Raw genomic sequence first — 72,089 nt, 5'->3', positions numbered from 1 at the left:
AACCATTCACAATTTTTCAATTACCATAATATATGCCATTGCGACTTGTTGAACAACTAGTTTCAGCAATGTTGAAACAATATCCTTCTTTACAAAGTAAAGACACAGAAATAATGTTTCTCGCAATAGCAGGAACATAGACTACTTTATTTAGTTCCAATACTAAACCACTAGGTAGAGCTAATTCAACTCGTCCTTCAACAACAGCCTCTACCTGGGCTCCATTGCCTACCGTGAATATTAGCTCGCTTTTCTCCAGTCTTCTTTTACTCTTTAGTGCCTGCACATTTGAACAAATGTGAGTACATGATATGGTATCCAGTACCCAATCAGAGTTAGAAGCTAGGTAAAACTCAACAACAAAAATACCTGAGGGCGAAGTCCCTACCTTCAGGCTTGTCAGGTACTTGCGACAATTTCTCTTCATATGTCCATTACCTCCACAATGGAAGCACTTGACATTTGAGAAATTCTTCCTCTTAGAGGGATCTCCAGCTTGCGCTATTTGCTTCGCTTTCCCATCAAGCTTTCCTTTACCTTTGGAATTCTTGCCAAGACCACGCTTCCTATGCTTACCGATCTTCTTCCCACCAGCTTGTACAGCCAACATAGGAGAACCACGGGTGTTACCCTTCTTCATGTCTAACTCAGCTGTCTTGAGCATGCCATGCAGCTCATTGGGACTTTTCTCCATCCCATGCATGTGGTAATTCAGAATAAATCCTGAATAACATGCCGGGAGAGAATTAAAGATAAGGTTAATTAGAGAATAACATGTCGAGTTTCTCTAGGTGCTGCAAATACCCCATCATTTTGAGGATATGCATGCTGACAGATTTCCCCTTATACTTTTCAACATGTGCCTGCTCTTGAAATATCTTCTTGAGCTGCAACATGATGTCATATGGAAGCTCATATTCAAATCGTTTTTGAAGTTCACTTTCCATAGACAAAAGTAATAGGCCTTGCACTTGAAGTTCCATAGAACTACGTGCAGCATAATCATCTTTGTCTTTCTGAGTTGCAGTAGATCCAGTTGGCTCTACTACTGAGGGAGTAATCAGAACCTTGTCTTTCGACTCTTGTCTCAAGATAATCCGCACATTTCTGTGCCAGTCTATGAAGTTAGAACCGTCAGACTTAAGATTCTCCTTTTCTAGGAGGGATCGTAAAGTGAACTGGGATTTTTCAGTCATCTACAACATTCAAAGAGGGATATAGTCTTAGTCACATTTGTTTATATTTTGTTTTACACTTAATTATGTAAAACCCTTACTATATGTTTGCCCCATTATATAGTAAGACCAAGATCCCTATCGTCTCTAAAAAGGCCCTACATTAGCAGGGTTCCCCAAATGGATATTTTCAGGTAAGCGGAAAACTTCGCTAATCGCGAAAATGGTTGCGACTCTTGGGTCTGACGCACAAACCGGTGTGATCAAATTTTGTACCTTGGCAATTAATCTGTTAATTCAAACCTTATTCATTTTGTCCTGGCTAGAACCTGTTAGCCCCACATCTGCCCACCAAGCCATGCCCACATTGTGGATTATCTATTCCTTGCTGATGTTGCCACGAATGTGGATGAGGGTAAGGTACTTCTTGAATTAATATTCGCTCTGGAACAATCTTTGTTTATGTTTGGTAGGCATGTCAAGACGCATCCATACTTACCCTATGACCATCACAGGCATTCACATAAACAAAAATAAACGAACGCGAGATTGTATGGCCTCTCAGGGATTCGTCCTCGTCATTGTCGCAAGCATCCTTCCAGCTTAAGCCATGGCAATAATTAGAACCCCTAAAATTCCCTTAGCCCAGCTAAAAGAAATGAAATTATATTTTGATTTCCAATGTGGCACGCATACCCAAATGACATGTAAAAGCAACTAATAAGTGTTGCTTGCCATAATAAAATGCGTTAATATCATGGGGCACCTTAGGCCGCGTTACATTCATTCCACATGCATTCATTACATCACACGTGGCATTGGTAATCTTTGGCCACACAATCCGCTTATACCTGCAGGTTAGTTGCTATGGTGGGCCCATATATATTTATGCAATATAAAACAAGTTACATGATAGGGGTCAAATAAGTCACTATTTTCCTTATCACTTAGCCTATATTATCGTCATTTATCGAGTTACAATTGCTCATTTTATAGAGAATCAGGTTCTTTTTTGTTATCTCACTTGATTTTAGAGAATTGCAGATTTTCAATGATATTGGAGCAAAAACAGGCATAAAACACGCAATTCTGACATCTCAGCCTCAGGCGCACGGATGCCTTCATCAGCATGCTACTCGGAAGAGCTATCGCAGAGGGTTATAACCGTTTGTGCAAATCTCAGCCAAACCGCACGCAGAAATTGCCAGAACAACAGTTATAGATCTAACTTCCCAACTAACGCCTATTTAAGAAAATGGACGCCTGGGAAAGCTCTCTCTCTCGAATCTCTGGAAAATACACATCTGAGAGCACTTAGAACTAGGGTTCACTCTAGTGGAGGCTATGCAAAGGAGAAATAACTAAGGAATAGCAAGGTCTCTATTAGAAGAGGAGGAAGGACAAGGCGTAAAAACGGCGTGCATGAGATAAAGGGGCAGCATAGGTGTTCTCCCTTCATCTCTCTTTATTGCTCTCTTTCTTTATGTCTTTTGTTTCTTTTGTTGTTGAACCCGTCATGAGCGACTAATCAACTCTATTCAAGGGTGAAGACATGTAATCCTGAATTTTTATGAGTTTAATGTAGTTATTCATTTATATTATCTTTGCATTATGATCTGAATTGTTACTGAGATTTTATGCCTTGTGTTCTTGTTTATTGTGTGCTTAAAGTGACCTCGTATGAGTGGAGTGCGCAATCCATTCATACATAATTGTGGTTAACTAATACCTGGAGAATATAAGTTATTCTAGATACAAGTAGAATAGACTGATTGGTTGACCGCTTGTATTTGAACCACAGTTAAGGGACCTATTGGGAAGTGGTTTAGCAGACAAATGTCACATTCCATTACTAATAGTGGGGTAATCTTAATTGTTGTTATTACCAAAGGTTAGAGGAAGGACCGACCAAGTGAATTTGATTCTTTTGTAATATTAGTAATTAGGACTTATCATTAATCTACATGCAATTATGCTAAGTACCCGAGAGGTACTTACTCAGTTAGGGTATTGTGAGACTAACTGGAGATCAACACTAGAATAGGATTAGCAGCTCTTAGATCGCAAGGATACCAGTATAGAGCGTGTGCGGTTCTGATCAAACCGTGTGCAATTCCGACTGGAGTTAAAACCAGACTTTGTACGGTTTACCCAGAACGTGTGCGGATGGTGACAGAGTCGCATGCTACTGAGTAAGTCTACAAATGATAGGTACTAGCAGTAGCATGCGGTTGGTGACAGACCGTGCACTATTGTTATCACAACCATAACCTAGATTAAACAAGTTTGAATGATAGAATGTCTGATTCCCTAGAAGCTCATCTTCTAAACACTAATCTACTACTATTTCTTTGTTGTAATCCAACATTACAACTGAGAAACCAACAATCAATCAACCAACCTAAAGGAACCGATAACCTAGACCTTAGCTTACATCTTAGATCTCTCAATACACCATCCCTATAAATCGACACCCCAATCTATATTATACGATAGATTCATGCGCTTGTGAATCGACAGTAAAGTAGACATTAGGGTTATAAATATTATTAGCATTGATTTCCACCCTATCAAAATTTTTGGCACCGTTGCCGGGGATGGTGTAAAAATTCTCATGAATTTTTACATTGTCATTAAGGTGTCTAAGTTACTAAGTCTTTTAGTTCTTTTAAGTTTCTTTTCTTAATCTCTTTTCTCAATCTTTCTCAATCTTTTATTTCTTCTTGTAGGTGCATACACTGGCTGGATACACGAGATCCAGTCTAGCTCTCAACCCAAACAAGAAGTTAACTCCTCCTCTCTCAACTTCAGTCAAGAGGAAGTATGTAAGGAAGCAAGATCCCTCCAAGGGAATTCTGCCCAAACCTTCCGAGATGTCTTCCAATGATGGAGTTCTATCGGACCCGACACTACAACGCAACCACCAAGCTCCACCCAACCAAGTGGAAGCTAATGAAGAAGAGACTAGACCTATCAAGGACTATTCCATGTCAACTGGAGAGCACAACCGAAGTAGTATTCGCATACCAGCAGCCAATGCTCAAACCGAACTTAAGACTTCATACATCCATGAAGTACAAAGAAATCGATTTGAAGGCCGGTCAGGAGACAACCCCCACATACATCCACATCTTTGATTTCCTCACCATTAGTGATTCCATCCGACAAGAAGGAATAAAGCGAAACCACATGCGCCTCCACCTATTCCCTTTCTTACTTGGACCAAGGCCAAAAGCATGGCTAGATTCTCTTGATCCCGAGTCAATCACAACCTGGGATGAGCTCGCCACTGTCTTCCTTTCCAAGTACTTTCCACCAAAGATGATCGCTAACTATCGATCAAGAATCACCAGTTTTCAACAACAAGATGGAGAATCTCTGAATGATGCATAGGAGAGCCACAAGGACCTCTTACGAGAGTGTCCCCACCGTAGACTTGGCAAATGGCTAGTTCTACAATCCTTCTATGATGATCTCTTCCCTCATCTGAAGCAGTTACTGGACACATCCGCAGGCATAGCATTCAACAATCAGAGTGTCAAAGGAGCAACAAGGATAATCGATAGCTTGTGCCTAATCTTAGATTACTCTTACCAAGCATATGATACTAGAAGGGTGAAAGAATCGGAAGCAAGCCAAATTGCCCTCATCACATCGAAGGTTAACACCATATGCAACATGGTCACCAAGCTCACTGCCCTACATTCCCCTAGAGCTAATGTTGTAGCGCACATACTATGCGAAAACTGTGAATAATTCCATCGTCCTAACATGCCATGTCCTTTCCTCATAGAAACCGACATGGAATATGTTAATATGATAGACTGTTCCTTTAAACCTAATGAACTACCTACTAACACTTATCATTTAGGTTTGAGGAATCATCTGAACTTCTCGTATAGGCGCAATGATGAGGCGATGCAAACATCATAATATCATCAGCAACCTCATCAACATTATCAACAAGAGTATCATCCTAGACCTCCACCAGGTAAGTCTTATCTCTGTGAAAGGTTAGATGAATTTATTACAATACAAGAGGGAGTAAATAGGAAAATAGCCTCCTCTGTCGAGGTAATCAAGTTAGGCAGTTGTCAAACAAATTTATGGAATACTCTAGAAAGGCTTGTGTGGCTGTTGCACATCGACTTAGAAGTGGATCAACCTATCAAGATAATAGGGCATTTACAACCCCAATGGAATTTGTTTGGAGCACTCTATAGTGACTCTATATGGCAAGATAATAGGGCATTTACAACCCCAATGGAACACTCCAATTGAAGGTGTTTGGAGCACTCAAGTAGTATCTCTATGGCAAGATAATAGAACATTTACAACACTAATAAAATACTCCAATTGAAGGTGTTTGGAGCACTCTAGTTGTGTCTCTATATGGCAAGAAAAATAAGTGTTTTACAACCCTAAATACAACACCCAAATTGAAGGTGTTTGGAGCACTCTATTTGTGTATATATGGCAAGATAAAAGAGTGTTTACTACCCTAATACTACACTCCAATTGAAGGTGTTTGGAGCACACTAGCCGTGTCTTTACATGGCAAGATAATAGGGCATTTACAACCCTAATAAAATACTCTAATTGAATGTGTTTGGAGTACCATAGTAGTGTCTCGAGATGGAAAGATAATATGACATTTACAACCATAATACAACACTCCAATTAAAATTTTTTGAGCACTCTCGTAGTGTTTATATATGGCAAGATAATAAGGCATTTGCAACCCTAATAAAACACTCCAATTGAAGGTGTTTGGAGTACTCTAGTAGTGACTCTATATAGCAAGATAATAGGGCATTTACAACTCTAATGCAACACTCCAATTGAAGGTGTTCGGAGCACTCTAATAGTGACTCTATATGACAAGATAATAGGGCATTTACAACTCAAATAAAATACTCCACTTGAACGTGCTTGGAGCACTGTAGTAGTGTCTCTAGATGGCAAGACAATAGGGCATTTACAACCCTAATGAAGCACTCCACTTGAGCGTTTTTGGAGCACTCTAGTAGTGTCTCTCTATGGCAAGATAATATGACATTTACAACCCTAATAAAATACTCCAATTGAAAGTGTTTGGAGCACTCTAGTTGTGTCTCGATATGGCAAGATAAACAAGTGTTTCCAATCCTAAATACAATACTCAAATTGAAGGTGCTTGGAGCACTCTAGTTGTGTCTCTATATGGCAAGATAAAAGAGCATTTGCTACCCTAATACAACACTGCAATTGAAGGTGTTTAGAGCACTCTAGTAGTGTCTCTCTAAGGCAAGATAATAGGACATTTACAGCCCTAATACCACACTCCAATTGATGGAGTTTGTAGCACCCTAGTAGTGTCAACAAATGGCAAGAGAATAGGGAATCTACAACCCTAATAAAACACTCTAATTGAAGGTGTTTGGAGCACTCTAGTACTGACTCCAGATGGGAAGATAATATGGCAAATACAACCATAATACAACACTCTAATTGAAGGAGTTTGGAGCACTCCAGTAATGATTCCAGATGGCATGCGAAGAGGGCTGTTGCAACCCTAATATAACTCTCTAATTGAAGGTGTTTGGAGCACTCTAGTAGTGACTTTATATGACAAGATAATAGGGCATTTACAACCTTAATACAACACTCCAATTGAAGGTGATTGGAGCACTCTAGTAGTGACTCTATATAGCAAGATAATAGGGCATTTACAACCCTAATGCAACACTCCAATTGAAGGTGTTTGAAGCACTCTAGTAGTGACTCTATATGACAAGATCATAGGGCATTTACAACCTTAATACAACACTCCAACTGAAAGTGTTTGGAGCACTCTAGTAGTGACTCTATATAGCAATATAATAGGGCATTTACAACCCTAATGAAGCACTCCACTTGAACGTGTTTGGAGCACTCTAGTAGTGTCTCTCTATGGCAAGATAATATGACATTTACAACCCTAATAAAATACTCCAATTGAAGGTGTTTGGAGCACTCTTGTTGTGTTTCTATATGACAAGATAATAGGGCATTTACAACCCTGATACAACATTCCAATCTAAGATGTTTGGAGCACTCTAGTAGTGTCTCCATATGGCAAGCTCATCGGGCATTTACAACACTCGAATTGAAGGTGTCTAGAGCACTCTAGTAGTGTCTCTCTCTATGGCAAGGTAGTAGTAAATTTACAATCCTAATAAAACATTCTAATTGATGGTGTTTGGAGCACTCTAGTAGTGAACCTATATGACAAGATAATAGGGCATTTACAACTCTAATGCAACACTCCAATGAAGGTGTTTGGTGCACTCTAGTAGTGACTCTATATGACAAGATAATATGACATTTACAACCCAAATAAAACACTCCAATTGAATGTGTTTGGAGCACTCTAGTAATCTCTCCGAATGGCGAGAGAAGAGAGCTGTTACAATCCTAATGCAACACTCCAATTGAAGGTGTTTGAAGCACTCTAGTAGTGACTCTATATGACAAGATCATAGGGCATTTACAACCTTAATACAACACTCCAACTGAAGGTGTTGATGTGTTGTTTGCAATACAAGCAATAAATCCTAATTTACGCTCAATTCGGTTGCAAGTGTACAACCTTGTCGAGTAGTACTTAGGGATCGTCTCCACAGGGACAAGTTGGAATATCGTCTAACCTAACAATTTAATTTAGTAAAAGAAAGTAAAAAGGTTTTTGTTTGTTCAAAGGTTGGTTTGATTGCAATTAAACTGAATTAAACTAAAGTCTTTAAAGCAAAATCTGGTTTTTAACGAGTATGAGAAAATAGGGTTTCTTAGGGTTTTCTATCTACTAGTGTTACGACTAATTGGTTTGTAAATTTTGTTCTTATATTTATGAAGGCACAGTTGGATGTTGTAGGTACAAAGTGATATCTCTATTTAATACCATCTTTAAATCAGAATAAACGTCACCTCTCGGTACTTGGCTACTCTAACCTAAAGTCATTAAGTTCTTACTGTCCCAATTGATCTAGAAAACTATCTTTCACCTCTCGGTACTTGGCACAATTTTCTAAACTATTAGGTAAAGCCTGTATAAGACAAGCATCACCTCTCGGTACTTAGCCTATCAAATACCCTATTCCTTATAGTCTGGACCTAATATTCAATTTCTCAATTGCAAATACCAAATCCTAAGAATTCATGCGATTTCGATTAAGTCTTCACAATCAATTAAAATAAAGAATAGATCATAAGAAAGAACAAGAACATATCAAATAAAACCAACTAAATCATAACAAAAGTTTCAAGTACAGCCCTAATCAACCCTAGAAAAGCCTTTAGCCAGTCATGGCTAAAACACAAATGAAATCAAAAGAGTAAAAGAGTTCCAAAGGAAAGAAAATAATAAAACCGGTTGATCAATGATGTTCTCTTCTCCCTTCTTCTCTCTTCCTTGCTTTTCCTTGTTTTTCCTTGTTCAAAACCAGAAATTCTCTCTCTAAAAACACGTCCTTAATCTGTTCTACAAGTCCCCTTTTATACCCCTCTCTAAAACTAAGAATAACTCCCTAAAAATAGCAAATTCGGGTTCTGAACCGACTTATTGCGGGCCACAATACATTCATTGCGGGCCGCAATGGATGGAGGCAATTAACTTATTGCGCAGAAGAAACTGTAGAGGTCATTGCGGGCCCCAATGGATATGGCTACGAGCCGCAATAACTGTGCTGAAATGAAGAGGCTCTGGCTTGTTGTGTTGTGGGCCGCAATAACTCTCTTTCGGGCCGCAATGCATTCTGCAGTTGCTCCAATCTTCGTGCTAACTCACCCATTTTGCTTCGTTAAGCTACAAACACTTGATTACCTGTACAATAAACATAACTAGGGCAGTAACGTGAACTTTTGGACATTTCTAACCTAATTTAATCAAAACTTGGCTTAATTTACATACCAAAACCTAGGTTTCAATAGATACAATTTTGGCTTATCAGGTGTTTGGAGCACTCTAGAAGTGACTCTATATAGCAAGATAATAAGGCATTTACAACCCTAATGCAACACTCCAATTGAAGGTGTTTCAAGCACTCTAGTAGTGACTCTATATGTCAAGATAATAGGGCATTTACAACCCTAATAAAACACTCCACTTGAACGTGCTTGGATCACTCAAGTAGTGTCTCTAGATGGCAAGATAATAGGGCATGTACAACCCTAATACAACACTCGAATTGAACGTGTCTAGAGCACTCTAGTAGTGTCTCTCTATGGCAAGGTAGTAGTACATTTACAACACTCCAATTGAAGATGTTTGGAGCACTCTATTAGTGACTCTATATGACAAGATAATAGGGCATTTACAACCCTGATACAACATTTCAATCTAAGATGTTTGGAGCACTCTAGTAGTGTCTCCAGATGGCAAGCTCATCGGGAATTTACAACCCTAATAAAACATTCTAATTGAAGGTGTTCGGAGCACTCTAGTAGTGGCTCTATACGACACGATAATAACGCATTTACAACCCTAATACAACACTCGAATTGATGGTGTCTGGAGCACTCTAGTAGTGTTATGGCAAGGTAGTAGTACATTTACAACCCTAATACAACACTCTAATTGAAGGTGTTCGGAGCACTCTATTAGTGACTCTATATGACAAGATAATAGGGCATTTACAACCCTAATAAAACACTCCACTTGAACGTGCTTGGAGCACTCTAGTTGTGTCTCTAGATGGCAATATAATAGGGCATTTAAAACCCTAAGAAAATATTCCAATTGATTGTGTTTGGAGCACTCTAGTAATGTCTCCGAATGGCAAGAGAAGAGGGTTGTTACAAGCCTAATACAACACTCAAATTGAAGGTGTTTTGAGCACTCTAGTTGTGACCCTATATGGCAAGACAATAGGGCATTTACAACCCTAATACAACTCTCCAATTGAAGGTGTTCGGAGCACACTAGTAGTGTCTCTAGATGACAAGATAATAGGGCATTTACAACACTAATAAAGTACTCCACTTGAACGTGTTTGGAGCACTCTAGTAGTGTCTCTCTATTGCAAGATAATGTGACATTTACAACACTAATAAAAGTCTTCAATTGAAGGTGTTTGGAGCACTCTAGTTGTGTCTCTATATGGCAAGATAATAGGGCATTTATAACCTTAATACAACACTCCAATTGAAGGTGTTTGGAGCACTCTAGTAGTGACTCTATATGGCAAGGTAGTAGTACATTTACATCTCTAATACAACACTCCAATTGAAGGTGTTTGAAGCACTCTAGTAGTGACTCTTTATGACAAGATAATAGGGCATTTACAACCCTAATAAAACACTCCACTTGAACATGCTTGGAGCACTCAAGTACTGTCTCTAGATGGCAAGATAAATGTTCATTTACAACCCTAATACAACACTCGAATTGAAGGTGTCTGGAGCACTGTAGTAGTGTCTCTCTATGGGAAGATAGTAGGACATTTACAACTCTAATACAACACTACAATTGAAGATGTTTGGAGCACTCTAGTAGTGACTGCATATAACAGGATAATAGGGCATTTACAACTCTAATAAAACACTCCAATTGAATGTGTTTGGAGCACTCTAGTTATGTCACCGGATGGCCAGATAATAGGGCATTTACAACCCTAATACAACGCTCCAATCTAATATGTTTGGAGTACTCTAGTATTGTCTCTCTATGGCAAAATACTAGGGCCTTGACAACCCTAATACAACACTCCAATCGAACTTGTTTGGAGCACAATAGTAATGTCTCCGGTTGGCAAGATAATAGGGCATTAACAATCCTAATATAATACTCCAATTGAAGGTGTTTGGACCACTCTAGTCTTGTCTCTATATGGCAAGATTATAGGGCATTTACTTCCCTAATAAAATACCCCAATTGAATATCTTCGGAGCACCATAGTAGTTTCTCGAGATGGCAAGATAATAGTGCTTTTACAACCCTAATACAACATTTCAATTGAAGGTGTTTGGAGCACTCTAGTAGTAAATCCATATGACAAGATAATAGGGCTTGCACAACCATAATAAAACACTCCAATAGAACCAATTTGGAGCACTCAAGTAGTGTTTCCAGATAGCAAGATAATAGTACTTTTACAACCTTAATACAACACTCCAATTGAGGGTGTTTGTACCACTCTAGTAGTGGCTCCAAATGGCATGCTCATCGGGCATTTACAACCCTAAAACAACTATTCAATTGAAGGTGTTTGGAGCAATCTAGAAGTGACTATATATAGCGAGATAATAGGGCATTTACAACCCTAATAAAACAATTCAATTGAAGGTGTTTGGAGCACTCTAGTAGTGACTCTATCTGACAAGATAATAGGACATTTACAACCCTAATAAAACACTCCACTTGAACGTGTACAACCCTAATACTATACTAATACAACACTCCAAATTGAATGTGTTTGAAGCACTCTAGTAGTGACTCTATATGACAGGATAATAGGGCATTTACAACCCTAATAAAACATTCTAATTGAATGTGTTTGGAGCACTCTAGTAGTGACTCTATATAGCAAGATAATAGGGCATTTACAACCCTAATGCAACACTCCAATTGAATGTGTTTGGAGCACTCTAGTAGTGTCTCTATATGTCAAGATAATATGGCATTTACAACCCAAATAAAACACTCCAATTGAAGGTGTTTGGAGCACTCTAGCAGTGTCTCTCTATGGCAAGATAATACGACATTTACAACCCTAATACACCACTCCAATTGAAGGTGTTTGGAGCACTCTTGTTGTGTCTGTATATCGCAAGATAAAATAGCGTTTGCTACCCTAATACAACACTCCAATTGAAGGTGTTTAGAGCCCTCTAGTAGTGTTTCTATAAGTCAAGATAATAGGGCATTTACAGCCCTAATACCACAATCCAATTGATGGAGTTTGTAGCACCCTAGTAGTGTCACCAAATGGCAAGAGAATAGGAAATCTACAACCCTAATAAAACACTCTAATTGAAGGTGTTTCTAGCACTCTAGTATTGTCTCCGGATGGTAAGATAATAGGGCATCTACAACTATAATACAACACTCTAATTGAAGGAGTTTGGAGCACTCTAGTAATGATTCCAGATGACATGCGAAGAGGGCTGTTGCCACTCTGATGCCATACTCCAATTGAAGATGTTTGACACACTCTAGTAGTGACTCTATATAGCAAGATAATAGGGCATTTACAACCCTAATGCAACACTCCAATTGAAGGTGTTCGTAGCACTCTAGTAGTGACTCTATATGACAAGATAGTAGGGCATTTACAACCATAATACAACACTCCAATTGAAGGTGTTCGGAGCACTGTAGTAGTAACTCTATATAGCAAGATTATAGAGCATTTACAACCATAATACACCACTCCAATTGAAGGTGTTTGGAGCACTCTAGTAGTGTCTCTAGATGGCAAGATAATAGGGCATTTACAACCCTAATAAAACACTCCACTTGAACGTGCTTAGAGCACTCAAGTAGTGTCTTTAGATGGCAATATAATAGGGCATGTACAACCCTAATACAACACTCGAATTGAATGTGTCTAGAGCACTCTAGTAGTGTCTCTCTATGGCAAGATAGTATGACAATTACAACCCCAATAGAACACTCCAATAGAAGGTGTTTGAAGCACTCTAGTAGTGACTCTATATGACAAGATAATAGGGCATTTACAACCCTAATAAAACACTCCACTTGAACGTGCTAGGAGCACTCAAGTAGTGTCTTTAGATGGCAAGATAATAGGGCATGTACAACCCTAATACAACACATGAATTGAATGTGTCTGGAGCACTCTAGTAGTGTCTCTCTATGGCAAGATTGTATGACATTTACAACCCTAATACAACACTCCAATTGAAGGTGTTTGGAGCACTCTAGTTATGTCTCCGAATGGCAAGATAATAGGGCATTTACAACCCTAATACAACACTCCACTCTAAGATGTTTGGAGCACTCTAGTAGTCTCTCCAGAAGGCAAGCTCATCCGGCATTTACAACCCTAATAAAACATTCTAATTGAAGGTGTTTGGAGCACTCTAGTAGTGAACCTGTATGACAATATAATAGGGCATTTACAACTCTAATGCAACACTCCAATGAAGGTGTTTGGTGCACTCTAGTAGTGACTCTATATGACAAGATAATATGACATTTACAACCCAAATAAAACACTCCAATTGAATGTGTTTGGTGCACTCTAGTAATGTCTCCGAATGGCAGGAGAAGAGGGCTGTTACAACCCTAATACAACACTCCAATTGAAGGTGTTTGGAGCACTCTGGTAGTGTCTCTCTGTGGCAAGATTATATAACATTTACAACCCTAATAAAATACTCCAATTGAAGGTGTTTGGACCATTCTACTTGTGTCTCTATATGGCAAGATAAATAGGTGTTTCCAACCCTAAATACAACACTCAAATTGAAGGTGCTTCGAGCACTCTAATTGTGTCTCTATATGGCAAGATGAAAGAGCGTTTGCTATCCTACTACAACACTTCAATTGAAGGTGTTTCGAGCACTCTAGTAGTGTCTCTCTCTAAGGCAAAATAATAGGGCATTTACAACCCTAATATAACACTCCAATTGATGGAGTTTATAGCACCCTAGTAGTGTCACTAGATGGCAAGAGAATAGGGAATCTACAACCCTAATAAAACACTCCAAATAAAGGTGTTTGGAGCACTCTAGTAATGTTTCCAGATGGCATGCGAAGAGCGTTGTTTCAACCCTAATATAACTCTCCAATTGAAGGTGTTGGGGGAATTCTAGTAGTGACAATATATGACAAGATAATAGGGCATTTACAACCCTAATAAAACACTCTAATTGAAGGTGTTTGGAGCACTCTAGTAGTGACTCTATATGACAAGATTATAGGGCATTTACAACTGTAACGCAACACTCCGATTGAAGGTGTTTGGAGCACTCTAGTTATGTCTCCGGATGGCAAGATAATAGGGCATTTACAACCCTAATACAACACTCCAATCTAAGAAGTTTGGAGCACTCTAGTAGTATTGTAGGGCCTTAACAACCCTAATACAACACTCCAATTGAACGTGTTTGGAGCACAATAGTAATGGCTCCGGATGGCAAGATAATAGGACATTTACAACCCTAATACAACTTTCTAATTGAAGGTGTTTGGAGCACTCTAGTAGTGTCTCTAGATGGCAAGATAATATGGCATGTACAACCCTAATACAACATTCGAATTGAAGGTGTCTGGAGATAGTAGTGTCTATGGCAAGATAGTAGGACATTTACAACCCTAATACAACACTCCAATTGAATGTGTTTGGAGCACTCTAGTAGTGACTCTATGTGACAAGATTATAGGGCATGTACAACCCTAATAAAACACTCCAATTGAAGCAGTTTGGAGCACTCAAGTAGTGTCTCCAGAAGGTAAGATAATAGTACTTTTACAACCTTAATACAATACTCCAACTGATGGTGTTTGTAGCACTCTAGTAGTGTCTCCAGATTGGAAGCTCATCGGGCATTTACAACCCTAAAACAACTATTCAATTGAAGGTGTTTGGAGCAATCTAGAAGTGACTCTATATAGCGAGATAATAGGGCAGTTACAACCCTAATACAACAATCCAATTGAAGATATTTCGAGCACTATAGTAATGACTCTATATGACGAGATAATTGGGCATTTACAACCCTAATAAAACACTCCAATTACAGGTGTTTGAAGTACACTCGTAGTGTCTCCGGCTGGTAAGATAGTAGGGCATTTTCAAACCTAATACAACACTCCAATTGAAGGTGTTTAGAGCACTCTATTAGTGACTCTATATTGCAAGATCATAGGATATTTGCAACCGTAATACAAGACTCCAATTGAAATTGTTTGGAGCACACTAGTAGTGTCTCTGGATGGCAAGATAATAGGGCATTTATAACCCTAATACAACACTCCAATTGAAGGTGTTTGGAGTGCTATAGTAATTTCTAAAGATTGGCAAGATAATATGGCATTTACAACCCTAATACAACACTCCAATTGAAAGTGTTTGGAGCACTCTACAAGTGACTCTATGTAGCGAGATAATATGGCATTTACAACCCTAATAAAATACTCCACTTGAAAGTGTTTGGAGCACTCTAGTTGTGTCTCTATATGGCAATATAATAGGGCATTTTCAACCCTAATACAATAGTCAAATTGAATGTGTTTGGAGCACTCTAGTTGTGTCTTTATATGGCAAGATAAAAGAGCGTTTACTACCCTAATACAACACTCCAATTGAAGGTGTTTGTTGCACTCTAGTCGTGTCTCTATATGGCAACATAATAGGGCATTTACAACCCTAATAAAATATTCCAATTTAATGTGTTTGGAGCACCATAGTAATGTCTCGAGATGGTAAGATAAAAGGACGTTTACAACCCTAATACAATACTCCAATTGAAGGTGTTTTGGGCACTCTAGTTGTGTCTCTATATGGCAAGATAAAAGAGCGTTTGCTACCCTAATACAACACTCCAATTAAAGGTGTTTAGAGCACTCTAGTAGTGTCTCTCTAAGGCAAGATAATAGGTCATTTACAGCCCTAATACCACACTCCAATTGATGGAGTTTGTAGCACCCTAGTAGTGTCATCAGATGGCAAGAGAATAGAGAATCTACAACCCTAATAAAACACTCCAATTGAAGGTGTTTGGAGCACTCTAGTACTGTCTCCAGATGGGAAGATAATAGGGCATCTACAACCATAATACAACACTCAAATTGAAGGAGTTTGGAGCACTCTATTAATGTTTCTAGATGGTAAGCGAAGAGGGCTGTTGCAACCCAAATAAAACTCTCCAATTGAAGGTGTTGGGGGAATTCTAGTAGTGACTCTATATGACAAGATAATAGGGCATTTACAATCCTAACAAAACACTCTAATTGAAGGTGTTTGGAGCACTCTAGTAGTGACTCTATATGACCAGATAATAGGGCTTTTACAACTCTAATAAAACACTCCAATTGAAGGTGTTTGGAGCACTCTATTCGTGACCCTATATGGCAAGATAATAGGGCAGGTACAACCCTAATACAACTCTCCAATTGAAGGTGTTTGGAGCACTCTAGTAGTGTCTCTAGATGGCAAGATAATAGGGCATTTACAACCCTAATAAAACACTCAAATTGAATGTGTTTGGAGCACTCTAGTAATGTCTCCGGATGGCAAGAGAAGAGGGATGTTACAACCCTAATACAACACTCCAATTGAAGGTGTTTGGAGCACTCTAGTTGTGACCCTATATGGCAAGATAATAGTGCATTTACAACCCTAATACAACTCTCCAATTGAAGGTGTTTGGAGCACTCTAGTAGTGTCTCTAGATGGCAAGATAATAGAGCATGTACAACCCTAATACAACACTTGAATTGAAGGTGTCTGGAGCACTCTAGTAGTGTCTCTCTATGGCAAGATTGTAGGACATTTACAACCGTAATACAACACTCCAATTGAAGGTGTTTGGAGCACTCTAGTAGTGACTCTATATGACAAGATAATAGGGCATTTACAACTCTAATAAAACACTCCAATTGAATATGTTTGGAGCACTCTAGTTATGTTTCCAGATGACAAGATAATAGGGTATTTACAACCCTAATACAACACTCCAATCTAAGATGTTTGGAGCACTCTAGTAGTGTCTCTCTATGGCAAAATAGTAGGGCCTTGACAACCCTAATACAACACTCCAATTGAACGTGTTTGGAGCACAATTAAGTGAACTTGCAAACTCACTAAATCATATAAATGGTTAAATTCAAGTATGTATGAAAGGCAACACAGTCACACTTCCAATAAGGTTTTAGTCAACTATGTATAAATTTCTATTTGAATTTCTCATGCGATGACACATGGTTAAACTTGGTATAAAAAGTTATTTTTTAATTTGTATCATGAATTAATTTCCAATTCTGTCAAGTTATAACTACTTACTATTTTTTTGATGTCTTACTCAAATACGTACACAGACGATCACAACACATATGAAAGGTATAGAACAGTTTACTTCATGTGTTTGATTTTAAATTCATGGAGTTGTAACAATTAACAATTCCAAACAAAAGTCAGTTGTTTCGTATAGTAGGATTATATTTGTGTATTTCATGACGTTGTCATATACTCACGTTGATCTTGGTATTTATCTCGTTCATCATTTGAAAACACATCTGTTTGTAATTTGTACATGATACATATTGTTCCACTCCATGCATGCCTATTATATGTGCAATATCCATATTAAACTACAATGACGTCTAATTCGGATATATTTGATAACACTTGTAGCTTAAGATCATTATTTGACTGGGATTCTCTGATTGTCTTTCATCTTCTTCCTGTTGTATTTCTTTATTTAATAGTTATTTTTTATGTTCTTCTAGTTGTATTTGATCTTCTTCTAGGGTTCTTTCATCTTATATTGATTATCTCCCATCTTCTTCTAGTTATTTTTAATCTTTTTCTAATTGTCTTTCATCTTGTACAGATTGCCTTTCATGTTCTTCTTATTTTCTTTCATCTTCTACAAGTTGTGTTTTATCATCTACTAGTTGTATTTCATTTTCTTTTGGTTGTCTTCATTTTCTACTATTTGTTTTTCATCTTCTACTTGTTGTCTTTCATCTTTTAGAAGTTATTTTCATCTTCTTTTAGTTTGTTTTTAATCTTTTTTTAGTTGTCTTTCATCCTGTACGGGATTGTCTTTTATTTTCATCGTATTGTCTTTCATTCTTTTCTAGTTGTATTTCATCTTCTACAATCTATGTTTCATAATCTACTAGTTGCATTTCATTTTCTTTTTATTGTCTTTTATCTTCTACTAGTTGTTTCATCATCTTCTACTAGTTTTATTTCATATTTTTCTAGTTGACTTTTATCTTCTAGAAGTTGTTTTTCATCTACTTCTAGTTGTCATTCGTCCTGTACTAGTTGCCTTTAATTTTCTACTTATTTTCTTTCATTTACTACTGGTTTTATTTTCATCTTCTTGTATTTCATGTTCTACTGGTGGACTTTCAAATATATTATTTGTATTTCATGTTCTACTTGTGGACTTTCAAATACTACTAGTAATATTTCATTTTCTTCTATTTTTATTTCATCTTCTTATAGTTGTTTTTTATCTTCTTATAGTTGTCTTTCATCTTCTTCTAATTATTTTTCATCTTCTACTAGTTGTGTTTCATGTTCTACTAATTGTCATTTATTTTTTTTCTAGTTGTCGTTCATCTTTTTTTATTGTCTTTCATGTTCTACTGGTTGTCTTTCATGTTCTACTGGTTGTCTTTCATGTTCTTCTAGTTGTATTTAATATTGTAATATTTGTCTTTCACGTTCTACTAGTTTTCTTTAATTGACTACTTGTTGTATTTCATCTTCTTTTATTTATTTGTTATCTTATACTGGTTGTTTTACATGTTTTACTGGTTGTTTTACATGTTATACTGGTTTTCTTTCATGTTTCACTAGTTGTCTTTTAAGTACTACTGATTATATTTCAACTTATTGAAGTTATCAATCATCTTGTAGTGGTGTGTTTCATATTCTTCTAGTTGTCCTTCGTCTTGTACTAGTTGTTTTTCATCTTCTTCTTATTGCATTTTGTCTTCTTCTAGTTGTCTTTCATCTTCTACTATTTGTGTTCCATGTTCTTCTAGTTGTCATTCATCATATATTGTTGAATTTCATGTTTTATTGGTTGTCTTTCATTTACTACTGGTTGTATTTCATCCTCTTGTAGTTGTTTTTTATCTTATACTAGTTATCTTTCATATTTTACTGATTATTTTCTATGTTATACTAGTTGCCTTCCAAGTACTACTGGTTGTATTTAATCTTTTTCTAGTTGTATTTCATCTTATATTTGTTGTATTTTATTTTCTTCTAGTTATTTTTCATCTTCTACTAGTTATGTTTCATTTTCTTTCGGTTGTCATTCATCTTCTACTAGTTGTCATTCATCTTCTATTAGTTGTATTTTATCTTCTTCTAGTTGTCTTTCATCTTCTACTAGTTGTCTTTCATCTTCTTTTAGTTGTATTTCATTTTGTACTTGATAGTTTTTCATCTTCTACTAGTTGTCTTTTATGTTTTTTTTTTTGAGAAACTGACATCAACTGTCATAATATTTAATTAAAAAAGAAACAGTTTCATCAATTACAACAAATATTTGTCTTTTATGTTTAACTGGTTATATTTCATCTTTTTCTGGATGTATTTCATATTTTTCAAGATATCTTTCATCATGTAATAGTTGTATTTCATGTTTTACTAGTTGTCTTTTATATTTTACTGGTTGTCTAAACTCTTACAACCATGCCTATACCAAGTTATACTTGTATTGCCAACTCTACTAAATAAACTCAATATACGTGACAACGTTTCACAAAGGCCTAGCTCTTTTTTTTTCTATTAGTTATACTTCGAAGCATATTATTCATGTCTTAGTTATCCAGATACCTTCCTTTGCCTATGAATTTTTGTCTTTTATCTTTTATTTATTGTATTTCATTTTTTTCAGTTGTATTTAATCTTATACGGGTTGTCTTTCTATTCTACTAGTTGTCTTTTATTTTCTTCTAGTCGTCTTTACTTTTTTGCTAGTTAATTTTAATCTTTTTATAATTGATTTTTATTTTTTATTAATTGTCTTTTTTTTTCTTTTAATAGTTGTCTTTTATGTTCCACCATTTATTTTTTATTGTATTTTATTTTCTTCTAAGTTGTATTTCAACAATTTTGCTAATTGTTCAAGTTTTCCGCTTGATTATTTTTTTTCTTTTTGGTTCTTACACGACCCGTAGGCCTACGTCAATTGTTGCAAATCAAATACTGGTTCACTACAACCCCCAATGTCCCAGCCATACATTTTCCCTTGCTGAGCTAACCTATGCGCCATTTGTATCCCTGGTTGCTCCCTGCTACAGTGCACTATTTTGAGTTTATAGTGCCCCTGCGTCTGAAATTTCCATGCTGCCCAAATGTCCTCATACGATCTCCAATCGTTAATCATTGGTAGCCTATTATGAAGAGATTGAACTGTCTCTATTGAGTCAGAGAACACTATGCCCTCCCCCGTTGCCCATTGTACCAGCAAACGGTATCCCTCTAGTACTCCTTTAGCTTCTGCCTGATTCGGGTTGATCGCTTGAATTGATTTGGATATCCAACATACTACCGTCCCATTGCACAGTAAGTAGACTCCAATACCCGCTTTACCCCCGCTATCCCAAGCTCCATCCACATAACATTGGAATTGAGTAACAGGAAGAGGTTGTACCAGTGATTGTGATTCTATCCCGTTTGGTGCCTGTCTTTGTTGGTTTGTTGGCACCATCCGCATTGTGATTAGTTTCAGCTAGCATGCTTCCATCTCCTTCTCATAGAACACTTTGCACCGTGCCATTGAATTATCATTTTTCCCATACACCACCTCATTTCTCATTCTCCATATGGACCACATTGTACAAACAAAGGAACGCATTTCACTGTCTGACAAGCTCCCCACCATATCTGTCACTGTTTGATGAAACCCACCAATAAGTCCCTGTGTCCGCAATGGTACCGGAGAAATGATCCATGCTCTATGTGCAAAATCGTAGTGAAACAAAGCGTGCATCACTGTTTCACGTTCTCTCTTACATATTGGGCACAGTAGCGATAGGTATTGGATTCTTGCCGATAGCACGGCCATAACCGGCAGTGCCCCATACACTCCCCTCCAAATGAAGATTCTCAGCTTGGGTGTCAGTTTGCTACCCTTCCAAACCCATTTCCAAAACTCCCTGCTCAGTGGATTTTGTGCTCCCCCTTTGAGCAACTGATACGCTTTCTTTACCGAAAAGGACCCATTTTTAGAAAAGGTGAATATCAGAGTGTCAGAAGCAGGTTCAGGGGCAGGTGTGACAGCTTGCAGTGTGGCAATTTCCAAAGCCCTACTATAACCGAATAGTAACTGCAAGGCTTCAAAATTCCAAATTCGTGTTGACTGGTGCAGTAGTGATGCCCCAGTGGCGTTTCTTTGTTGAGCTGTGGTTGCTCTAAGGTCCTGCCATCCCGGGAACCATGGTTGTGAATAGATTTGGATTTGCTCGCCACTTCCAATTTTCCAAGCAACATGCATTGCCATTATTGGTCTGAGTTCCATAATTTGTTTCCATAGTTTTGAGCATCCAACCCTTCTTTGTATTGTCCATAGAGCTCCCCTTAGGTAATATTTCTCCTTAAGTGTATCTACCCATTGAGCATCAACCCCAGCTGCCAACTTCCAAATTGTTTTGAGCACTAGCGCTTGATTCATCTCCTTCAAGCTTCTCATCCCGAGCCCACCCATTTCTTTTGGAGTAGTTATTACATCCCACGCTGCATAGGCCATACTCTTCTTGTCATGCCTCCCACCCCAAAAGAAATTTCTTGTTATGGCCGTTAACTTTGAAATGATCTTGTTTGGAATTACGATCGTTCCCATTGCATAGATCGGCAGGCTTTCTAGAACTGATTTTATAAGGACCAACCTTCCCGCATGTGAGAGGAAGTTTGCCTTCCAGTGGTTCAACCTCTTCTCAAACCTTTCAATTAAGTAGTCAAAAGCCTTTGGACCCTCCACTAAAATGGGGCAACCCAAGTATTTTTCCTCCACATCCGCCTCAACAACTTGGCAGAAATTCATGAGCATTGCTTTATTCTCCACTGTTGCATTGGATGAGAACCAAACCTTCGATTTTGCCTGATTTATTGAGAGACCTGAAACATGAAAGAAACTATTAAGAGTAGAGAGTAACATTGTTACCTCATTTGGTAAGAGTTTCCCCATTAATAATAGGTCGTCGGCAAAGAGTGAGCAAGTCAGTGGTGTAGAGTTTCTTGCCAGGTGGAGGCCTCGGGTTATACCCGATCTCAAATTCTTGTTCAGCAGTCGAGATAGTGGGTCCATCGCGATTATAAATAGATATGGTGACATTGCGCAGCCTTGTCTTAGGCCACATGTTGGGAGAAAAAAACCATCACCACTTCCATTTATGAGAATTGTGAATTTTGCCAATGATACACAGGCCCTAACCCACTGACATAATTTATTGGGAAATCCGTAGAGGTTAAGAAGATGAAATAGATATTCCCAATTTACTCGGTCAAACGCCTTTGCTAAGTCAGCTTTGAGAACAAATTGTTGATCCTCATTGAAGGGCCTTCTGAAACTGTGGATGATCTCACGGAGTAGTATGACATTCTCTGCTATTTCCCGACCCGGGATGAATGCAGTTTGGGCATTTGATATCAGGATCGCCATTAGTGGTTGCATCCTTTTTGCTAAGAGCTTGGATATTATTTTATAGATCAGGTTACAAACACTAATGGGACGAAAATCACTCATGTTTGGAAGAACATCATTACTTCCTTTAATACATACGGCCCAAAAACCCCTCATTGTTGTTGTATAAGGGCCGCATTTATACCATCAGGGCCCAAAGATAGCCTCTGTCGACATTTCCTCCAGCCCTTCAAAAGCTTCCTCCTGCACTGTTTTAATCTCCCCCCCCTGTGTTTTCCGAAAGCTGCCTTAGTTCATTTTGCCTATTAATGGTGTCTACTCTATATATTTCTTTGAAGTGAGAGACAAACAACCTTCTTTTTTCCCCCTCCTTGACAAACCAATCACCCGCCTCATTTTGAATTGCTTGAATACGATTTCTTCTCCTTCGTACTGTGGCGGTCATGTGAAAAAATCTCGTATTCTGGTCACCTTACAAATTCCAGTTGAGGCGAGATCTTTGAAGCCAATAGGCCTCCTGAGCAACCATGTATTGCTTGTATTGATCTTGCAAACCGAAATTCTCCTATCAGTGAAACTTCCACATTGGGATCCTTTCCCCGTTTCTCCCAGATCCGAATTTCCTTTTTAAAATTCACACACAATTCCTTCCATGATTGATTCCTGCCATTCTCCACCTTGGCACATAATTCAGGAAAATCATGCTAAGCCGACCACCACTGTTCTACTCGGAATTGCCTTACCTTCCGCCTTGGTCTCATCTCTGTTCGAATCAGAATCGGTAAGTGGTCGCTTGAATAATTTGGGAGATGAAAGACCTTTGAGTTTGGGAAGAGGTTAAGCCAGTTTGTAGTAGCAATACCCCTATCCAAGCTCTCCAGTATCAAGTCCCTCCCATACTGATTATTTGCCCAGGTGTATGCCGAGCCCGAGTGTCCCAGGTCTAGCAGACCCGATTGTTGCAGAAAAGCCCTGAACTTTTTATGTTTTTGTTTGAGTATAGAATTACCTCCTTGTTTCTCCTGCTGGCTGGTTATACAATTAAAGTCCCTGATTGCGCAAACCGGCAAACTATAAGTCACTGCATAGGCAGCCAGCTTATTCCACATCACCTCATTCCTCCTATCGTCGCATTCACCGTAAGCCCCAAAGAGCAACCACGGCCGTGTAGCAGGCCCCAATTGGACCTTAGCAACAATAAAGGAAAAATAACTTTCTAGTATTGTGACCGAAACCTCGTTCGCCCACAACAGCCAAATGCCCCCTCCCCTTCCTTGAGAGGGAACAATCTTGAAATTCTATAACTGTAACCGTGCAATTCGCTTTGTAGCAATTTTTTCAGAACACTTAGTCTCAGAAATGAAGGCCATAACGGCCCCCGTGCTGCGGAGGTAGCGGCGTAGTGTTGGAATTGTCGAGAGCCCTCCGCTGCCTCGGCAATTCCAGGAGAGAATATTCATATTGGGTTAGGCGGCACCTCGGCCATTGCCAAGGGTCTTGCCGCCTTGAAGCGTCTGGTGAATTTATGTTCCCCTTCTTCACCATTGTTGTTGTGGGTGTGTTCGCTTGGAGAGGATGATGAGTTGGATCCTGTCAGCGGGTATATAATAATACCCGAATGGAGGTCAGTGTTTATGTCTGTGTGCGGACTTTTAAAACCCGATAGTGTTTCATCTCTTGAGCTCTTAGCAGGCCGAAGTGTGTTTTGGGATGGGCTTTGGGCGATTTTGTTTAACAGGACAAGAGTCTGATCTATGATCCACGCACCCCTAGTGGGCTTTAAAATCCCATCTAATTCAGGCCTTTGCTGCCCCGCCATTCTTGCTTTTATCTTTGCCAATCTGGCCCGATCCAGGCATGATGAGATCTCGTGGCCCAAAGATCCACAGAAACAACAAATCCTTCCTATTTTTTCGTAAACCAGGTGAGTGACAGATTCACCTAATGCCGGGTTGGTGGTGGTGATTCTATCCCGGAGCGGTTTTGATAGGGGCAGCATAATTTTTGCTCTTAGATATTCTTGTCATTGAATGAGCTCAAAGTTGGCATCGAAATAGCTATGCCAACTTGGCCTATAAGGATATTTATGCCTTCTTCCGTTAAGCTTTTTGCCAGTAGATTGTGAAATTGGACCCACAACTCGGCATGCATTAACCTCCCCTCATCTAATTCCTCCTCTGATGCACACTCTGCCGTGAGTAGAAGGTCCTATCGATAGGTCCAAGGACCCTCATTTAGGATCCTATCATAATCACACCTATTGGCACATTGAATAACATACAAGCCTCTCTTTTTCATTGTGAAGGAAGTTGAGGGGTGTACTCCCCACACCCGCCTCATTTGTCGTTCGAATTGGGCTTGGAAGACCGCTCGGTCTGATAGAACCTTGACTAACAAGCATAGATCCCAAGTTTGAATGTTGATAGCTCCAGTTGGTAGTAAAACTATTGCATCTTCTTCTTGGCCTGTTGTGTGAAGATCCGCGAACTTCTTAATTAACTCTTCGTCTGATTGCTCCATTTTTTTTTTTTTTTTATTGGGATGGTGTGAGTTAGTTTCAGTTTGGATGAAAGAGGTGCGTTGTATGGTGTTTTTAGGGTATGTGTTTGTAGGTGTTGGCCCCAGTAAGGATGGTTTATTAATGTTTGTGGACCATAGACTTAATCTGGATGTGATGGACGGCCTGGATTGAAGTTGAGATTTTAAGGGAGCTGTGGATTTAGAATGGCATAAGGGTGTATGGTTTTGGGTGCAAATGGTGGGAGATGCGAACTTTCTATTCTTTGTTTTTTGCTGGTCTGTGAAATCAATATGTTTATACGGGTTATGCAGTGACAGCTCTCCATTTGGCCTTGCATAATACAACAGTGAGAGCTGTCTAGATAGAAGGACTTTTTGGTAATTTGAGAAACTTTACCGTTTGTTTTTTGGGTGGCATTCTGCTATATGAGATCCTTTGTGGACAGATGACTCGAGGACAGCCAAAACTTCGATAGGAGTGCTTGAGATATGGGAAGCAATACCCAGGGCTACTCAATAAGGTGCACAGTCATTTTTTGATATCAGCAGCATGCTTTGTACCCATATTTTTCCCTGATTGGTCCAACATAACAGTTCTGCTTTCCGCAGTTCTGCATGGTATTGCTCTGATTTTCTTCACCATCTTTTAGCCCTACACTTGGTGCACCGGTCATGGACCGAGAGAAATTAATGGCTTTGTAGCAACGATGGTGCGTATTGGTTTCAGGTAAGGGTGAGATTATCTTCCTGTGAGCCTCCACCATTTGTTGTCTGAGCAGAGTGTCTCTCCCTGGTGGAGCACCCAACCATTCATACTCCCCATTGACCTCATCCAGTGAGCCACCGGAGGTTTTGCCTAAAAAATCACCCAGCAAGTAGGTTTCGTCGGTATCCCAACCGATCACCTCAATACGACATCTAGTCCATTCATTTTTGTAATGCAGAATTGCCCCCAGCGAGATGAGGCTTGGATCAAAGGTTCTAATCATTAGTCTGAGTGTGGATCGATCTATCCCTCTTGAGTTTTCTCCATATGCATATAGCACTTCCCCAAACCCGGCCGTCAGGAGACTAAAGTAGCTTGGGTGTCAAAACTGTTAGTTTGTAATAATCTAGAAGTCAATAATACGATAATTTATCATAAAGCTTTGTTCATGAATTGGATGATTAATATCATTTTGTTGCCTTGAGTATTATTGAATTTATGGATCATTTCGAGTTCATGACTGAAATTGTGAAACTCCATAATATAGATAATATATACTCTTAAAAAGTCACTGACCAAGGTAATTAGCAGGAACACTAATTACCGCGATAAGGTTAGTATGTGGATTAAAAGATGGTAAAGTTTTACAAACCACCTGACACGAGATGTCATTTTAATCACATAGATACATGTTCTAGAAACATGGTATTTGACAGACCCCGAATGAAACATTAAATAGAATTGTGTTCGTGTCATTTATGTTTTCATTCAGTGTCAGGTTCTACAGTATGAGGTATTTATCGTTCCCACTGAGAAATATGTATGTGTGATTGTTATCTACCGCTGTCCGTAAAAAGCAGTCATAACGGTAGCTTTTCCATATGTATAGCTTAGCTGAGGAAGTGATAGTTTACCAAGAATACTATTTGTCCCTCGTATCTCTATACGAGCTATAGCATCACTGGGCCCCTTGATAGAGTTAGATTATCTGCTAGCGGTATAATTACAAGAGTAATTATATTTGATAATCTGCTCAAGATCAAGAAAAGATTCAGTTAGCAAGGATGACACACATCTACCTTGAAACTGATCTGATAGCTATGAGACAGAAGAACAGACACAAGTAAATTGTTTACTGGATCGTGATATTGTACAGTACAGCATCATCTGTGTAATTGGATGGTCATGATGTGTTGCCAGACGCCACCCATGATTATAGAAGTTAAAATGGTTTTAACTCTATTTACCAACATAACACAGATCCTATTGGGTCACACCATATAGGAGTTAATCGGAGAATCTTATTTTGATTGATTATAAATTGGTTATGATCAATGATAAGATGGTTATAATTAATTATACATGTTATAATTAAATTATAAATGTTATGTAAAAATAACAAGCAAAAACATTGGTTAATTTATAAACGTGTATGACACGTTGTATAAAAGTTAACCGGTTAATTTATAAATGTGCAGGACACATTGTATAAATTACCGAAACAACAACCGCAAGAAAAATATATATAATTATTCAGAATAATTATACGAATATTATTTGTGTTCGGGCCGAGGGCATTCGGATCTTTTCAGATTCGTCCTTATCCGCATGACATGTCATCGATCCTATCCAGATGACATGTCATCGATCCTATTCAGATGACACGTCATCGACACCGAAACAAATAACCGAAAGAAAAATATATATATAATTGTTCAGAATAATTATACGAATATTATTTGTGTTCGGGCCGAGGGCATTCGGGTCTTTTCAGATTCGACCTTATCCGCATGACACGTCATTGATCCTATCCAGATGACATGTCATCAATCCTATCCACAAGGGCAAAATGGTCATTTCACACCTATGCCACCTTGCATGTGTAGAAGCATGGAGAAGAATGTGGAAGGGTGTGGAAGGGGTATTTTGGTCATTTCACATATAAAAGGATGAGGTGTCAATGGCATATCTTGTAAATAGGCCGAACTTGGAGGGCATTTTGGTCTTTTGCAACCGAATCGAAACACTATAAATAGGGGTGGAGGGGTAGAGAGAAAAAGATATACATATGCACATTCACATGTATCTTTTCGTGCAGAAACGAATCGGTATTTTCTCTCTTTTCCGGTTTCTCTCCCAAATAGTGTTTCGGTTGAGAAAAGAAAGTTATACGTACTTGACGTATAATCTTGCGGGTTGTTGTGGAGTATATTTACGGGATCGATGAATAGTGTTTTACCGAATTTAGCGGTATGTCAATTTTGCATATTGATGAAACTGAGCAACCGAAAATTCGTGTTTACGGGTTTTCGTCTTTTCCCTGTGAATAGTGTTTTTGCAGAATTCCGCGGTTTACGGTATTTCTGGCAGAAGAAATAAACCGCTCTCCGGTTAGTCCTGGTGGATAACCGATAGAGGTATCACACGTGTGATACTCCGAGTCGATTCCTTCCCTGGTGAGGCTCTACTCGCTCGGTCTGCATTCCAACTGTGATTTGGAAACAAGGTATAAATATGCTATATTAATCTATTTAATTGGTAAGTAGATTAAAGTTTTAGAAATCAATCATGGAGTAGATCTGTAAAAGGGATTAAATTGGGTTTTGATGCCAAAGGAATACTGAAGGTGGACCGCCTTGGAAAGTTTCCTGACATACCCCGTTTAATCCTGAGCTTAAGTTGGCCATAGAAATTTTTGTTCTACGGTCATTCCGCAACTTAAGCCTAAACGGGTTTTGGTTAGCACCCCGAAACCCCTACAAAAACTCATTGGGATAATTTAGAACTCGAATGTAAACTTGGAAAGGAATTGGAGTTCGTTTCCAGGGTTCGGTGTGATCATAGATGTAGAAAGCAAGGCTGTTTGAAGCCTCCCATGCCGCTATCCGACCAAGGACAAAGTCCCTGTGTAGGTATTCTAGTAAGACAATCTGAAATCTCACCCTAGAGCATCTATACACTCTGTAATGGTGTTTTTCCCCGCCGTACAATCGTACCAGGTATTCCTGAATGATGGAGTAATCTTTTGAGACGCATCCTGGGAGGAATATGGCCATTATTGTTTGGTTAGCTTCTTTGACAAGCTTAGCATGGAAGGTTGATGGTGAGAAATAGACATAGTTTTGGTCGTGGCCCCAGGGAGCAAAGGGGTACTGGTTGCTCATAGGGTACAGTTTTGTAGAGGGAGAGAAGAATTTGAGATCAGAAGTTGGAGTAGAGAGAGATAGAAGGAGATAGAAGGAGGTTGGAGTAGAGAGAGCGCTTGATTATTTGAAAACCCCAAAAGGCGATGATGGCTTGAATATAGATAAATAAAAAAGGGAAAATTTCTAGTGTACCCATTCAAACTTTCGAAGTAGCCAATTTCCCCATCAAAACATTAAAATTTCTTATTTCCCCATTCTAAATTGAAATCTTTTCTAATATCCCCATGTGTTGATTAAAGCTGAAAATTTAAGATAAATTTACAATTTAATTATATTTTCATGTTTAAATACCTATTTTGCCCCTATTATAGTTCTAGAGATCTCCTTTCTTCTTCTCCACCCTTATTTTGCCTCTTTGCTGTCATTAGCATGGAAATGATAAGATGTCAAACTAAAGGCAATACTGCAGCTCAAACTGCACAATAGGTCCATGGAGAAGCGGAGGAATCTGGACACATACAAACATACTACACAGATACCACATTAAAAATAAGAGTGATGCTTTTATGGACATAAGAACCTATTTGTAAAATGAACATATTTTTATTTTCAAAGTTCAAACAATCGATCCAAACTGTTTATCTTGTTCTCCATATTAATATGTGCTTGGAGACCAAATTTTACATTTTTCTAAAAAAATTTACTATTTATTAAGATGGGTACAAAAAATTATCAAGTTTAGACCATTGAATTTTGTACTTATCTTAATAAATAGTAAAAAAATTCAGAAAAATGTAAACTTTGGTCTCCAAGCACATATTAATGTGGAGAACAAGATGAACGGTTCGGATCGACTGTTTGAACTTTGAAAATAAAAATATGTTCATTTTACATATAGGTCCTTATGTCCATAAAAGTCTTTGCCTAAAAATAAAAATAAGTAAAAAATGACTCAATAAGCAGTAAAGTGCTACAACAGGTTTGACAAATCTGACCCCTTAATGGCTCAATCACGTTAATTTTTTTTTTTTTTTTCTGATTCCATCAAAGTCCAATGTCTAGACGGAAAATATTCGAAGGGAATTGAACTAATTAGGGCAAATTTATTCTAAATTGAACTGCCATCTTATGAGTTTGGAGATGAATTACAGAAGTAACGACTTAATATTTCATTTCATTTTTCTTGTGCAGTTTTAACAGTTAATTATTGATATCTTGAAAGCTACTACGGAGGAGAGAGAAAGGAAAAAACAATTGCTAATTCATTTGGTGTGCTAAAGCAACTTAAAAGGAGTATTCGAGAAATGTTTTGCTGGAAAAGGATTTTTTGGTGAAGATTGAAGATACCATTAACAGAAGCAATGGAGTGGGAAAGAAGAAAGAAAATCTCAGTTTTAAAAAGGGCAAAATAGACATTTAAACTTGAAAACATAATAAAATTATAAATTTATCTTAAATTTTCAGCTTTAATCAACACATGGGGATATTAGAAAAGATTTCAATTTAGAATGGAAAAATAAGAAATTTCAATGTTTTGATGAGAAAATTAGCTATTTTGAAAGTTTGAATGGGTACACTAGAAATTTTCCCAATAAAAAAAAACACCTGTCGCATTCAGAACTGTACTCGAGACGTGGTCCAATTGGATTATCGACACCAAAAGAAATTCTCACAGGAAGTGTTATAAGAGAGTAGAGCATGTTCTGTTCTGCTAGTTCCAATCAGAGTGTTGTAAAAGACGTCCGTTTAGATCAATTATTCAAACCAATTATTCAAACCAATTATTCAAACCGTTACGAATTTTATGGACTAATGATTATTTGTAATAATTTTTAATTAATCGTTTAGCGGTATCTGTTTGTATGACGAACGCATATTATTTACAACACTGGTTCCAATGCCGTATTATCAAGTCGGTAACCAAATGATCAAGTGATCTCCTGGCAGCACCTGTCAGACATACCAAAAAAAAAAGATCTAGTACAAGAATATTAGATTTTTTTTTTTAAAACAATACACTTTCCGCTTCAATGTCTTGCTAAACAGGGATAATGGATCCATTAATTTCTTAAGGTTCTCGTCTTAGCCCACTTTTTTCACACACAAACACACCAAGCGCATACACACAGCAGAATGACAAGCCATGTTAAGACGTGATATAGCGATACAAAGGTTGCATTCTGTGAAGCTTGCACCTAGATACAAAAGAACCACATCTTCTACGCTTATTTATTAAAATAACTACAGAATTGCTTTCCTCATCCCGCTCCCAACAGCAACAGTTATTACACACGGACATATATTCAAACACAAAATTGACAGTATGCAGAAGAGAAGCGAATTTAATCAGGTGCTGATAATAACCCCTTGTGTCGGTACATCAATTATCCTTGCTTTCTTGTTCATTTCAGAAGCACTCTTGCCGGCAGAGAAAGATGGCGGTACAGTGGTGTGCTCATAAGCTGAAGCATGGACCCCGAGAGCTGCACGACCCGACGGGTCAAGATTGTTAGACCACTGTGCATCCCACTCAATTGCCTTGGCTGTGCTACATGCAATACTTGGACCACCTGGCACAGTCAGCCTAGCAGAGTTCTGTGCCAACAAGTAAAATTGACAGGTAAATTTTTGTCTTATCAGGGTGTCAGGAATAAATTGAGATCTTCAGGGGTATATAATTGAAATTACCTGAGGGAAAAACCTTTCAAAGATCATCCTGTAATAGTATCCTTCCTTGGTGGTAGGTGTGTTGTGTGGGTAGATACGTTCAGCATTGTGCATCATTCTATCAGTGACCTAAAGGAACATATCACGTGAGTTAGAAAATTGAAAACATTTCGGACTCGATGTAATAATAGTAATAATCAAATTAAAATTGTTACATGTAGAGCAGCATGGGCCTTGAGCCCATCAATCCAACTATAACCGACTCCATCACTGAACTGCTCCTTCTGTCTGTAGAGGATATGCTGCAAAAAATAAAGAATATTAGTATGTAGCAATTCAACCTTTTTCTTTTTTTTTGAATAAAAAGGAAAACAGAAAGATATTTAGAAAATATTAACCTTTGGCAGGTAGGGGTTCTCCTCATCATCAAAAGATTTCCTCAAAACCCATTTCTCTATACGCCCCTGGTCACGTTTTATCTGTAACAAAAAATAAAATTGTTAAAAATATGACCAAATACCTATAAATTAAAGGAAACACATGTGATACTTTTCTTCTATGGGTGTAATTAAAGAGAAGTTACCATCTTCCATTCAGGATCAATGCTCATAGCAACATTAATGAACTCCTTGTCAAGGAAAGGGACACGCACTTCCACACCCCATGCTGACGTAGCCTTATTTGCACGTAAGCAATCATACTGGTGCAATGCTTTGACCTACAATTCAACTTGTAAGCCCATTGAACACATCAAAACTCTTAAGAAAAAGACAAAAGTTTCAACGGTATACAAAATACCTTGCTGCAAGTTTCTTGATGGAGTTCTTCCTTGTTAGGTGCTTTGTGGAAGTACAAATACCCACCAAAGAGTTCGTCAGAGCCTTCCCCAGAAATGACCATTTTTACCCCGAGGGATTTTATCTTTCTTGACATAAGAAACATAGGCGTGCTAGCTCTAATTGTCGTTACATCATAGGTTTCTATATGGTATATCACATCCTCTATTGCATCAATACCATCCTGTCAAGATATTAGGAAATTTAGATGAGTCCAATTGACACTTCCCATTTAAACAGTAGCATCTGTACCAATCATTGACAGTAATAGAATGTACCAGTATATACCTGAACAGTAAAAGTGAATTCGTGATGGACAGTCCCCAAATAATCGGCAACCTCCTTACCTGCTTTCAAATCAGGTGAACCCTACAGAACAAGAAAATATTTTTGAATATTGAATCAGGATTGAAATTACAAATGATTACAGAGCTAAGAAAAAAAAAAGCTTCTTAATTAACTAACCTCTAGGCCAACACAGAAAGAGTGAAGCTGGGTGCCCCATTGCTCGGCCGCCTTGGTACCTGCCAGGTGGCGTGCAGTTACTGATGCAACAAGAGATGAATCCAACCCTCCAGAAAGTAAAACCCCAAAGGGAACATCAGTCATTAGCCTCTTAACCACAGCCTACACAATAGTCACAAACCAAACATGAGAACAGTAATTATCTACCATTTCAAAATTATAATTCATAGAATATTAAGATAGTATACATTTTCGAAAGCCTTCCTCAAAGCGAGAGGGTCAAACGGGTTTGATGGGATGGACTCAGAGAACCAAACAGGATTGTACCATCTCTTGAACCCGTGCTCCTTACTAGAGTACAAGTGGCCAGGTGGGAAAGCCTCAAAATGCTCACAATCGTCATTCAAACCTTTCATCTCAGATGAAATCCAAATAGAGCCTATCATATAGAAATAAACAGAGATTAGAATTGATTTACTTATGAATTAATTTTTCAGAATTTGAATGTAAAAATTACCATCTAGACCCCAGCCAATGTACAGTGAGGTTACGCCAATTGCATCACGTGCAACAATAAAGCTGTTGTCACGTTTGTCAAGCAAAACGAAAGAGAAAACACCATCCAGCATGTCAATGAAACCGTCTCCATGTTCTTCATACTAAACAAACAAGCAAACATTTGTTAATTTTAATAATTTTTACATGCAGAGCTTATTACAATTGATTTTTTTTATTTTATTTTTTTATTAATCTTACAAGATGAGCAATGACTTCACAGTCACTGCCAGTTCTGAACTTATGATTGGCCAAGCTCTTCCTCAGTTGCTCATGGTTGTATATCTCACCATTCACCTAATTCAGAGAAATTATTTATAAGATATTTCAAAGGTAAGAAAAAGGATATTTCTCAAATGTAACATAATACTTTTGTAAACTTTGTATATTTACCGTGACAACAATGGATTTGTCTTCGTTGTAGAGAGGCTGGTCACCAGAGGCGGGGTCTATTATGGCAAGCCTCTGGTGAGACAGGTAGTTGTCACCGAATTGGTGGAGCCCGCTCCAGTCTGGACCTCTGTGCTTCAACCTATGTAGTAATTCAACAGAAGTATACTATAAGTAGGTTATCTAAGCTAGCTGACTATTAAAGGGTTCAATCATGATGATTAGCTGACCCAATTATGAAATGATTTGATAAAGATGCGAATATATGGAACTGAACTAATCAACGTCAACAGGATCTTTTTGCATGATTTTTGAATCTTTCTCAAACAGAAGCTGACACTCATTAGGTGGTTACTTCATTTAAGAATGATTCTGTAAATTACCGTAGTAATTAATTAAGATGTGTATTTGTTACATGATTATTGGAACAGAGGGATTACAATTAAGTGAAAATAATAAAAAAAATCATATCATAGCATTATATTAATTTCACGTGCTACTTTTCAGATTCCTGTGGCCTCTTACCTAATGACAACCCCACCTAACTTCAAAAATTTATAAACTTCATATTACCAAAAAATTTCTGGTTAACAACTGCCGGCCGGCTATAAATCAAAGAGATTAAAAGAGGCAAGCATTTGTACATGCATCTTAACCTGGCATATATGTCAAATCCAAACAATCAACAGTGATAGTCTTATAGACATTAATTACTGCTGAATTTCTCAGAGACATTTCTACGAACAAGTAGTTTGCATCAAAAAATCAAACTAAAAAGGACAAGCAGTAAGATAATTGCCTGCGAGAGAGCTCGAGCACTCGAACCCTCTTTGCTTGCGAGTCATCGGAGCACCCTAAAACAGCTAATATCCCACACATTTTGACAAACAAGGGGCGCAAATGCAAGAAAAATTAATGATATAAAGTGGTAAAATGAGGGGGTAAGTGACAAATTTCTTTGTGGAATGTACTTAGGCGGTGGTTCTAAAGAGGTGACTTTTGGTTTTGTATTGCCTCACTGGCGATTTTCCGCGCGTATTTATAGCATGCCGATCGGCTCCGTTTCCTCGCATCGCTGTGATTTCATCCTGATCTTCTGCAAGGGACGGAACAGCGAACAGGTGCATTTTTGACGCGTGTCTCACCGTTACTCGCTGCCTCGAAAGATCGGTATTATCCGTTTGAGATTCCGAATAATTGGTGACTCATCATGGGTCCCACCAGTAAGAATTTGAGACACGTGTTAATGGACCGCGGGTAAAAAGGCCAGGATATTTGTCTTTTTGGTGCACCTGGAGCATGAGATGTTAGATGTTCTCTGAGGCACGGGGTTGATATTTGGCACTTGCCTCGAGTTTGTGATTGTAGAAACTCCAGGTGCAAGTACTTATTTCCCACAGACACGGAAGCGGAACGCCACGTTTAGTTGGGACCCAGCTCAAGTGGGTCAAACACTCCCAATCATCTCAATTCTTGTTAACCGGAGATGTCCATTATTCAGGAATTGTGGGTGTTGCTTATGATTTTGTGTAACAATTTTACAAATTACCATGTATAAAATTTTGTATAGGTGGTAAATATTTTATCTGTGCATACAAAATGTTAGTTTTTCTAGTTGCTACACATTTTTATGCAATAAATGGAAGGTTTACTTTTTATACCTTTAGAAGAGAGGATATGATCTAATAGAAATTAAAGCAATAATGTGGCATATACTGTGGATAACTGGGATAACTTGCGGCCATTTTTATTAATAATCCAAAAAAAAAGGTTTTTTACAAAAATAACTTCAAAATCTGAGTTTTTTCTTCTATAGCGGACCGCCAGGGACACGGGCGGTCCGCTAGGGACCCGACCGCCAGAGTTCTGGGCGGTCCGCTATTTTTTTTTTTAGAGATCTGATTTTTTCTTAATATTTTCATTTGTGAAGTTTTAGTTTTTTTTTGTTTAGGGTATTTGGGGTATTTGTCAAAAAATTAAGGACTTGGCATTTATTAAAAAAAATTCAAGTTCTGACAGCTTGTTGGTTTTTTTCTCTTTTTTCGGTTTTTATAATATATGTATAATATATACATATATACATACATACATACATACATACATACATATACACATACACATACACATACACATACACATACACATACATATATACATATACACATATACATATACACATACACATACATATATACATATACACATATACATATACACATACACATATACATACACATATACACATATACATATATACATGAGGAGGGTTCAAATGCCTCCATGTTTTCATGCCTCCATCTCTCTCTATCATTTTCAAAGTTCAAACAGTCGATCCGAACCGTTCAACCTAACCTCCGTACTAAAATATGTTTGGAGACCAAATTTTATATTTTTAGGAATTTTTTTACTATTTTCTTAAATAGGTACAAAATCAGTAAATCTGAACCATCTAAAAACAGTATTTTTTTACCTATCTAAAAAAATAGTAAAAAAATTCCTAAAAATATAAAATTTGGTCTCCAAACATATTTTAGTATGGAGGTTAGGTTGAGCGGTTCGGATTGACTGTTTGAACTTTGAAAATGATGAAGAGAGATGGAGGCATGATGGAGGCACAAAAACATGGAGGCATTTGAACCCTCCTCTATATGCATATACATATATACAAATTTTTTTTATAAACTCATTTTTTTATAATATATGTATATATGTATATATGTATATATTATAAATATATACATATATTATATATGGAATATGCAAGCATGTTATGCGTAGCATAGCTCTTCTCCGTGCAACGGCTAAATATTCGACTTTTTAAAATCCTAACGGTCGATCCGAACCGTTCATCTTTGTTGAAACACAAAATGTTAAAGGTCAAAATTAGATTAGACGTGCTTTAGACGTGTTTAAGCTATATTTATATTTGTTGCAACAGAAATAAAAGTGGGTAGTTATTTAATGTTAGTGGGGCTATATTTAGCATTATTTATTTGTAACAGTAGCTAAAATAGAAGAGCTGATAGTTAATTTAGGGAGTCAAAAGTTCTAAATTTAGGTAGTCAATTCTGTGTATGTGAGGCTATATAATCAGCTTTTGTATTTGTGTTTGGGGTGTACGAGAATAACAAGTTAATTAAAGATTTTGCTGCATAAACTCTCTCTGTCTTCTCTTCTTCTTCTTTACAATCTGTCTTCTATGTATGTATGTATGTATGTATGTATGTATGTATGTATGTATATATGTTTATATTATATATATATTATAAAAACCGAAAAAAGAGAAGAAGATCAACAAGCTGTCAGAACTTGAAATTTTTTTAAATAAATGTCAAGTCCTTAATTTTTTGACAAATACCCTAAACAAAAAAAACTAAAAAACTAAAACTTCACAAATAAAAATATTAAGAAAAAATCAGATCTCTAAAAAAAAAAAAATAGCGGACCGCCAGCAACCCTGGCGGTTTGGTCATATTTGAAAAAACTCAGATTTTGAGGTTATTTTTGTAAAAAAAACTTTTTTTTTTGGGTTATTAATAAAAATGGCCGGATAACTTGAATATAAAGTATATACTTGCGGTTGATACTAATCAGCGAATCAAATTTCTTGCACATGAATCTGTCCTTCTGTTATTTTATTATTATGACAAATTATTTATCTGATAAAGATATAATTTTTTATGCATTTTTGGTTAGGGTCTCCGGTCTCCTTTCCATTCCTCTTGGTCCTGGATACGTGGATTTGGATAAGGATGAAGATGGAGTATATTATCTGTTTCCTTCAAAGAAGTTCAAAGAAGGTTGCAGATTTATACAACTAGATAATAGATAATTGAGATAAAATATTATCTCAAATGAATTATTTATTGAGAAAAGGTTCTCATCCACACTGTTTTGTCCACCACCTGTCCACAGCCTTATTCGACTCCTAGTTCAACTGACTTTAACTTCCTTCGGTCCTCACATTCCAACGAAAATTCAAAACCTTCACATATTTCGCATAATTAAACCTTCCTTCCCGATCGTCTCTCTCCTTTTTTAAATCTCATTTTCAAAAACTTCCTTTTCGATCAAATTATCTCCTTGCTGAGGTGATTTCCTTCCTCTTTCAGATTTCTCATCTCTATTTTGTCGCAATTTTATTCAATCAATTACGGATGCTCAGTCCCAAATCAAATCCATCTTTCTCTCACATCTTCGCTAACTCTTAACCCAGATCTAGAAAAAAAAAAACAATTTAGATTCAGTTCGATCTATTCTCGGGATGGCCACTCGAGCGGCACATTCTTCATAGAGACATCGCACCAATTTGAATAAAATCAATTGGCTTCGCAATATCACACCAATTCGAATATATAAAATCAATTGGTTACCTTCATTTGCTGCTGGTGTGGAGCTCGTTTTTCCATGTTGCTTATTTTTCCTAATTTTCCTTCACTTTTTCTATATCGAATTTTCATTGTGATTTGGTGGTAAGGTATTGAGTGCTTATCATAATTTCTCCTTGCTTATCAAAATCAATTGGCTTCGCAACTTTGCAATGACGATTTTTTTATAATACTGACTCGATCTCGCTGTTTAAACATGATCGCGACGGAACTTTCAGGAGTGAATTTTGATCGGATAGAAGTTGTCGGGGTTGAAGAATAGGGCGAAATTTAAATCTAGTGAGTTATTTATTTATTTTTGTTGAATTTGTTGTTTTATTTGATGCAATAACGGATCTCGTAATTATTTCTTTATTTCTTTTGAATTTCGATATGAAGGAAATATGAGGAGACGATCTAAAAGAGGCGATATGGATGAGAGATCAAAGCGAGACCATATGGAGTATAGCTCTTGTCATTTTACAGTATTCATCAATTAATTTTACAATATTCATCTTGTGATTTTACAGTATTCATTTTGTGAAAATCTGGAGGAAAGAGATGATAAAGAGGCGATATGGAGTATTGATCTTGTAATTTACAGTATTCACCATGTTAATTTTATAGTATTCATGTTGTGATTTTACAATATTCATCATGTGAAAATTTGGTGGAAAGAGATGATAGAGAGACGATATGGAGTATTGATCTTGTCATTTTACAGTATTCACCCATTAATTTTACAGTATTTATCTTGTGATTTTACAGTATTCATCTTGTGAAAATCTGGAGGAAAGAGATGATAGAGAGGCGATATAGAGTATTGATCTAGTTATTTTATAGTATTTACCGTTAATTTTATAGTATTCATCTTGTGAAAATCTGAAGGAAAGAGATGATAGAGAGGTGATATGGAGTATTGATCTTGTCATTTTACAGTATTTATCATATTAATTTTACAGTATTCATCTTGTGAACAGTTACTAATGTTTAACAATGTAGTTGTGAATATTTGATGTATTGATGATTTATAGTTTGCATCATTTTCATATGATTATATTACATTATTGAAATTTTATAGTTTTTACATTTTATTTTCATAGTTTAAATTCACAATTTTACAGTATTGAAAATTTTTCATTTTTTAAATTGTATTTAATCGTTTTTATCTGCTAATTTTACATTGTTGTAAATTTATAGTTTTTACTTTTTATTTTTCCAGTTTAGTTTTACAATTTACAGTATTGAAAATTGACGTTTTTTAATTTTTTATTTAATCTGCTAATTTTCAATTTTGTAATTTTATAGTTTTTACCTTTTGATTTCACAATTTAACTTGATATTTTTACATTATTGAAAATTGATATTTTTCAACATTTTATTTTATCATTTTCATCTGTGAATTTTGCATGTCTATAATTTTATAGTTTGTACATTTTATTTTTATACTTAAAGTGGTCAATTTTACAGTATTCATTATTTTGATGATTTATTTGTGTGTTCATTAAATCGAGAAAAAATAATTTAAAAAAATAATCGGAAATTTTAATTTTTTCTTTTTATCACGTTTTTTTATCAAAATAACTGCTAATAACTAACACTAATTGCCAATAACTTCCTATAAATGCAATTTCTGAAAGTACAGTTTGAAAGTACAATTTTTTTTTGTCATGTTATGCAAGTTGCAATCTATTTTTAACTATCATGTGACAACTTCAAATAATTACTAGATGTTTTGTGATTAACTGATATATTTTATGTGATATATTGTATAATTATACAGTATGTAGAAGTAGTTTTACAGTATTCGCGCAAGTCATCAAATATGTGGACAAATTGTAGACAAAAGTCTGTGGACAAATAGATACTTCTTTATTTATTATATGTACCCAGTCAGATATTGGTTTGCTACACGTTTCTCACTGCAATTGAATACCGGCTATATACTATACCAAGCAGGCATAGTTTACCCTGTTCAGTGATAGATATTTTACTAGATGAACATCATTAATATTTAATAAACACTGTTTGTTAAACGTTATTGTGAAGGCGTTGTTTGTTAAACGTTATTGTGAGGGCGCAATTACAAATTAAATTCTGATAAAAAGTATTTAGAAGCAATAATTAAGCATTGTTTGTTATGATCAATTTTAAGATAATTTTATTTCTATATCCAATACAGAAATATCTTTCTTAAAGAAATGTATATTAAATATGGTTCAGTTCTGAATTTCGTTTTGATAATTCTGATTCAATTCCCACTGTTAAGATATATTAATTTAATAATAGGCTAATATACAATCGATTGTTTCTAGCCTCTCCTGCAACCAAGTCGTTTTCCGATTTTTAAAGTCCAAATGATCGATCCAAACCGTTAGATGTGATCTCCATATTAAAATGTGCTAGGAAACCAAATTTTATATTTTTTGGAATTTGTTTTACTATTTATTAAGCCTCTTTGAAAATCGCTGATCCAACGGTGGCTTAACCAAACAGTAAAATCAAAAGCCACCATTGGATCAGCGATTTTCAAATTGACTTAATAAATAGTAAAAAAAAATCCAAAAAATGTAAAATTTGGTCTCCTAGCACATTTTAATATGGAGATCACATCTAACGGTTTGGATCGATCATTTGGACTTTAACAATCGGAAAACGACTTGGTTGCACAGGAGGCTAGGAACAATTGATTGTTTATTAGCCTATCTCTCTTTATAATTATTATTAACATAAAAAAAATTGTATATGTAGATATGTTGTTGATTATTTAGAATCAGTATCAAATTGAAGTCATGAAATTCAATTGGTCATTCACTTAAAGTAATTAAAACTCCACCATTAAAAACTTGATATTATTTGATGGAATGTTATATATTATTCAAAATGATCTAAATTTGATTGACATGTTATTTTTGATTAAAAATAATTAGAAGCAATAAGAATTAATTGTTTGTTATTATATATTTTACAAGGAGTAATATATTGCAACTAAATTTTTGCCTTGTAACAAGTTGGTCGTGGAACATTTAATTTTGGCAATCACACTCTCGAAACTATACAACCAGTCACAAAGATTAACCTCACCAGTTATCTACTGTTAAATACTAAAATAAAATTGCAAACTTTATACAAAGAGGAGGGATCTAATTACCTTTTTTTTTTGTAATAGCGGATTACACTCTATATTTTTAAAGTCCAAATAGTCAATCCAAATCGTTAAACATGATGGATATATTAAAATGTGGTTACAAATCAAAATTTATATTTTATTGAATTTTTTTACTAATTATTAAGATGGATACAAAAATTCAATGGTCTGAAACAACGATTTTGTAAAATACTTAATAAGTAGCAAAAAAAAATTCAAAAAAAAATGTAAAATTCAATCTGCAAGCACATTTTAATATATCAATCATGTTAAACGGTTTGGATCGACTCTGGACTTTGAAAACTTTGAAAATGTAGAGTGTAATTGGATGTCACCAAAAAAGAGTGTAAGTGGGTCCCTCCTCTTATACAAATTAGTAAAGTCATAAACTATATAACCTTTAAATACCAATTAGTCAACTGTTAAATGCTAAAAAAGAATTTGTTAACTTTATACAAATTAATAAAGTCATAAACTATATAACCTTTAAATATAGGATGGTTGTAATACTTTTATTTTTGTGTGCCTCCATCATGTCTCTATTTTTAAAACGTTAATAACTTAAAATTTAAGACACAAACGTTAAAATAAAACTGTTATATGTGATATTTGTTATTTTCTCTACGTACTCATAAAAAAATTATCACATTTTGATTTTTTTTTTTTTTTTTTGTGTGAATCAACAAGTTGAAAAATCAACGTTCAGAAATTATCCACATAGTACACATTTGCAAGCTCTTTATGATAGTCAAAACAAAGTTCAAATGTCATAATTTTTACACTTACATAGATAAAATAATGTATATCATTTCCAACAGTTTAATTTTGATTTTAAAATTTTTAATTATGAGTTATTAATTTTTTTAAAAATAAAAGTATAATAAAGATATAAAAATAAAAACATTTGAACCCACCTCAAATTGATATTATATTATAGCATTTCGATGTCATTCTAATAATTTTACATTCAAAATTGAGCATTTAATTAATAGTGCATTAATTACCGAAGGTCGTTATTACATACCGTATAATTTGAGGGGATGAATGATTGCTACAATCAAAAGTAATTTATTCTCACAATTCACAAACCAAAAGTTTGTGGACCTTTCATAATATTATTCCATAAAAAATTGTAGTTGTAAGTTTGCTTCTAATTTGTTCCGACTATATAAATATATCAAGATACTATTACGAGACGGCGTTGACACTTGAAAGGATGTTTACCTTTCGAGGTTAATGAAAAGGTAAGAGTGATAAGAGCAGAGGAAAATACACTAGCAATATGAGAGCTCAATAAATAAACTTAAAAAATGGTGTTTGGTTGAGAACTAGAGTTTAGGAGATCTAAGTTGATTATTTTTATTTAAGTCGATCTAAGTTATTTATATTTAATTGAGGTTTAAAATTATGTCATGCTTTAAACTATTTTTTATTTGATTAGATTTTGATGGCTTAAAGTATGGTTTAATTTTTATTTCATTTTGGCATCCACTAATGCAATAAGTTTAAATGAAAAAATTGTGTAGGTTTTGTAACTTTTTTTTGACTTACCTCGTCCATTAACTTTTTTTTTTTTGTTTACTTGATTGTACTGCAAAAACAGAACAAAGAAAATTGAAATAATTCTAATTTTTATTACTGCAAAACATAATACAAAGAGCTGGTACAAGTTCAAACAAGTCTTTATAGTACGAGCTTAATTATAATTGAAATATAGTAGTACATTGCAAGTCACGTGATTTTTGCAATGAAGGAAAAATAATGGAAAATTACTAATGAGAAATAACACACACAAAAAAAAAATACAAGAGTCGTATATTTACTACAAAAAAAATTACAAAATCGTATAATTTCAAACATAACAGAAAAAATTAATAGAAAGAATGTGAAATAACATAATTGCATAATTTCAAACAAGATTCAAATGCAATTGCATAATAACAATATCTTACGAGAGTTCATACTAGGTCTATTTTTTTTTTTTTTAATTTGTCTATGCTAAACGTAATCAAGTTGCTTCATTGACTGTCCTTTGTTAATTTGTCTATGTAAACAAGGGTCCGTGATGGTTCATTTTTAATTTGTTTGTGCTAGATTCGAATACTTTTTTTTTATTTGTTTATTGTTGAATGTGAAAATTAAGTCCTTTTGCTTTAAGAAAAGCTAACTTTCTCGAGTTATCAAGATGGTACTATGATAACTATTTTCATCAATCAAAGTCAAATGAAAACAAGTGAGAAGAGAGAAAAAAAAAAATACCACAACTTGTATCAATTAAGAGACTCCAAGCATACACAAATGCAAAGTCGTGCAGAAAAGCGTTACACTATCTTGAATTCTTGATAGATGGCTTAACTTTTTGCACTTTAAGCCAACCTATAGTTCGACTTATTTCATCTTAGTTCGATTTAATTAAATCATGTTTGATGGCTTATCTAAGATACTACAACCAAACATAATCAAAAGTCGCATTGTTTTAGTTAAAAAAGTAGTAATTTAATGAATATAATTTAGGATATAGAGGAACAACCACGAAGTTTCACAGCTCCTCGTGAACATTTAAAACAAAATATAAGTGTCGTGTTCTACTGGCCCAAATTTTTTATAAATATCCAAAAAAAATATAAAATTACGGAATCTACCCACTGTTTGAATGAAATTCAAAAAAATACCCAATCCGGTTATCCAATAACCGGATTTGTGACAAATTTTCGGTCAATGGATTCCCGGACTCAAAACAATATATCCGGTTAACCATTCACCGGAAAGTTGTATTTTTTTTTTTTAAAACAACATATCCGGTTGGAAAGTTGTATTTTTTTATTATTTTTTTAAAACAGAATTTTTTTATTTTTTGTATTGAAATATTAGAAATGTTGAATATATTCTTTTAAAAATAGATGGAATACAATATAATTTGATTTATTAGAAAGACTGCAACAAATAACCCGGATCAATATTTTTCAGGCTAGATTTTTCGTGGCTGTAAGAAAAATTAATATATTTCTTTATGTGTTATTGGAAAAAAAAATGTTTAGATTCTGAGTTATTGATCCCGGTTCAAAAGTCACTTCTATGTAATCTAGAAAATATTGTGATCATTCTAGGACATTTAATTTATGAAAAATTGTATCTATTTTTGAAAAAAAACAAAAACTTTAAGTTATTTAATAATTGTTATTCAAAAAGAATTCTCAAAATAGATACAACTTTTTATAAATTAAATGTCCTAGAAGGATCACAATATTTTCTAGATTACATAGAAGTGACTTTTGAACCGGGATCAATAACTCAGAATCTAAACATTTTTATTTTTTTCCAATAACACATAAATAAATAAATAAATATATTAATTTTTCTTACAGCCACGAAAAATCTAGCCTGAAAAATATTGATCCGGGTTATTTGTTGCAGTCTTTCTAATAAATCAAATTATATTGTATTCCATCTATTTTAAAAAAAAATATTCAACATTTTTAATATTTCAATACAAAAAATAAAAAAATTCTGTTTTAAAAAAAAAATACAACTTTCCGGTGAATGGTTAACCGGATATATTGTTTTGAGTTCGGAAATCCATTGACCGGAAATTTGTCACAAATCCGGTTATTGGATAACCGGATTGGGTATTTTTTGAATTTCATTTAAACAGTGGGTAGATTCCGTAATTTTATATTTTTTTGGGTATTTATAAAAAATTCGGTGTACTGGCACGGTTGTGAACCGAGTTCATGCATCATGGGCCTTCTTTCTTTGGTTGAGCTTTGGGCGGCTGTTATATATATATATAGGACTTGGCTACGGTGCTATGGGTAGCTAAGAGGCCTCCCATGCTACGGCTCAATATTCGACTTTTCAAAATTCTAACGGTCGATCCGAACCGTTCATATTGTTCTCCATATTAATATGTGCTTGGAGACCAAATTTTACATTTTTTGGAAATTTTTTACTATTTTTTTAGATTTATTGAAAATCGCTGTTTTTCAGACAAATCTGGACCATAAAAAACAGCGATATTCAATAAATCTAAAAAAATATTGAGCCATTAGAATTTGGTCTCCAAGCACATATTAAATATGGAGAACAAGATGAACGGTTCGGATCGACCATTAGAATTTTGAAAAGTCAAATATTGAGCCGTAGCACGGGAGGCCTCTTAATTACCCATAGCATATTAGCCAAATCCTCTCTCTCTCTCTCTCTTTATATATATATATATATAGAGGTAGGCTAATATACAATCGATTGTTCCTAGCCTCCCGTGCAACCAAGTCGTTTTCTGATTTTTAAAGTCCAAATGATCCATCCAAACCGTTAGATGTGATCTTCATATTAAAATGTGCTAGGAGACCAAATTTTATATTTTTTGGAATTTTTTTACTATTTATTAAGCTACTTTGAATATCGCTGATCCAACGGTGGCTTAACCAAACAGTAAAATCAGAAGCTACCGTTGGATCAGTGAATTTCAAAGTGGCTTAATAAATAGTAAAAATATTCCAAAAAATGTAAAATTTGGTCTCCTAGCACATTTTAATATGGAGATCACATCTAACGGTTTGGATCGATCATTTGGACTTTAAAAATTGAAAAACGACTTGGTTGTACGGGAGGCTAGGAACAATCGATTGTATATTAGCCTACCTCTATATATATATATATATATATATCTTGTTGGTTCTGCTTTTGAACAATATCCATGTATTATGGATTGGAAGGTGAAATTCAATATTCGAAAATAAAAAATAAAATTAAGTATTCAAAGTTATGAAAATAGTAAAATTAAAAAAAAATGTTACAGTAAAATTATCTCGTTATCATTTAGAAGTCTGAAATTCAAACACTGATTCAAAACCATTAATTTTGTTACAGTAAATAGTGATGACCGCACATACAATAGACTGCCAATACTAAAAAAGAAACATTTAATTTTAAGCCTTTTCTTTATTTTACAACATTGAAATATTTTACGAATCATTTTTTAATCTCTTGGTCTTATGCAAAATGCTCTTAAATATATGGAAGTCGTCTATGGGCATGCAAGATGCAATGTGTGTTGTATAGGTTCATAATTATTATATAAATTTTAGAATATTTTAAAACATCAATTTAAACGAGGAATCATGATCTAGTTTGACACACTGAACACATTAGAGCAGGAGTTTTTCTTTGAAAATTTGTAAGTTCCACAAGTTAATATTATATAATTGTTAAAAAAAAATGAGGTTAATGATTTGCTTTGTATTGGAAGTTTATGACCAAATTAATTTTATAATATAAATATTTACAAAAATTAATTAGAGTTTTTATGTAGTTGGAACCCTTGAATTACATTAAAATCAGCGATAAAAAATAGATAAATCAAAAGTGCCAAAAAATGAATTGGTCGTGATCTGGAAAATTTTACGTTTGTATTATTCACATAAGACCTCACAAATACAAAAATGATAATATTTGAATTGATATTTGATTCCGCAGAAGGAATTAAAAGTTTTTTTAATTCCTTTAGATAAGATTCAACATACCATCTACCTCATGCTACATAAAATTATATTTCTAAAGTATAGAAATTTAAAAAAAAAAAAAAAGTTCCTTAAGAATTACCTCTATGAAAATAAAATCTCAACCCAATCCATCTACTACCTTATATTATTTCATATTACTTTTAAATAATTTCTACAAATAAAAAGTTATGTATATATGTGTGCCCTTTTAAATGCTTTTAAATGGATAGCCAACTCAACTTCCAATATAGTTGAGCTCCATCCAATGGCACTGTACTTCATTGGATTATTATTGGTCCCTACAAATTTAAACCATTTATTGAGAACAAGTATTATTGGATGCTAAGCCTCACGTTTCTTTAGTCGTATTTAGTTGATGATATAAATAATAAGTTTTTTTTTTATAATGTAATAGAAATAAAAAAAATTCGGTAAAACTGCATATGTATCTTTGTCAGAAGACAAAAAAAATAGTATTATAAAGTAAGAACAATATATGAAATAAATTTATAAAGAACTAAGAAAAATTATCTAAGAATTACTCTAAATAAATCTATAACATAATCAATAAGAACTTGAAATATTTTTTTAATTCAAGAAAAAAAATTCAGTAATTTTGTATCAAAGTTAAAGACCCAAATAAATAAGTTTGTTTATTCTTTTTTTTCCTAATGACCCAAATAAAAATTAGGATTACACAACAAAATGCATAAAATCAGGTGATTTTAAAATATAAATCATATTCAAAATTTTTTTTTAAACTAAAGTTTCAAAATATTTTTCTTAATATTAAAGATATCAAGTAATACAGCTGAGTGCAAAATTAAAATGATACAATTATGTAAACAAAGCAGAAATTTAGAGTTAAGTAAACTGTTAGTAAAAAAATGTAACAAAAATTAGAAAACACACAAAGAAATAAAATAAACAAATTTTGAGTAGAAAAATTCACTAATTAAAAATAATACCGTTGTATATTTTTGTAAAAGTCTGTTAGTTAAAATAACCAATTATGTACCTTAAATAATAAATATAATTTCATTCTTATTTCTTACTCTAAAATGAGAAAAAAAAATTTAACAATGATGTACATATACTTTTAAATGATGCCTTAAAAACATACTCAGCTTAATAAGAATTAAAATAACCATGGAACAAAAGAATATAATTCATATACTATGTTGAGCACAATTCTTTATATTTTTAGGATCAACTCACAAAAGAATAAACAACTATATAAAGAGGGGTAAAATGTATCTATATTTTATAGTTTGACTAAGATCAAATAAATTACTTGCCTTTCCAAATCATTTAAAAGAAAGCGAAAATAAAAGAACACTCACTTTCACACCTTTCAGCAAAAGAAGATTTCCACCGTAAACTTACCTCAATGAAGTCATCATGCCATAATTAATTAATCAATATATTGTCCTTTTGTAGCTTACTTCACGAAACTCGAAACGAGAAGGATCAAATCCCCCTAACACATTGTTTGGATGGAGAGCAGAGGAAAGAATGAGCGGTAAAGAATAGAAGGGAATGGAATGGAATAGAAAGAAAGATTAACGTATTTAACTTTTTTGTGTTTGGATGATTAATGGGAGAAAATGAATTTAATTTTTCTTTCTGTCTGATTTCTTGTTTGGTTGATTAAAATTTAGGATGTTAATAAGAAATTCGGTAACTGTTATAGGTTTGAGGAAAAAATCTTGTATGAGAAAGATATAGGGTTGGACATTTGTGTCATTTTTTCTAAAAATATTTGTAACAAAATTTCTTTCCATCCGTTACACTCCAATTTGAAAGAAAAACCGGTTCTATTAATTATAATAATACAAAGTTAAACCCTTCACTTCCGACATAATTTTATCAACCAAACACAATTTAAAGAAAAGTTTTTGTTCATTTTCATTCCCTCCCTTCCTCTACTCTCCATCCAAACAAGGTGTAAATCAAAATCCTCTCTGGCAAAATAAAATTTCTAGTTTTATACTTTTATCAATGAAGTATTTACCACGTAACTGCATTTTAATATTTATGATGTGAAGGATTTCAATGCCATAATTTTTTTACAATCTCACTTTTTTGTTTATATTTTTAAATGTCAAAATCAAATGTCGAATTCAAACACGTCTTGTTCATTTTCATGACGTGTGTCCACGTATAATTTTATGATTTTGAAATTCATTTTATACTATATCAAGTGATTAAATAAAATAAATAAGCCTACTTAATTATGAATTATTAATCTTAATGCGTTTAATACCACTTGGCAAGTGCGAAATGGATTTTAAAGATCATAAAATTTTACTTATATGCATCTCTCATGAACATGAAAAAGATCAACCATTTAGGTTCAACATTTGAATTTCAAATTTTAAGTTTGTAACACTTGTATATATTTTTGCAAAGGAAGGCCCTTCTCTGTTTATTTTAAGTGCAAAAATCTTCAAAATAAGGGCATAATTGAGGAATGTTCAATAAAATAAACAAAATGAATGTAGATTTAATAAACTGGTGGTGTTATTCAGACGTCACCCCATAATTTTTTTTTTTTTAATGCGATGTTTATATAAAAAAATTCTATTGATCAAATTTTGGTAGCAAATAGATATTTTTTCTATGAGAAAAGGTAATATTCCCCGGGCTACAGTCCCCCAAAAATCCCTGTGTATAAAAGTCTTTCTTTTTTAGCTTAGTTCTGACGCGTTTTTAACTGCCACAACTGTCATAATTTCAACTGCTATAATTTTAAGTACACTATGTATGTTTACAGAATTATATATGTATGTTTATAGGATAATATGTGTATGTTTACAGGATAATATGTGTATGTTTACATAATATTTCAACTGCTATAATTTTAAGTACACTATGTATGTTTACAGAATTATATGTGTATGTTTATAGGATAATATGTTTACAGGATCTTATGTGTATGTTCACAGAAGGTGGTCCCCAACAGCCGTCATGCGTTTTCGACAGCTGTCACGCGTTTTCAATAGTTGTCACGCGTTTTTAACCGCTTTCACGCGTTTTTAACAGCTTTCACGTGTTTTTATGTTTACAGGATTTGTTGAATTAGTTTACAGGATTTAGTATTGATGTTTACATAATTAGTTGAAAATCTCCGGAGATTTTTGGAGGACTGGAGTTGGGGGACTGTTAGCTGCTTCCTTTTTCTATATGATCAAATTTTGTATAATGAGCAAGTTGCACAATTAGTTGTGAGAAAATTTCTATAGATCAATAACATAAAAGGAGTCGTGTCATTTAAGTACACCTCGAAAACATTAAACACGCATTTTAATTTAATTGAGAAAAAAAATCGTTAGGATAAAATAACGTAAGATAAACATGTTAAATTGTTGACAATTAATATGATTTGATATGATTAATTACATGTTTACAAATCCAACTAACTTTATACTTTTGTAAGTCATAATTTATTTTTAGCATATCTTGTAGTTAGGATCGGGTTTAGCTACGATTCTGCACCAGACAGTAGAAGAAAAAAAAACATATTATTTCAGATAAAAATTAAGAGTGAGTTTACGGTAATATGCATAGCGCGAATTGAGCCGTATTATGCATCAATATTTTCATATTCAGAGTCAAAATAGTTGATCTAAATTATTCAACACGAAATTCATATAAATATGTAGTTCCAAACTAAATTTTAATTTTTTTTAGAATCTTTTTTATTATCTTTTTAGATAGATAGAAAGCCATTATTTTTAATGGTCTAAAATCTTTAGATAAAGTCATTTTCTACATATCTAGAAAAATAGTTAAAAAATTCTAAACATATAAAATTTGATCTACATGTACATGTTCATATGGATATCATGTTAAACAATTTAGATCAATTGTTTAAATCTTAAAAATAAAAACATTGATTTATAGTACAACCTGATATTCGCTATGTATAGTACCGTAGCCTTTCTCAAAAATTAATTGTCATCTTCAAAGATATTTAAAAATTGCATCAAGATATCTATTATAGTTTCTAGAGGAGCGATAGGGACAGAGTGGCATGCGCCTGCAGCGACGCAACAATGTTTTTGCTCAAGCGTTGCTATCAATCTACATCCCAATAATGTACCTTGTATGTATTTCATATATGTATATGTGCAATGTACTATTTATGTAGCCATTATTGATACCCCGTACTACCAACTATCCTTGCATTATTGTTTTAATTACAAACGTCGTTTTCAAGGCACCGGTGTTACATGAACTTTCATTCATTTCAAACATCTCCATTTGTACTGATGACTCAGATGCATTGAAACCTTCATCAGAAGTAGTTATCTGCACGCAAGTCACACGTAAAAGGGCAAAATAAAGAATAGACTACTAAGACTAGAGACAAATTGGTTTTTACTGTCAATAGATATCCAGAGGTAATTTTATAGTATGCATTGTAAAAGGAAATCAAATTCTTATCGTTGTCAAAGCTAGAATTTTTTAAGGGAGAATTTCATACATATCCTTAATAAAATTCAAAATATCATACTTACCCTTCTAAAATTGAAAAAATCACAAATTTATCCGATTTTTTTTTTAAAAAAAAAGAGAGGCATGAGCTCATTTCATTGACTGAAATTGGTTTTTAATTACGAAATTTGTCAATTTGTATGATTTTCTAGCATGGAAACCATATCGACTAAAGGATCATAAGTACTTAAGTCACAAAAACCGAAAATAGTTCATACAATAGCCACATCATAACTAAAGCTAAGGACCAAAAGTATATCAGATTAGAGAGTACTAAGCCACTCATTAGGGGGCTAAGGCTAACTATATGGTAAAAGCAAAAAGTGTCATCTATCTTCAGAATCTTCAAGGCGACTCAATGTCCATATCTGCTGCTGGAGGCTCATACACCACCAGTGGCATGGGCATAAACTGATTGATGGGAATGGCATCCTCTATGATAGAAAGCCAATTACCCACAACATCTTTGATCTTTTTCTTTAGCCTACCTGTCCAGTATAAGCAAAGAGATTTAATTAACATAATCAGATTTCTAGCAGTTTTTTTGTGAGAGTTATTAAAACACAAATCATTTCTATGTTTTCAAATGGTCCATGTAATAGCACTTAAGACAATTAAGAACTCAATTTTATCAGATGAATCAAGCAAACAAGCAAAATTAATCAAATCTTCCCAAGTGAGCCATTGATGCATTACATTATGACTTTTTCCTAGCCAGAACCAGACCTGCTGTGCTAGGCTACATGTCAAGAAAAGGTGATCTATTGTTTCCTGCTGAGGACAGAATTGGCACTGTGTATTACCTATCCAACCCTTCTTGACCAGATTGTCTTTGGTCAAGATAATTTTATGTGAAACTAACCACATGAATATGTGAATTTTAGGAGGTACAGGTAGATGCCACCAGATCAATGTATTAATTGGTTGGTGTCCTCCAAAATTCAAAATATTGTAAATAGAGTGAGTGGAAAACTCCCCTGAATGCTCCCATCGCCAGTCTAACTTGTCTTGAGGCAAGGTGAATGATGTTTGACTGATAATAGCTAGTAATTCTAACTATTCTCTATGATCTACTCCTACTAATTATATTCTAAATTGTAACACTTGGCCTTGAGAATGTATGACATCAGCTAGTAATACTGATTTGTTACTACACTTATAGAACAGAGAGTAATATTTGATGGCTAGTGAGCAATTTTGGTACCATTGCTCAAGCCAAAATCTGACCTGTGTGAGTTTACCAGGGGTATAACTAGTACTTATTTCACCAATATGACTCATTTTCAGTAATGAAGACCAAAATGGAGATAAAAAGTTAGAATGAGATCTGATATATTTGTGTATTGTAAGAGTTTTTCAAAGGCCATGATAGTCATTATTTTTAAGTTTCCACCACCATTTAAGCATTAGGAAAATATTCATTTTTCTAAGATCTAATATTCCTAATCTACCAAAGTTTTTAGCTAGCCGAGAGGTGTACCAATCAAGCAGAATATATTTTTTCTTTTTGGAATTACCTTGCCATAAAAAACGTCGCCTAACTTTATCTATAAGTTTTATGATGGTAAGTGGGACTTTATACACTAATAATGCATAGAGTGGTATAGAAGTAAGAACTGAATTGAGAAGGGTGAGTCGGCCTCCAATGGATAACATGGTACTATTCCAGAGTTGTTACCTACTATCTATTTTATCTACTAAAAAAGCCTAATCAGATATGAGAAGTTTTTTGTAGTGCAAAGGTAAACCTAGGTATTTCATGGGAAAATTGCCCCATGAGCAGTGAAACAACTTATTAAGAGTTTGATTTCTATCTACATTTATATCAAACATTTCAGTTTTATCATAATTAACCTTAATAGCCGATATTGACTCAAATGCTAACATAGCCCACCATGCAGATTCAACATTCTCTTCTTGATCCTCTAAGAAAAGAATTATATCATCTGCATAATGGCAGTTGGTTATTGCTCTATTTTCTATGCATTGAGGACCTCGACCTTTAATGACATTAGCTACTATACCTTTCAAGAATATTTTACTAAGAGTGTCGGCTACCAGAATATATAGAAATAGGGAGAGATGATCCCCTTGTCTAACTCCTCTCTTGCAATAAAAATACGAACTAAGTTCTCCATTAATGGTAATACAAGATTGGGAGCTATACAACCAATTTGTAATCCATTGAATCCATCTACTACCAAAGTTTCTACCATGTAAAATTTCTAAGAGATATTTCCAATTTATTTTATCATAAACTTTTTCAAAATCTATCTTAATTACTACCCCTGGTTGTTTAGTAGTATGACATGAGTGGAGGATTTCCTGACTTAGAACATTATCTAGGATGTATCTATGTTTAATAAATGCAGATTGACTAGGATCTATCAGTCTATCCATCACTAATTCTAATCTATTTGTAAGTAATTTAGATAAGATCTTAAAACTACAATTGACTAAGCTAATTGGTTTATATTTTTTAATAATATTGGCATCTTTCTCTTTGGGTATAAGACAGATACATGACTTATTGATCTTATGCAGATTTAATGTGTTATCATAAAAGAAGTGTGTGAGAACCATTAGGTAATCCTTAACTAAATCCCAGAAAAATTGGTAAAATTTAAAAGTAAAACCATCTGGACCTGGTGCACCATTTGGGTCTGAGGCAAAAACAACATTTTTACAAATTTATCCAATTTATTGTCCTTTCTATTAAAACTCATTATAAATTTATAAAGTTCTTATTGTACCATTTATTAAAAAATAAAAATATATAGTATGTGTGTTACGTTACGAAATTTTAATAATTAAATTCAAATGATTTAAAGGCAAGAATCGAAAATTTGTGCTAATGAAATGGAAGTTTAAACCTTAATTAAGGTCCTAGAAATAAGTAAATTAAGTATGAATCGAAACCGCGTTAAAATTTCGAGATTTTTGAGATTTTATAGGCTGAGTGCGGATGGGTTGACCCGCACTGCGGGTGGGTGCGTCCGCACTCATGAAATCATGTGTTGATCGGAATTTTCTGAAAATTGACTAAGTACTAAGTGCGGGTGAGTGATCTGCACTGCGGATGGGTGCAGCCGCACTCATGAATTTTTTTGTTGAATTGAATTTCCAAAAAAATCGTCTAAGTACTGAGTGCGGATGAGGTTGACCCGCACTGCGGGTGGAATTCATCCGCACTACGCTCGGACTTTTCCTGAAATTTTGTCGAAAATTTACCAAGTTCCGAGTGCGGGTGAAGTGACCCGCACTGCGTATGATTTTTGTGTTAAATTTCACTTCAGAAAATGACCAAGTGCTGAGTGCGGGTCAAGCCACCCGCAGTGCGGATGGATGCATCCGCATTCAGAGTGTTTTTAACCCTAAAACACAAATCAAACCTTCTCTCTCTCCCACTTTGTTATTTTCACCATTTTTAAGTGATTTTCGCCCAAGAGAGAAGAAAAAGAGTGTGTGAGTTTCCGTTTCTTTCAGACTTCCGATTGTTGCGAGAAATCGAGTTTGGAACTGAGTAAGCAGCCGAGGATCTCTCCGAACTCTCCTATTTGGTATTTCTTTATCTCTTTCTTTCTTTCGAAACCTCGAATTTTCTCGATTTCTCAGATTTTCGTTTTAAAATTGAGATTTGTGTTCGAATTGCTCGAGGACTAGTTCCTCTACACTCCTCGCTTGTTATTTGTCAATCTTTTTCCTGATTTCCTTCCGATTTGAGGATTTTGATTTCTAGGGTTTCGTGCCAAAATCCAAATTGAGCATAATCGTGAATTGATCTGTTTAATCCAACCGATTAGACTTATAATCGGAAAGGTTACCCTTTGATCCTGAATTTCTAGAACAATTAACGGCTGAATTGAGGTTTTGACCAAATTAGGGTTAACCCAAAGGTAAATTGAATTGAACTGAGAACCAAAGTAGTGAAACGGTGAATGAATGGTAACCTAAGTGGAATTGTGTAGGGTTTAAAGGACCCAGAAGTAAATTGTGTGAGTTTTAAAGGTTTTTAAGTAAGAAAGAAGGAACCGAAAAGAACCGATAACAAAGCATAAGAATTGAATTAGGACTGTATGAACCATTGGTAAACTAAAAGTAAACGTATAGACCACTGAACCCGAATTAAACCAAGTATACGTATAATATAGGTGTAGGCTCGGTCGAGCAAGACTTAACGAGGCAATTCGAGACGCCTGATCCGTAACTAAGCGGTACGCTCGTCATAATAAGGTGCGGGATTCTTGGACTTGTTTGATACTTTATTTTGAGGAATTAAACTGTGTATTCGTTTGTCATGTTGAATATCATTGATTGCATCATTGAATTGTGTAAAGCATTTCCATAGCCCAATCAAATTAAACTCGAATTGATGTGACTTGAGTGATTTGCATGCTGGTATGGTTGTAGGTTGTGTCGATCTATTATGATCTGATTTGATTGAAAGTCACCACGATTTGATATGTATGTGAATGGATTTACGAAGTTAAGCACTTGGATCCAATGAATTTGCAAAGTCGGGTTGTATGCTGACTTTGATTCCCAGGATCCTAATGGCCTTAGGTGAACGGCCCTCGATGATTCCCAGTACCGGTTGGGACGAGGGAGGGTGATTATGTTATGATGTGTGAATTGAGATCGTGGGTGACTAGTGTGTAACATCTATGGCTCGGTGGCATTCTCCTACGTGTTAATGCATTTGGAAGGTCAATTGAATATTGCGAATATTGGAAACGACATCTCAAGAGAATTTTCTTTATGTGACTTGAACCAAACCTTAATAACTGTTAAGCCAAGCGATTGCAGATGGGTGTCAGATAAAGGGTCCAGCTCGGTTGGCCATCTGTAGGTGTCAGTAACCCTACAGATGTGGGTTTGATAAAGGGTCCAGCTCGAAAGAACATCTGTAATTGCTACAAGCCCTAATGAATTGAGTTAAGCCAAAATATCTGTTGTGTTTGAAATTCATCTTGGAAATTTCGTTAACTGTGATTCAAATTGGATTAATTGTTGTCTAGCATTGGCATTATGTTATTTATGAATATATCTGTTTGAACTGTTATGGTTTGGGTTTCATTTTTTAATATAGAGTTTGATTGCAAGTCCAATAGTCTAAACTGTGGCAAATTTCGCACTGGGAATTTATTCTCACCCCCACCCTTCGGGTTACTTTACAGGTACTGGTGCGACTGATTTCGGAGAGGCACGCGAGTAGTAGGCCCTAGTAGCTTACCATTACATGACCCTAGATTCGTTTTGTTGTATAGATTTAGGGTAGGCCTCATGGTTAGTATCCGGATGAGATACTTTTGTTGTATTATATTCTGACCAGACTGTGTACTCTGATTATATATTTAGAAACTTGCTTTGTATTACTTGTGGTTGTGTTTGAATTGTGAGTAGCCTTGTAAGCATACACGGCGTTGTATGCTTACGGCGGGGGACTGTTGCGACCTGTGGCCGTGGGGTGTGACAATGTGTAAGAAAAATATGTTGCCTATTAATCAGTTTCTGAGGACAAATGATTCATTTTACTATTTTTATGTCGCATACACAGTAGCATTTAAGCATATGCTTGTGTATGCGTCGCAAGTGAGTCATTTATGCTAACAATCGGTCAATTATGAAGACTAAACACTTCTCTTAAACATGCATGCTACATTTTTTTTTTATAAAGAGTGAAATGGAAACTTAATAAATTTAAAATAAGTTTTAATAGAAAAGATAATTAATTGTGTAAATTTTTCAATTTTTAAAATTTAGAATGGTAAATATGATATTATGAATTTTAGAGAGACATACATAATTTCAAAAAATTTAAAGGGCATAAATTAAATTGCCCAATTTATTTAAAATTATTGCACCAATTTGTAATAGGGTCGGGATAACAAAGATTGTTTTTTTAAATAGACAAACAAAATGGTTTAAAGAAAATCAGCACAGCTGATCCTAGTATTATAAAAATAGCTCGACCGAATTATTGGTTGGGTGGAGGTAGAGAGGATAATTAATAGTTCGGTGGAGGAAAAATATAACTCGTTCCAATCTTTTGATATAAAATATAATTTTTTATTTTTTTGTATTTCTAGGACTTTTAAATTTTTTTTTGTTTTTTATTGATATATAGAAATATATTTACTAGAAGAATTGTAACAAGTAATCCAAGTCAATATTTTTCAGGACGAAATTTTTGCAGCTGTAAAATGAAATAAAATATTTCTTAGTGTGTTGCTTGAAAAAAGAAGAAGTAACTAACAATCCCCCAACTCCAGTCCCTAAAAAATCTCTGAATATTTTCAACTAATTCTATAAACATCAATACAAAATCCTGTAAACATCAATAAAATCATGTAAACATCAATACTAAATCCTGTAAACTAATTCAACAAATCATGTCAACATAAAAACACGTGAAAGCTGTTAAAAATGCGTGACAGCTGTTAAAAACGCGTGAAAGCTGTTGAAAACGCGTGACAGCTGTTGGGGACCACCTTTTGTGAACATACACACAGTATCATGTGAACATACACATATTATCCTGTAAACATACACATATTATCCTATAAACATACACATATTATCATGTAAACATACATATTGTACTTGAAATTATGACAGTTGTAGCAGTTGAAAGCGCGTCAGAACTAAGCTAAAAAGGAAAATCTTTTATACATGGGGATTTTCAGGGGACTGTAGCCTGGGGGACATTACCTTTGTTGGGGTTTACGCGGTGCTAACCGGAAACCCGTTTAGGCTTAAGGTGCGGAATGACCGTAGAACAAAAATTTCTACAGTCAACTTAAGCTCAGGATTAAACTGGGTATGTCAGGAAACTTTCCAAGGCGGTCCACCTTCAGTATTCCTTTGGCATCAAAACCCAATTTAATCCTTTTACAGATCTACTCCATAATTGATTTCTAAAACTTTAATCTACTTACCAATTAAATAGATTAATATAACATATTTATACCTTGTTTCCAAATCATAGTTGGAATGCAGACCGAGTGAGTAGAGCCTCACCAGGGAAGGAATCGACTCGGAGTATCACACGTGTGATACCTCTATCGGTTATCCACCAGGACTAACCAGAGAGCGGTTTGTTTCTTCTGCCAGAAATACCGTAAATCGCGGAATTCTGCAAAAACACTATTCACAGGGAAAAGACGAAAACCCGTAAACACGAATTTTCGGTTGCTCAGTTTCATCAATATGCAAAACTGACATACCGCTAAATTCGGTAAAATACTATTCATCGATCCCGTAAATATACTCCACAACAACCCGCAAGATTATACGTCAAGTACGTATAACTTTCTTTTCTCAACCGAAACACTATTTGGGAGAGAAACCGGAAAAGAGAGAAAATACCGATTCGTTTCTGCACGAAAAGATACATGTGAATGTGCATATGTATATATTTTTCTCTCTACCCCTCCACCCCTATTTATAGTGTTTAGATTCGGTTGCAAAAGACCAAAATGCCCTCCAAGTTCGGCTTATTTACAAGATATGCCATTGACACCTCATCCTTTTATATGTGAAATGACCAAAATACCCCTTCCACACCCTTCCACATTCTTCTCCATGCTTCTACACATGCAAGGTGGCATAGGTGTGAAATGACCATTTTGCCCTTGTGGATAGGATTGATGACATGTCATCTGGATAGGATCAATGACGTGTCATGCGGATAAGGTCGAATCTGAAAAGACCCGAATGCCCTCGGCCCAAACACAAATAATATTCGTATAATTATTCTGAACAATTATATATATATTTTTCTTGTGGTTGTTGTTTCGGTAATTTATACAATGTGTCCTGCACATTTATAAATTAACCGGTTAACTTTTATACAACATGTCATACACGTTTATAAATTAACCAATGTTTTTGCTTGTTATTTTTACATAACATTTATAATTTAATTATAACATGTATAATTAATTATAACCATCTTATCATTGATCATAACCAATTTATAATCAATCAAAATAAGATTCTCTGATTAACTCCTATATGGTGTGACCCAATAGGATCTGTGTTATGTTGGTAAATAGAGTTAAAACCGTTTTAACTTCTATAATCATGGGTGGCGTCTGGCAACACATCATGACCATCCAATTACACAGATGATGCTGTACTGTACAATATCACGATCCAGTAAATAATTTACTTGTGTCTGTTCTTCTGTCTCATAGCTATCAGATTAGTTTCAAGGTAGATGTGTGTCATCCTTGCTAACTTAATCTTTTCTTGATCTTGAGCAGATTATCAAATATAATTACTCTTGTAATTATACCGCTAGCAGATAATCTTACTCTATCAAGGGGCCCAGTGATGCTATAGCTCGTATAGAGATACGAGGGACAAATAGTATTCTTGGTAAACTATCACTTCCTCAGCTAAGCTATATATATCGAAATGCTACCGTTATGACTGCTTTTTACGGACAGCGTTAGATAACACTCACACATATATATTTCTTAGTGGGAACGATAAATACCTCATACTGTAGAACGTGACACTGAATGAAAACATAAATGACACGAACACAATTCTATTTAATGTTTCATTCGGGGTCTGTCAAATACCATGTTTCTAGAACATGTATCTATGTGATTAAAATGACATCTCGTGTCAGGTGGTTTGTAAAACTTAACCATCTTTTAATCCACATACTAACCTTATAGCGGTAATTAGTGTTCCTGCTAATTACCTTGGTTAGTGACCTTTTAAGATTAAGAGTATATATCATCTATATTATGGAGTTTCACAATTTCAGTCATGAACTCGAAATGATCCATAAATTCAATAATACTCAAGGCAACAAAATGATATTAATCATCCAATTCATGAACAAAGATTTATGATAAATTATCGTATTATTGACTTCTAGATTATTACAAACTAACAACCTTTTCTCTGAAAAAAAGACTGGATCTAAGTTATCGATTCCGGCTCATTATTTTTCAGACCAGATTTTTTGCAGGCTGGACTTTTTGCAGTTGTAAAAGAAAAATCCATATCATTATTTTTCATTATGTATTTTTTGCAACTGTAAAAGGAAATAAAATATTTCTTAGTGTGTTGCTTGAAAAAAAAGACTGGATCTAAGTTATCGATTTCGGCTCAATATTTTTCAGATCGGATTTTTTGCAAGCTGGACTTTTTGCAGTTGTAAAAGGAAAATCCATATCATTATTTTTGATGCTGCATTTTTTGCAGCCGTAAAATAAATAAAATATTTCTTAGTGTGTTGTTTGAAAAAAAAAATTGGATCTGAATTATTGATCGCGGTTCAAAAATCAATTCTAGGTGAACAAAAATATATGTTTCTTCTAGTAAATTTAAATTCTAAGTTACTTCATCTATTTCTTTAAATAAAATAATTGTTAGAGAAATATATGAGTACTTTTAGAGAAATAGACGGATAGACACTTAAAAAGTTAAAAGGTTGGTAATGATATTGTTTTGAGATTGTCGTAACAAAATTCGTGTAGAACAACATAATGAACTGGTGTTTTTAACACTTTCAATTATTATTGTTGTTGATCAGTTCTCAAAGTTTTTGCTTTAATTACTGATCAAGATTCCGTCAAATAATCAAATGTTCAGAATAAAAAAAAAAAAAAAAATTATCCTCATTGCGTGGTAGGTAAAGTGAGGTGTTGTAGCTTTTTGACTTTTTATGGATGGGATGTGATCTGAGTTCTCAAATCTTAATGGCGGATTATGTGACGGATTAGATAAAGTGATGGATAATTCTTAATGACGGATATTAAATTTGGAACTTACATTTTTTTCATGCGGAGTCACTTTCCATATTAGATGTAATTCTCAAATTGTAAAATTTTCAAATTACAAGTGGATTATGTCAAATTACAAGTGGATTATGTGACGCTCTATATATCATTTTAACCTTTACTAATTGCCGAATTAAAAAAAAAAAAAACTTTACTAATTGCCAATTGGATGTTTTTTACCTTATCCAAGTTTCCAGAAGAAAGCTTAATAATGGGCAAAGATTTTAGCAGGAGAATGGTTCAAATGCCTCCATTTTTTGTGCCTTTATTATGCCTCTATTTTTAAAAAATTATTAAATTCAAAATTTGAATCTTAAAATTCAAAATAAAACCGTTGAATATGAACTACATCATTTTATCTATGTATATGTAAAAAATTATGACATTTCAACTTTGTTTTGGTTGTCATCTTGAACTTATAAAAATATATACTAATGTGGATAATTTATAGACGTTAATTTTTTAACTTATTGATTCACATAAAAGCAAAATTAAAATGTGGTAATTTTTTATGGACATAGAAAAAATAACATAGATCACATCTAACGGTTTTATTTTGACGTTTAAGTTTTAAACTTTGAGTTATTTAAGTTTTTAAAAATGAAGGCATAATGAAGGCACAAAAAATAGAAGCATTTGAACCCTCCTCTTTTAGCATAGCCATTTTTACATTATGCAGCGGACAAACTATAGAATCAAAACAGTGTTATGTATAATTTGTGCATTGTATAAAGTCAAATATGCTCTGTTAAAATCTTTATCCTTAAATAATTGAACCCTCCGCTGCAATTAGAGAATTATTATTGATGTATTCGACATATTATGAACTTAGCTTGTTATTAAACATTTCTAGAAACTCTTTAAGAAAAAGAGTAAAATTTTACGAAAATAATCCTGGGACGAATTCTAGGTCAGCATGCACGCAGGAGGAATTATCCCTTAGTTTCTAGGGTTTTGATGTAATCGAATGTTTTGTTTTGCATCTTAGTTATTGGAATTTTTGTGTTCAAATTTGTGTTTGCTTGATTATGTTTGATTTTAATTGCTTAAATTAAATTGTTTGATTTTTATTGGTTTGTCACTAGATGCATGATCACATCTAAAGCGCATTTCAACCCTTATAATATCTCAACCAAACTAAGTACATGAGGTAGATTTAGTGATCTGAAAGGTGAAACCAAATAGTAACCGAAGGTGAACATTTCCTCTTATCGATGGATATGAGGCTACCTTTAGAATATCAAACAAGTGACTAGGTAACTTAGACCAATATACGAAAGTTGATGTTTAAAATCCTAGAGGGCAAATATTGCAATTTCATACCAAATTAATGAACCAATATACGACAATTGAGGTTTAGAAACATTAGGTCTGGTCAGTAGAACTCTATACAAAGGAACAGCGCAAAGAAATAGTAACTGGTGCATTAACTCGAGGCTCACACGAACCGTGTACGAAAGTATCCGGCCCGTGTAGAAAACTACACGGACGGGGTGCCTCGAGGCAGAACTGAGATGAAGTCTTAACCCTGAAAAAGCCCTTTTATCATTGATTTAAACCAAGTTAATTTACTTTCTTGCATTTATTTATTGTCATTGAACTGATTAAGAACTTAAATACCAAAACCAACATCTTATCACTTCTAGTCATTTATTAATTTAAGTAGAGTCTGGTTAACACTTGAACCGTCACTTGGATCGATACCTGAATATACTGCTCGATAGGATTGTGTACTTGCAATCTAAATCGAAAGGTGTAACCAAGGTTTAAAAGGTATAACTTGCTATACTGAAACTTTGTGCATACGGTTTTGTGTGAAGAGTGATATATGTTATATGGATCACATGGGTTGCATATTCCAAAAAATTGGGTCAAAACTTGATCACATGATTACTAAGTGTTAAGAACATAACTTTTATACAAAACTGTATTGGATCTTGTGGAGTGATATATGTTATATGGATCACATGGATTGCATATTCTAAAAAATTGGGCCAAAACTTAATTACATGATTATTAAGTGGTAAGTACATAACTTTTATACAAATATTGTATTAGATCTTGAGAAGTGATATATGTTATGAGGAGGGATCAAGTTACAACACTTGAAAGTTACAACAAAGTTACAACATCATTTTTTTTCATTTTCAAAGTCCAAATCGTCGATCCAAACCGTTAGATATTCAATCTATATTAAAATGTGCTTACAGACCAAATTTTACATTTTTTGAAATTTTTTTGCTATTTATTAAGATGGGTACAAAATTGCTGTTTTTAATGGTGCAGAATTTTAATAAAAACAGCGATTTTGTACCCATCTTAATAAATAGCAAAAAAATTTCAAAAAATGTAAAATTTGGTCTGCAAGCACATTTTAATATAGATTGAATATCTAACGGTTTGGATCGACGATTTGGACTTTGAAAATGAAAAAAAATGATGTTGTAACTTTGTTGTAACTTTCAAGTGTTGTAACTTGATCCCTCCTCATATGTTATATGGATCACATAGGTTGCATACTCCAAAAAAATGAACAAAAACTTGATCACATAATTACTAAGTGGTAAAGACATAACTTTTATACAAATGCTATATTGAATCTTGAGGAGTGATATATATTATATGGATCACATGGGTTGCATATTCCAAAAAATTAGATCAAAACTTGATCACATGATTACGGTTTCAAATAAAATCAACACCATTCAAAGTTTTTTGCAAAAAACAATACTAGCGAAGTAACGGTCCTCTTCCTCTACCGAACCGTTTTTTGCCCAAAAAAAAGAAAAAAATAACTAAGTAGTGCCGTTTGATTTCAAAGATTTCTTTCAAGTTCTTTATTAAAAAACGTCCAAAAATTACCTCTTCGTATATATTCTAATTATTATCATCAAGCGGCGATCCAAAAAAGTTTCGGAGTCACTGTCAGCTGGTACCGGAAGTCCGGAACATAGAATAAAAGCAACAAAACGAACCTGTCAGTTTAAACTTCAATGTTATCCCTTTTGTCGCAACTTGACTTGCACTGTTGTAAAGTAGGTTCAATGAAAGACTTGGGCAGTTGCTAGGAATTAGGACCGTTCGATTGTCATTCAATTTTTGCTTGCTTTAATAAGTCACGCTTGGTTTGGTTTGGCACGTACACGTTCAAATCACGACACGCTGGGCTGAATCATACTTTTTCTCTAAATTTTTTATCGATTGCTAATTTGCAGATATTTTTTATTTTTGACAATTATATAATAATAATATAGTATATTAAATGAATTGCATTATATTTTGATTACATTAAAGAAACTATTTTTTTTCCGTCTCTTTTGATATATTATCTGCTACAGGGGTGGGGTGGAATCTACTGTAGCACAGGGGAGTCAAGCTCCCCTCCCTCCTCCCGTCCCCCCCCCCCCCCCGCGGCTGGATTTTCCATTTTATTGGAAAAAATAGATCTATTTCGTTTCTGCTCCTCCCTGAAAAGTTTCTTGCTCCTTTATAGACCCAGTAAGTCCAAAATTTAACAGGCATGACAAAAAAAAATAGTTAATTTGAGTTGCAGGTCGTCGCTGAGTGCCTAAGTCCGTCTAAGCAGCAAATAAAAAAAATAACAAAAATTGGCGAAAACCTAAGTCACGAATCTGTCTCTGTCTGCCCCTCTCAAATTTGCAAAAACCTAAGTCGCGATGCAGCTCTCTGATTGGAACTGATTTGGGTTGGAAAAAGAAAAATTTGACGCACTCTGATTAAAAAATTCAAAGCACCGCACCGTATTGTCTCCTTTTTCGTTGAATCACGATACCTTTGACCTTTCTCACTTCTTTAAATAATGCTAGATAGGATTAAATAATGTTTTCTGAATTCTGATTAAATAATGCTTGATAGGAATCATAGGATTAAATAATGCACTTTGCCACTCTGGTTTGTTCAATCGAAACTTTATTGCACTCTGATTTATGTGTTGAACAATTAAATAAATAAAAATGCTCACGGTATCTTTTAAAATTAAATAATGCTTTGATTTATGTGTTGAACCTTGATGTGTTGTGGGTTTCTCGGATGACATGATCAATTGATTTTAAAAGACTTGATTTTGTCTTGAACTCTAATTTATTTATTGAATTAGAATAAATTGACTTGAAGTCTAATTTTTGAACTCTAATTTTCTTGAATTATTGAATTATGATAAATTGACTTGAATCCTGATTTAGGGTTTAATTGAATTAAATTAGGATAAATTATGTCTTGATCATGGTAATGGTAATTCGGAACCCTAATTTACTTGATTTTTTTTTCCTTCAAATGTGTAGGGTAAAAGAAATGGACAAGTTCTATCAGAGAGCACCCAAACGGCCATTTGATTCATCTTTAAGTTCTAATTCAAGAAATGAGGTTATTAGTGATGAACAAGACCCTCCTTCTGATCCTGCTCAAAGAAAACCTATATTGGATTATAACTCAAATGAGCGTGATCGTATACGTCGATATTACCTAATTGAAGGGCATGGTGATACCCGATGGAGTTCTCATTTCAACACTTTAAATAGTTTGGTGGTACTATTTTCACCCACGTTTAGGGTAATTGAGCAAATAGAAATGGATGGGTCAACATGGTAGCAAAGATCAGAGGCGCGTGGATTACGTAGAGAAATACAAAGTTTTGAATTTGTATTTGTGTTGTTTCTCATGAGGGATACATTAATCATCACGCATAGTCTATCGCAAACATTGCAATGAAAAAATCAAGATATGGTGAATGCTATTCGATTGGTGAAAATTGCTAAACAACGCTTGCAACACATGAGGGATAGTGGTTGGGAATCATTATTCAAAAATGTGTGTGCATTTTATGAGAAACACAGCATTAAAGTTCCAAATATGGAGGAAGAGTACTCCGATAACCCAAGGTACCCAACAGGCACAACTAATTTGCATTATTATCGTGTGGATCTATTTAGCACGGTTATTTATATGCAATTGAGGGAACTTAATGATAGATTCAACGAAACCAATACTCAACTTCTTATTTGTATGTCATGTTTAGATATGAGAAACTCTTTTTCAGCATTTGATATAGAATAGTTGGTTAAATTAGCTCAATTCTATCCCTCTGATTTCAACCAATCCGAGCTTCCCGTCCTAAAGAGTCAATTGGAGAATTACATTTTGGATGTGCAAGATGATAGAGATTTTTTGGAGGTAAGCACCACTTGAACTTTCTGAAAAAATTGTGAAAACGAATAGGCACAATGTTCATTCTTTGGTTTACAAGTTGGTGAAATTGGGATTGATATTGCCGGTAGCTACAGCTAGTGTCGAAAGGGCATTTTCGGAAATGAATATTGTGAAATCCAGCATGAGAAGTAGAATGGGAGATTAATGGATGAACGATTGTTTGATTACTTTCATTGAGAAGAATTTGTTCAAGAGGGTGAGCAATGAAAGAATTATGAAAATGCTTCAAAACATGAAGACTCGTCGAGGAATCCTCATTTAGAACTGTTGTTAGAAGTGTTGATTGTTTTTTACTATGTTGGATTGTTGATTTCTTCAACTAATTTATGTTTTTTGTTATGTTAATGGTTTATTATGATGTTGAATTGTTGATTTTTATCAAGTAATTTAGGATTTTTATTATGTTAATTGGTATGTTTTTTTGTTATGTTGAATTGTACCCTATTAGCTAATGGGTTTGAATCCAATAAGCTAATTGGATCCGATTTCTGCCCCCCCTGACAGAAATCCTGCGTCCGCCCCTGGTCTGCTGGCTGCTGGCCTGCTGTTAGGGGTGTAAATGGATACAGATAATCCGCTCTGTATCTTAAGATTATCTGAATACAGATTAAATGCATACGTATAATTATAGATAGGGATACGGATAATTTTTACATATGGTGAAAAAATGGCGAATACGGATACATATAATTTCATGAAGGTGAATATTCATATCTGTATCCACAATTATCCAGATCCAAAATTACTCCCAACCAGCTTTGACTTTACTATTCCGGATAAAAGTTGTTATATATTATCCCATATTCATTTTAGTCTTACTTGTGGTATAAATGATAATATGATATGATTTTCAATTTAATATCTTTTTCGCTGGTGATAGTGCTACAATAACACAATTTTCTTTTTTTCTTACCTCTATTTTTTCATTCTCTATTCTTTTTCATTTAAGACTTTGGCACGTGAATGTAGTATACTTTTATTCTCTATTAAATTGATTTTAGTCATTGTTTCAAGACAACAACAAGTCACTATTTTGTATCTTAAAATGCATAACTCAATTATCAGACAATTCTTTGTTTTGTATCTATATTCGAATCCATATCCGTAGATTATCCGCTCTGTATCCATATCCGTTTAAGACATATATAGTTCTAATTTTTGATATATGTTTACTATCATTATTCGTATTCGTATCCGTATCCGTATCCGTATCCGCTCATTGAGAAAAAAAAAAGAATAAAGAAAAAATTAAATGGAAAAGAGACCTTATCTGGGCTGAAATAAAGGGGAAATAACATCAGATAGGGTTTTGAATGTAGCGCAATTAATTGGGCCTCAGGCCTTTAATCTTTCTTTTCGTAATGCAAGTCCATAAGAACTTTTCTCTTTTCGTTGTTGGAGTTCGTATCTATAAAGATATTTGTTATTAGAGTTATATGGATGTTCATTTGTTCATTTCAGGCCCGTATCATTTTCCGACCTCGTTTGTTTCACAGATTATATATTTATATTTCCATCAGGTTATCAATGGATCTAGAAAAGAAAATACGGCATATCGTGATTTGGTCACGTCACGTAACCTGATTATTTTATTTTTCATGTGATGTGACGTAACTAAAATAGTGATGGACAGTTAAGTCATGCGAATAATCATGTCACGTATGATCACGTCATTATCACACGTGACGTGACTGATCATGTTTAATTCATGTTTTTAAGTATTAAGATAGTTCATAGAAATAATAACTAAATATACTAAATAAATAAGAAACTACTGCAAAAATAAATTATAATTAAGAAAAAAATTATAAAAAATTTGGTCACATAATATGATCATATCAATTTATGTGAAGTAATGTGATTAAAATAGTTGAAAACTACAATGTCACGTAAATAGTTACAATACACAATACACAAGTCACATCATGTAATCAATACGTGATAAAATTAATAATAATGTGACTAATTGTCTTGTCCAAACGTGGCGCATGCATGTGAATTTCTCTAAAACAACAATGATAAAATATTTGAAGGTGAGTTGAAACCTAAACTATCTAAGTCTTTTGTAAATTACATGGCAATATTTAAAAAATATATATATATATAATGATAGTTTTACGGTGGTTGTAATGCTTTAAAAAAAAAAAATCAAATCATGTGAGAACCTTAACCAGTACTTAAAACACAAATTAAATGATAAAATATAGAGTAGAACTAAGATGTTTTTAAGTTTATCAAATTTCTTTGTAAACTTAATTCTAAAATTTATTATATTGATTTTAAATGATAAATTCAAACTGTTGAAATTTTTCTATCTCATGAGTGATGTGTCTACATGTGAAAATTTTAAACTTTTGAATTAATTTAATATAAAATAAAGTGGTCAAAATTAGAATGTTTATAGATTAATTTTAATATATTTATTTTTTGAACACCTTTTGAGTACTTGACTCTATACAAAATTAATTTAAAACTTAAATTTTTTTCACATATAGACACATTACTTGTAAAATAAATAAAAAATCAACAGTTTGAATTCATCCCCTGATATCTAAGTTTTAGAGTTGAGTTTACAATAAAGTTATATTCTAAAATGTAACATATTTGTGTCCTGATGCTATTATTCTCCTGTTGTATATGACATCAACTAACGAGTAAATGATTTATTTTATTTTTTTTGTTGGATATGGGTAATGAATGCGATTTTTGTGGAGAATAAAATCATTTATCTACATGGTTAGAGCCAAATATAACAAAAAACAATATAGCCCTAATATTTGGTTTTTCATTTACTAGTAATATATACCACATAAAAAGGTTTATTTTATAAAACTATCTATCCATGTCATATCATCAACACACTCATACAATCACACTAGTGGAAAAACATGAATCAACCGATACTAATACCTATCTGGATCGGTTTTCTGAACAAAACCGATTCTAAAAACTAGTTAGATCGGGTTTTTTAGTCAACCGATCCTAATTTGTGAACTACCAGGATCAGTTTTTTATAAAATCTGATCCACTATCAGGATCGGTTTTTCTAAACAACCGATCCTAATAGTTTAACTATTAGGATCGGTTTTTTAGAACAACTGATCCTGATACAATTTTTTTTTTCAAAATTGGTTCTGCAAAAAAAAAAAAAAAATCAAGGTCGGTTTTTTATAAAAAACCGATCCTGATACTCAAAGTTATAAAAAAAAGAGTATCAGGATCGGTTTTTTATAAACAACCGATCCTAATGATAACTTCCTATATAACCAGCTTAGCTAGGGTTCTTCTTATTTTCATTTCGCGCCTCTCATTTTCAATTTAGCATCTCTGTCTCCGTATCTCCTTCTCAAATTCTCAGTACTCTTTGTCTCTCTCTCTCTGTATCCGTCTCTCCCTCTCCTCTGTGTCTCTCTCTCTCTTTCTCTCCGTCTCTTCCTCTCAAAGCTGAGCCTCTCGCACCTCCGGCTCAATTGTGTAAGTTTTTAATTTTTTTTATTGTTTCAAAAATTAATTAATGGTGTTTGTATATTGTTTTACAGTTTTGAGGACATCTCTCTCAAGTTACTTAATCATCCGGCCGATCAACTATCATGGTATTAGCTTTATCTAATTTTCTCATTATTATACTTTTAAAACACATTTTTTTGTATTTTTTATTGGAAAATGTTTTTCCATCTAATTGTTACCTTTGTTTTTGTTTTTAGGGTCTTTTTTAATCTCAAGTGATGTGATTGCAAAAGAGGTAATTATTGATTTTTTTATTGTTGTGCTTTACATTAATTGCATAAATGTGTATATTGCATAAATGTGTGTTAATTGAAGAAATAGCCCAATTAGTCACTTGTATGTTTGTTAATTAATTTTTTTTTTATTTAAATTTCTTGTTATAATATGTAATGCTTCACAAAACTTTGTATGAAGTACATGAATTTTTTGTAATAGTTTAAGATGTGTATGATAATTAATTTAGAATGTGTATATGATATTTAATTGATTATTGCTTCTTACTGTGCAAAAAAATAATAATTTAGGATGCTGGCCAGCAAAATATATATGGAAGCTGGTCAAATAAATAAAAATATTTTTTTTAGCTTCAATAAAACATCAGGATCGGTTATTTTAAACAACCGATCCAGATTACTACTATTAGGATCAGTTGTTTAAAATAACCGATCCTAATTCTAAAAAAAAAAAAAAAACTTTTAGGATGGGTTATTAAAAAATAACCGATCCTAAAAGTTTTTTTTTTTAAGAATGTGGATATGAAAAAAAACCTATCCAGAATATAACTATTAGGATCGGTTCGTTAAGAAAAACCGATCCAGATAACTGCTATTAGGATCGGTTCGTTAAGAAAAACCGATCCAGATAACTGCTATTAAGATCGGTTATAATAAACAACCGATCCTAATAGTTACTATTTGGATCGGTTCTTTAAAAAATACAAAACCGATCCTGATAGTATCAGTATCGCCTTCATCAGGATTGGTTGTATTCCGATACTGATATGCATATATAACCGATCCTGATTCCATATTTTCCACTAGTGTCAGCTGATTCCATTCTCTCTACATAATTGATCATACGGCTCATTTTTCTTATTAACTCTCTCCTCATTTAAAGAGAACGTATGTTTGTTTCACCGTAGAAATTTCCATACACTTAATTGTGTTTTTTTATTAGATAATATTTTAGAGTGCAAAAATTATATATTGATGTCCACAATATTTTTAAATGTTAGATTATTTTATGAAGTAATCGTTGTATCATGTATGAATTTAAAGAGAAGGGATACAATTACATTATTTCATGGTGATACAACTTAGTATGATCATTTTTATTAATATCCTCAAAAAAAAAAGAAAATTTTAAAAATAACCCTGGATCTGATTTTTTTTTTTTATAAATGCCTGACCGTCTGGGTCTGGGGCGGCCCAAAACCCAAGTGAGGCGCCCCCATCACGGGTGGTCCACTAGGGACCCTATATATTCCGTTTTTTTGTCTCCCCTGCCCACTCTCAAACAATTCTAAACATCCCAGCCCCTGTCTACAGTAACGAGAGCTTCCACTTGGCGTTTTTTGGCGATTCTCACGCGATTGCTACAGGTAGAGGTTTAATAAAACCCGGGTCAGGTATACCCGACCATACCCGCCCGGGTATGGGTCGGGTACCCGAGACGTACCCGTCCCTGGTATACCCGGGGTACCCGTACCCGCCCTTGTATTAATACACTAGCTACAGGTAATTTTTAGTCTAATTACTGTACATTACTATAACTGTTGCAATTACTATATCAATTACTGTTGCAAATACTGTATCAATTACTGTAACTATTGCAATTAAAGTGCATTTACTATAGCAACTGGTATTTTTTTTTCAATTACTATAACTGTTGCATTTACTGTAGCAACAGGTAGTTTTTTTTAATATATATTTTGTAAGAGGAGGGTTCAAATGCCTCCATTTTTTGTGCCTCCATCATGCCTCAATTTTTAAAAACTTTAATAACTCAAAAATTAAATCTTAAAATTCAAAATAAAACCGTTGGATATGAACTATATCATTTTATCTATGCACATGTGAAAAATTATGGCATTTCAACTTTGTTTTGATTGTCATCTTGAGCTTGTAAAAATGTATACAAATATGGATAATTTCTAGACGTTGATTTTTCAACTTATTGATTCATATAAAAGCAAAATCAAATTGTGATAATTTTTTATGGGCACATAGAGAAAATAACATAGATTACATCTAACGG

General features: G+C 34.3%; 1 protein-coding gene and 1 non-coding gene across 2 annotated transcripts; both read right to left on the bottom strand.

Annotated features, from left to right (window-relative positions):
- Positions 1–4,505: 4,505 nt before the first annotated feature.
- Positions 4,506–4,612, bottom strand: LOC144556341 (small nucleolar RNA R71). The gene has a single exon (XR_013512348.1). It is a non-coding gene; the product is annotated as a small nucleolar RNA R71 (small nucleolar RNA).
- A 26,376-nt stretch (positions 4,613–30,988) lies between these two features.
- On the bottom strand, positions 30,989–34,717 carry LOC144555157 (asparagine synthetase [glutamine-hydrolyzing]-like). Its single transcript, XM_078303393.1, has 13 exons — positions 34,578–34,717; positions 33,782–33,920; positions 33,590–33,685; positions 33,351–33,492; positions 33,082–33,272; positions 32,834–32,995; positions 32,657–32,737; positions 32,331–32,552; positions 32,116–32,250; positions 31,931–32,011; positions 31,748–31,834; positions 31,554–31,661; positions 30,989–31,460 (listed from the first exon to the last, which is right to left on the bottom strand). Exons 1-13 carry the CDS (start codon positions 34,655–34,657, stop codon positions 31,212–31,214), a joined length of 1,773 nt encoding a protein of 590 aa, XP_078159519.1. The 5' UTR covers positions 34,658–34,717; the 3' UTR covers positions 30,989–31,211.
- Between the last annotated feature and the right edge of the window lie 37,372 nt (positions 34,718–72,089).

Source organism: Carex rostrata, chromosome 6 (assembly GCF_964058835.1).
Source record: "Carex rostrata chromosome 6, lpCarRost1.2, whole genome shotgun sequence".
Classification (NCBI taxonomy): Eukaryota; Viridiplantae; Streptophyta; class Magnoliopsida; order Poales; family Cyperaceae; genus Carex; species Carex rostrata.
The sequence above is the reverse complement of the archived record's forward strand: the minus strand, read 5'-3'. Positions and strand labels throughout refer to the sequence as shown.

Excerpts from the sequence above, each read along its gene's own strand:
- LOC144555157 (XM_078303393.1), bottom strand. The coding sequence starts at position 34,657 with ATGTGTGGGATATTAGCTGTTTTAGGGTGCTCCGATGACTCGCAAGCA. Across the intron at positions 33,686-33,781 it reads ACAAATCCATTGTTGTCACG|GTGAATGGTGAGATATACAA; the intron begins GTAAATATACAA and ends TCTCTGAATTAG. Across the intron at positions 31,461-31,553 it reads TTGAAAGGTTTTTCCCTCAG|AACTCTGCTAGGCTGACTGT; the intron begins GTAATTTCAATT and ends TTGTTGGCACAG.